The following is a 60,948-nucleotide window of genomic DNA, read 5'->3' as shown; positions in this document are numbered from 1 at the left end:
TTAGCGGAGGCCGGGTCGTTCAAGAGAAGAGGCTGGGCAGTGCCGTACAGCCGGTAACTGGGAAGGCAGCGGCCAAATGGAGCCACATCCAAGAGCTGAGGGCATCAGACATTTATTGTCAATGCCCTACACGCTCCCTGGTCAAACTTTGTAGGCAGAAAACATAGAAAGCTCAGGCCGTTTTCATTACTTTCGGCAAAATCAGTGAAGTTCTGCTTACTGATGCAAACACTCCCAATGTTTTGAACCTGATCAGATGTCATGTTTTGAAGTTATCGCATACCAGATAGATGAACAAAGAAAGGACACCAAAGCTACAGCTGTCTAAAGTTGGCCAAACAAAGCAACAAGAAATACACCACACGACCTTTTCATTGATACAGTCAAAAATAAACAATGGGATCTGGCCATGTTTTGATTTTGTAACACTATTTGTTTGTTGATGCCCTTTATATCCCTCACTCCACATTTGACAAGTTTGCAGACAATTGAAAAGATTGTCCCAGCATTCTCTTGGTGTTTGTATAGGAGCATGGAACAAAGATTGCTTGTTCTATGACAGGCAGCACAAGGTAGAGAGTGCCAGTTAAGTAATTTCAGGGTTAACATGTATATTTCTGTAAATTTCCATCTCACTAATGAAGAAGACTGCAGATTTTGCTTTTTCTCATTTTCAGTCCTTTTTTTTTTTGACCTGACAGAGGAAATGGATTCATAATATTCTGCTGTAATGTGACATGCAGAGCTGTCAAACTGTGACACTTGGGATGAGTGAGACATTTAAACGTCAGAAATTCAATTTTTAATGGCACACTGGCAACACAGACCTAACACTTCATCACAAGGATGACACCTTCTAAAAGCCATTTTAAAATAAATCAGAGTGGGGATGTGCTCCTTCAAAAAAAAAAAAAAAAAAAAAAAAAGAATGCATTTAAACAAGTTTCAGGAATGAGGAAACTGTATGACAGTTTCATTATTAGATCAATAAAATTCAGGAGATTTTGGTGAGAAGGGATTCCAGTGTGTGTGGAGATGCAGCTCAAACCCACACAATCTGGAGCTGCTTAAGTGACCTTCATCCACTTCTTGCTGTACAAACCACATTCCTCTTACACCTCAAAGCAATTCAGTTTGCAAAAGCCCTCAAAGATCTTTAGCTCAAGGGCTTGTTGGCATTCCCAGATGGAGAATGGGACTGCACTTACCATTCCAGGGGCTCATGGTGTGCAGCCACCCTCAGAGATGCGGCACACGTGTCCTGTTGCTCTTCCAGACGGCGAGGCAATGACTGGAGTTCCTCTTCCACCACCTGGGAAGACACCAATGCCTCAGCCCTTGGTGCCAAGGTGGGCTCTCACCAAGGACAAGAGCAGCTCTGCCAAGCAGAGTGAGGAATGAGATCTTGGAGAGTTTGGGGACACTGATGGACCCAGCCTGGGGAGCTGCTTCCAGGCTTCAGCACCACACTGGTTATAACAGCAAATCGAGGCATGGCTTCAAAACATGCAAGCAAATGTTTAACATTTAATAAATAATTTACTCTGGAAGGGATTGCCTTGGACATTAGGACAATAACTCAGTAAAAACAATTAATATGGTAGGAAATTAATTAATTTGTGAGAGAAAAAATAAATTAAAAAAATAACAGAAACAATACTCAGGATTCAGTCCAATGGTCCCTAAATACCTCCAAACAACAGAAAACTACTTATTGCAGTGCTGTAGTTTCTAGTTTGGTTTTTTGGGGGTTTTTGTGTGTGTGTGTGGATGGTTTGGGGTTTTTTTTGGTAAATTTGCAAAACTAAATCAACTATCAATTAAGTCAGACTGGCTTATTTTCTCTCACATGACTGGGTTTTAATTAAAATTTTACTTAGACAGCAAATCAGAAAACAAATATGTTCTCTTTCAGATTGCAATGACAAAGTCTTCACACTTTGTAATGAAATGGTTGTCAATAAAATGAAGAACAACCAAGTGACTCTGTTTCTTGCTTCAGTCTTAGAATTTAAGCTAGTATACAGCCAACATCAAAATCATTCCTGGAGGGTTTTTTTTCTATTTGGAGCAATCTGAATGTATAATTTGAAGATAGACCTTTGTTACATATTGAAGCCTCAATTTTTCCACCCATCCCCAGCAGCTGGTATTATTTATAGATAAGGATATAGACCTGGCTTATAAAAACACCATCTGATGGGAACGGGACCCGTGGTGATCAGACAGGGTGCAAAAGACAAAGCTGCAATGTTGAAGACAATACAGATGTAATTAAGGCATTCCTGGGTTTCTCAGTCGGAGTACTGATACTTTTCTGCTCTATGTTACTGTGTACATGTTGTCTAAAAGAAATTATAAAGCTAGAGGATGAGGTGAAACTCTTTGTATCTCAAAACATCTTTTGGGCAGTTTAGCTGTGCCCAAGCACACATGGACACACCACTGAAATGGGCAGTGGACACAGCAACTCCAACAAGGCTCCAAAGCAAGAGCTCTTCATTCTCGCTACTTCTAATCAGAACATTTCTTATGCTCCTGAGTGAGCTCCAGAAAGCACTGTCACACACAGGAACTGAGTCACATCACTCCATCAGACACTTCCAATGATTCCTCTCAAGATCAACTGCAAAATCTACCCCAAAATTATTTCAATATGACCCATAAGTTCTTTTATATATAACTTTTTCTCTCAGCTGTTCCACTACCATTTAGCAAGGATATTCCTGGTTCCTCATACAAATTCAGTATTGATTGAGAGATCCCACTCCTCTGTACCCTTTGCCTCCTGCTTCAGTAAATCTCTCTTCCTGTTTTTTGTGTGCTTTATAAATTGCTTTTGGAAGAAAAGTAGAGATTGAATAAAAACTTCCCCTAAGTTATTTTTCAGCTCAGACTTCCACTTAGGAAATCTGAACTTCATCTTCTGATCTATACATTAAAGCTTCAACCTCAGGTGTTCTATTTTAATTGCCTGCTATTTTCATTACCGACCATGAGGGCAGCAAATGCTCTTCAGGAGATACTTGTATTTTAATTTATCTGCAAACATAAATCACACATTATAGCACTTTTTTCCTCTAGGTTAATTGAATCAATTCTCTAAATGTCTCTGAGCCTGACCATTGCAAAAGGCTCACTGGTTAAAATCCCTTTAAGAATTATGGCCCTTGAGCTGTGTGCAGGATGGGAGTAGTCCTTGCTCCAGACAAAGCTATATTATACACAGAAAGCAAAAAGATATTGTTATACACCTAAGCAATATGACCTGTGAAGCAACACCCACAATGCAGTGAGAAGCCTCTAAAATATTATTTCAGAATTTTTCATGTATCTCAGTGAATAAATTGTTTTAAAATTATAAATCTTATTAATAATTGAGCCTGGATATATCTTAAGTTATAAATAAACAGAATGAAATCTACTTTTACTTTCCTTATTTCTACATTACCTCTAACCCCAGAAAAAATGCTGGTATCAAGAACAACCATTTTATTACTGAATATTCACAAATGTCTAATGAAGAAAATTTGATTTAACACTTTTCTTACTAAAAATTAGTTAAATGGATAATTTTTAGTAAGAAAAGTCAAACTGATCAGCTTTTTTACCTGTCATATTGGCCCTTTTATATCCAATAGAACTGTTAAATGCTGGCAAAATTAACAATTGGTAAATTTACAAAATTTGCAAAAGGAAGAGGCCTAAAGGGCAGAATACTTTCTTCAAGCAACAGAAATCTACATACAGTTAGTAAATTTACCAGCTGTTGCTAAATTTAGTCCAAAACTGAAATGCAAATTTAAGGATTTAAGCAAGCTTCAATAATTCATAATTCAGTGAGAGAAACTAGAAAATGCTTGAAAAAGGTTAATGTTGGACTCACTTTATAAGTGGGTCAGTTTTAAAAATTAGCATTTTAGTTTAAGCCAGCAGCTGAAATGTCACCTGTCCCTCACTGGCCAGAGTGACCTCAGCAGTGCTGCAAAGAGCATGTGCCGGTAACTGTGAACTTATAGGGAACATGTTCTTGGCTGTAGGGATTTTATCCTGAATCTGAATATATAAAAAAACCTTTGTTTTGAAATTCTCTTCAATTTACCTGTTGAAATTTATTATTTGTAAAACACATCAAGCCTCAAATGGATTGACCTTCTGCTAATGTATATCACCTAATGAATGGATGCAATTAACTAAATCATATTGGAATATTGCACTTTCCAGCTCACATTCATCATCACTAAATGTGTGATCTAGTTTGCAAGTTTAAATTTTTTATTATTACCCTTTAAACTAAAGAAATAAGTCTTGTATTTAATTACCTGAACTTACATATTCAATTAATAGCTTCATTACCTTAATGAACATAGATACCATGCAGAAGTAACAAAAGATTGCTGCTGGGTCTGCTCCCAAGTACACCCTATAAAGGGTCAGCTATGAACCTCAGAACACCTTTTTTTTTTTTTTATTAAAAGGTCTTGATTGTGGAATTTCAAAGGAATTGGGCCTAGCAATCTAATATTCTTATACAGGGTCCCGAGATAAATATATCATCTATGTTCTAAATATTTAACACATAAAAGGAATCCCAGAAGCAAAACTTGTATCTCGAAAGACAGAGGATTTAAGCAATCAAATATGGATAATTCTGAATGAAAGGGCATTAAAAGAATGGAAACCAGGCAGACTGACAACTCACCTACTAAAGGATGAGGGATGAGTGGAACATGGAGTGAAACAAACAAATGCTCTCATTGTGGGAGAGAGGGGACAAAGCACTGGGAGCAGCAGCTCTTACAGAATATTCATCTCCAACAGAGGGCCAGATTGGGGCTGGATGGCTTCCGTGGAGGCCCAGGTAGAGTGGGAGACAGGTGAAAGTAGGTGGGTTGGTGAGTCAGGTACAGGAAACACTGTCCCTTTCCCAGTGGAAATTAACTTTTAGAACCATGAATCAACTCTCCTAGTTAGCCCCCTGTACTTGCCAAATGCACAACTTTGCTTTTGTGTGTCAGTAGAGTCAAATGTGTCATTATCTTTGGCTTTCATGCTACATTCCTTTTATCAGTTAGGTAGGCTCAGATCTCCTCCTCTTCACAACCCTACAAGTAGCCTTGTCTCAGAGCTGCTACAGGAAACCTGTGCCCTGTAGAATGATGAAAGGTTTTGATAACGTGTCCCATTCTGTGTTAAGAAAACACAGGATTCAGATCTCTGCAATATACTTGGATCCACTGGATATACTTTGAGGCTTTCTTCATGCTGCATTAATATATTTAGCAAGATGCCTTTTGTTTTTAATAGCAAAGCGATATAAGAAAAGGGAATATGTAGGAAAAAAGAGCATGGAATTGGCTTAAACAAGGCATCCTTCTGTACTAAATTGATCTATGCTTTAAAAGCAAAATTCTTTTTATACTACAACAGTCTTTCTCTGGATGCATTCAGAAAGTAAGGCTTGCCCATACCATCACCTACCAGCTAAGCTCCTCCTAGGGCTGAGAAGGCAGCACAGCCAGTGCAGCTGATAAGAGTGGTGCACGTTAGCATCTGTCCAGCATTGCCCTGACACTTCCACGGGGTGCCAGCACTGACAGCCCTGTCACAGGGCCCTCTGCAATGGAATGTTATCTGTGCCCCTCTGTGCCAGCACAGCTGCTGAGAGATTAAACTGGCTCAGAAACTCTCAGGCAGGACCTGTGTTACACAAACAACAAGCTTTGAAATTTACTATCATCAGTTCTACAACTATACATATCATATATGTGTGCAGTACCATCAGTTATGCACTGAGGCCTAATGGTGTGCCCAGCCAGTCAAGAACAAAGCAAAATCCTGGGTCCTGCTTTAGAGAAAGTCCAGTTTAGTTCTCCCTGAAATCAGTGTCAGCAACAGCAGACGTATACATGTCAGGCCTTAAAGATTATGAGCAAAAAGGCTGAAGTTCACAGATGTGGTAAGGGTTTGATCTCATATTCATGATACAGACAGAAATGTTTTATCTGGACACTGAGATCACAGAGAAGAAAGAACAAATTCTCAAGCAGTCCCCTTGTGTGCCATGCCCCTTCTCCAAGGTGGACTTAGCTAAACTTGAGCTGCCCATTGCAAATATTTCTCACCTTGAGCACTTTTTCACCAGGGACAGCAGAGACAGAGGGGTGATCAGGAAATAAAATAAATAAAGAAATAGAGGGTTTATGTACTAGAATGCTTAGAATGCTGAATTACAGTGTGTTCAGATCTTCCTCACCTGAATTTTTTCTTTGACTTCCCCAGCAGGAGAACCAATCTGTAAAACAGAGAATGCCCCTTATATACCATGCAGCAGGTTCTGTATGAAGATTGAGATATAAATTAGGCAAAGGTATTTGACCAGGGACCTGAATTAGAGGTACATAGTCAGAGTTAGTCTAATTCAACTAAAATCAGCAGACTTTAAAATAATTTGGCCCATATTATTACAATACAAAAAATATATGGTGTATTTACAACCTTGGTCTCTCCAGCTGTGTTGGTTTAGGTTTTATTACATCAGTAATAACAATTTATGTGATACTCTGAATAATGTGCTATTAAAAATTCAGTACACTATATATTGTTACCCGTGGGATTTAAACTGTGGGAGCTATGTGCATTATTCTCTACTTTGCTATTTCTATAGGAGTGAAGATTACTATAAAAATGGTTGGGTTATATACATCATGTGAATTCCTGCTCTGCTTAAATCCAGGTGAAGAGAAGAAATAGCTGAGCCAGACTGCCTCAGGGGTAAGGGTCCCAAGAGTCTTAGTCTTGCAATCTAAGGTTACACTGATCCCACACTGAAGCATGAAAATAATATCAATGTGCTTTTTGATGTCTTTAAAGGATGCCAGCAGATTTGTGAGGCATAACCTCCCCTAACAGAATCCATTTGATGCTTCTACAGAGCACCAGCTTTATCTGCGTGTCTATTGATTTTACTTTTTACAGCAGTTCATCTAATTTTCCTGGCACAAGAGCTACAAAACTGTCAGTGTGACTTCTATGATCACCTTTGAAGGACTCTCCTGAAGCACCAGCAGATCACTGGTATCTTTCCTATGGTCTGTTTTGCTGACATTAGGATCAGGATCAGCAGAAAACCAATCCACTGGCACTAGCACTTGAGAAGCTGAGCATTTTAACCCATCAGTGGAAATATTGCACAGCTCCAGCGATTAGTTACTGGTTAATTTATCAATTTCTCTTGAAGTGTTTCCTGATGACAATTTATTTTAGAACAGTTGCTCACACTCAGCCCACCAAATCTAGCAAGGCAAATAATTCTTTTAGCTGTGGACGTAGCCATGTTGAATGCTTCTTCTGTGCTTCCATCCTCCAAAGCTTTACTTAGAGTCTCACAGGACTCCTCTGGTAAAGGGATTTGAAAACATTTAGAATGTTACTTTCACATTCTTGGCAAAACCTTAACATTTTTTGTGACCTTTCTTGTGGTTCTACATTTAATATGTATGCTCCTTACTTACTTATATAACTTCCATTTTTGGAAGATGTCTTCCCTCAGATGACACAGTTTCAATATTTATGGGTGGCACTGCTGGTATCCTTATCATTCTGACTGGGAGCAGCAGCCAGGTGAGGGAGCAGAAGAAAACAGTAATCACAGTGCATTTTCTTTCCTTTCTTCAACCAGATGTTCCATTGCATACAACGAAAAGGCAGTAAAACAGAGTATTAATCAAATAGATAGTAATTAAAACCAAAGCTTTCATAGTGTTTATATTTACGTTTGTCTTTCTTAAAATACTACATACATAGTTTTTGGATTTGGCAAATGTCATAGAATCTCTTTCTGAGAAGAGAGATCCTTCTTAGAAAAGAAGAAGCTGAATTCAGATAAGAAAAGAAGATAAGAAAAGAAGAAACTGAATTCAAATGTTCTGAGCTGCCCCCTTTTCTCTTTGCAAAGTGAGGCAGTGCTTTTAAATTGCCACATACTGGAAGGATTTACCAAGGGAGCAGTCATCCCCTGTGTATTCTGTTCTTCAACACTTTCTTAGAGCACCTGCTGGAATCTCATTATAAGAGCTGAGGAGAACCTTTGGTCTAACTTAGCATCTTATTAATCTTCCTTAATATTAATCCTTCCTTTCTTAATAATGTTCTTATTAATCTTAGTTCTTATTAATGGAATTAAATCATATGATTTTATAAAGTATTGAAGAAAATCTGATAGGATCAAATGTGAAATAGATACTTTTGTGCCAGTCCTCCACCCAGCAAAGACAGAAAATTCATATAAGGAAGTCAACATGATCTGAATGAGTATGAATTTTTGTTTCTGACATGTAATTACCCCACTATTAGTTGAAAAATAGCATTAATGTCTTCATACCTGCTAGAAGACCAAACTCAGAGCTATCTACATACTACTAGGTCAGCAAGACTTGCATCTGCATAAGAGAAAGAATTGCTATGGACAAACAACTAAAAATTGCTTCCATAAACATGTTTCTTTATTTATTTATCATTTTCCTGAAAGAGAGGAAGCAGTTTATCTCATTCCTGCTGTAATGAATATCCTCCCAAGCATCCTCCCTCAGTTCTAATGTATACAGTATCCTGAAAGAATTCTCTCACAGACATAACAAACATACACTCTAGCCCGCTGTGATAATTATGGTCCTGAGTAATATGTTTGTTTCTCGGTGGTGTGGAGTAAATGCTTTCAAGCTGCCATTCACAGGCTATTTCCAGGGGCTCCCCAGAGGCGGCCCCAGAAAGCTGTTTGTGCCACAGGCAGGACCTGTGGAGCAGGACTGGAGCTGTCCTGCAGCAGTGTCACCGCCTCTGCACGGGTGTCCCCGGCTCAGGCAGCACCAGCTCGGATGCTGCCATCTGCTGCTGCATCAGCTCCGTGCTGCTCCACAGGGCAGCGCTTTCAGAACCACCTGAGGACACACTGGTGTTTGGATGCAGAGGTAGAGAAAGGTGAGTAAAAGGACACAGAAAAGCAGTTAAGGATGAAAACTGGGTGGTGGGGAGAACTGGAGGGTTAAGGGATGAAGCTGGGGGTGGTAAGTGCTGCAGGGAGCACACATCAGGACCTAGCTGGAGGCTAGGAGGAACACTGATGGGATAACAAGTGGCACATTTCCCTAACCCTGTAAGGCTCTGCCCTGTTTAGGACAAACTTCAGCTGCACTGAGCAGCTACAATACATGCCAAAATAATCTACCAGAACTGGGCTGAGGTTCTGGTGTCAAGCGAAACAGCAGAAAATAGTTGGAAATCAACCAGAGAGTGTCAAGTCTGTCTCACATCTGATAAAAATGTTCAAGATGCTGAAGGAATAAAGGTGTCATATTTTTTTTCTAGGAGGTGCAGTTCTTTGAGATATTTGGCAACTTCAAGTCTTAAGATCATGGAAAATAATATTATAATACTCTATATTATAGCACCCATGCACTTTTAAGCCAAACATACAGGAAATATATAGTAAATCAGTGCTTCACTTCCCTGTTCTGCCTTGTAGGGAGCCACTGGACCAAAGCAGATTTCATTAAATGTTCTTCATTTATTCTGCCTCATTGCTCTTTTGTAAACAGGGAAGTTCACTAGAGAGCAAGGCATTTAGTCCAAAAAGAGTATTGTGAGTGAATATGCAAATTCAACACATACCACCAAGGTAAGACTCCTCATTAGCCACTGAAATGTCTCAGAAGTTATGAGCTTTTGTGTGCAGGGTACAGCACAGCATTCTCCCAAGCATTCACTCTCTTTACAACTTCCCCTTAAAAAATTCTTTGACAACCAATAGTAGCATGGTTTAAATCCCAATCTAGGTCAGAGAGAAATTTGCAACTATATATTGGTTCCTTACTTTGTAGTTTATATTTTTACCTTTCTTTTTGACCAGGATGATAGAAACAACATTTTATTAATTCTTAGTAGAATTTTTTTAAAAAGTAATATAGGAAAGGTAATTATTAATCCATTCTGTAAGAAAAAAGAAGAAATCTGATTGTGAACTTACTGGTATTATCTAACCAGTATAAATAGAAGTGCACTCAGAGAAGGCACAGAATGACAAATCCATGATGAATTGTTAGGGCATGTTGAGTTGGTTCTGTCAATGCCTGCAGTCAGATGATTTCACTGGCTGTACAAGATGAAATCTCATATTTCAATGTTTAAGTAAAAGTGTCAAAGTTCAGCTGGAGCAGGGACGAATACAGAACAAATTTTGTGTGTATTTGTAACTAGGGCACCAGAGCAATAGAGGAAGCCAAAATGAGCCGGAAAAACAAAAGGAGTTTAAAGGAGAAATTTTCCTTGAAGAACAGCCTGGTTAAAGAAGCCCTGTCAGAGTTCCTGGGAACTTTTATACTGATAGTAAGTGTCAGCTGCTTTCTTTTCTTCCTACTAATCTAATGTTGGACAGTGCTTGTACGGGGACATGTACGTTTTCCCTGTACTGTGCCAGCAGCGAGGTTACAGCCTGAGCATGCACAGCCTGAATGAATTGCTCCTCTCACGGTAAGTTTGTAATTCCTTTCTTCACCCCATGTAATTATCACTGCCTATAAAAACCAGATTGTTTTATGTACTACAATTGTCTGATTGGCATTAGATTTCATCTAGGAGTGGAATTTCAGTGAAGGAGCATGCTCTGAACAATCCAGATATGCACAATGAATGTTGTTAATACTTTCCTGTTTTTTAAAAACTCAGCAGTTCATTTATGCACAGATTCTGTTTACATTAACAAACATATTGTACTGCATGTTTAGAAAATTTTAGTTGTTTTCCTGTGTAATATAGAAATTTAGCTTTATGATTTGACGCGAATTTACTGTGAGTTGCATTGCCAAACCTTCAGAGATTTTGTAAGTTTAAAATTTTTTGTTTTGTTTTTAACTGTACTACATAAATTACACATATATTGCTTGTTCCTACAGTACTGCTACAACTTAGATAAACAACCTAAATTTCCCTTTTTTTTTAACCCCAGATTTTTTTTATTTTTTTACCTAATTTTTTTGCGCAGTTTTTCTGTGCATTTTGCACTGGGACTGTGACTCACCAGGGGAGAGAGCAGGCTGTGTAGCAGAGCTAGAAGTCAAGCAACTAGACTATTTATGCCAAACTTTCTTTCTTTCTCCTTTTAGTCTGGACAAAGCAGTCTTGCTTATTGCTAAATATTTCATCATAGTGAAAGAAGGAAAAAAAAAGTAGCAGGCACAGTACTGACATAGGTTTTATAACTGTAACTATATTAGCTAAATTTCAAGTAAGTCATCTAAAAATTCCAGTAGCTCATAAAATACTGGAAATTATGGTCTTTACTACAGTTCAGCCAACTGAAGTGCACCGGCACTAAAATAACATTATTCTCAAATTTAATACCATCCATAAGATGTTATTACAGTAAGGAGCACATTTAGAAGCAAGGAGCACAGAGCACTTTACAAACATTAATGAATTAAATGTCACAACACCCTGGTAAGGAGGGGAAATGTCATTATCTTCATTTTGTATATTAGCAAACCTGATTACAGGAGCCTGCACAGGAAGCCTGTGGCAGAACTCTGAATATAACCCACATCACCTGACTTCCAGTACTCTGTGCTCACCACAAGATCCTCCCTCTCTTTCCATTAATAAAATTAAGCAAGAGAAGAAAACATATTAAAGTGCAGATTAGACAGCAAATGCTATTATTTAATATTATGCTGCACAAGGCTAGAAAGGAAATGTAAACCCAGATCCTATTTTCTAGTATATTCACCATATGAGTGTAGTAGAAAATGGTAGAAAATGTAGAAAGCTACAAAATTGTTGTTGACAATCTGAATTTCTCATTTCTCTTACCCTTTCTAGTTTCAGTCTTGGTTTAAAGAAGAAAGAGTCTCACCTGGATTAAACTGCAGTGTTCTCAGTGCTTGCATAGCTCAAGCTTGTGTTTAGACTGCACAAGTTAGCAGCACCAAGTGTTTATTGTGAAGAAACTGCCTTTTCTGCTGTTGTCTTAAGCTGCACAGGGGGAGTTTAGGTTACACATCAGGAAGAAATTCTTCACTGAAAGAGTGATTGGGCACTAGAATCACCTGCCCAGGGAGGTGGTGGAGTCACCATCCCTGCAGGTGTCTAAAAAAAGACTGCACATGGCACTCAGTGCCATGGTTTAGTTGTTGATGTGTTGTTAGTTGATAGGTTGGTCTTAATGATCTCAAAGGTCTTTTCCAATCTAGTTTGTTAAGTGATTCTATTTATTGCTGTTGCTTTTAAACTGTGTCAGCTAGTATTCACTTAAAGCACAGATAAATATTAAACCCTTAATTTAAATTGGAGCTAATGAAAGAGGCACCCTGGTGAGTCAGAGGACAGAAATCCTAGGAAAACAGCATGTATGCAAAAGAAGTTCTAGTACTAGGATAGTGTAAGAACTGTGTGTTAAAGCTGTTCCAAATGGAGAGGAGAGTTCACGGCCTACAGCACAGTTGATTCATGTCTTTGCTGAAAGCCACTTCAGGTTGCTGTGATGGGGTTTAGAAACTGTGGAGAGCACCTGTGCCAGGGAGTGAGGCTGAGCCAGCATTTCTGTTAGCCACAGGCTCTGTCTGGAAGCCAATGCTAACTGACCACACCCAAATCTGGGACTCACTGCTGGGAGTTAGCCGGGTGAAATTCTGTCCCTCCAAATCAGCTATTTCTAAATTTTCTAGAGAATAACATCAGAGGCCACGTACTAATAGGAGCCTAAACTACCATCTTTGGTAACTCTCAGTCTTGCAACATTGTTTTCCAAACAGGAAATCTAGAAAGTGGAATAACTCATCAAAGAAAAACCCAGCCTTCACCTCAGGGTGTGGCCTGCAATGTCGGACAGATTTGACACAACAAGCCTTGAGAAAGGCACTGGGCACAGAGTTTGGATAAAATCTCCTGGTCAGCCCTACTTAGCATGCTGCACTTTGCCTTGCAGCATGGACTCAGAGCACGTAGACAAAATTCTTTCCAGGTGAAAATTAAGTAGAAGGTGAGCTCCAGAATCACAGGAAATGTGCTGACCATTAATGGCTGCTCAATCCAGTGAATCAGACTGGAGATGTTCCAAGTAATCCCTCCTGAGAGATCCACAGGTTCTCAGGTGCTTACATTATACAACTTGATAATACAGGCACAGCCCACATGAGCCACGCTCTCTGCTTAGCAAAGCACCCAATTTTGGTAAGAAACATGAAACTCCAGGAGCCTGGAAGCATCCTGAGCTGGGAGAACACCTGCCCATTTGCACCACGGTGGCCAAGAGCCCAGCCTCAGACAGGCTCAGCCTTCTGCAGCTGGGCCTGGCCCAAAGGTCTCCCTTGAGGAAGAGCTCTCTAGGGAGGTTTGAGTTCTCCATCATGTTTCCTGGTTCAGTACATTTCCTCTTAGGACTTCTGTGAGTTAATCTGGGGACAACACCTGTGTGCTAGCACAAGAGAGTCAGGAAGCCATGCTGCATCAGATAGATGGTTTATGTGGCTTTTTAGAGAGTCTGGCTGGAACTCACCAATCCAACTGCCTCTCTGCTTTTAATCATGCCCCTCTCCATACTTCCTCTTTGGAACTTGACTGCATTGCTCTCAACCAAAATGGGATTTACTCTGACTTATGCCATTAAGTATATCTGAATTGAAACAGCTCCAAAAGGAGATGCCAAATAGGCCATGTGGCTTCCTTTAACAGCTACTGCTCACCTAACACAGTTTCTATTTCATTTTCACTCTCAAGAGCATCTTACTGAACAGAGTTTCCCAGAAAGGAGCTGCACAGGAGCCAGGATCTCCAGAGGCCAGAGCAGCATTCACTTCCTTGCTGAGACAAAACACAGGCTTCCATTTAGCATATAAACACAAGTGGGGAGTATATATGCTCCTAATATATAGTTATATATATATATTCCTATGTACATATTCCTATAAGCCTGGTCTCCAACTGGAGGTGGGGAGCCTCTGGCAACTCCCATTGAAGCAAATTTTTTTGTGTGCTTAGAGGATTCAAGACACAAGCATGAACTGAATACATGACAGCCCTGAAATAGAGCTAATGAGGAAGGCTATTTATCATCAAAATATTTTAGTTTTGTTTTCATATTCTGACCACTTCATTATTCAAGTTATCGCTCCTGCTCTGTTGCAGAGTTGAGTTGCTTCAGAGAAATCTTCAAGACTGGGATTACATAGATTTACTCAGATCATAAGATTAAAATTTAAACCATTTTTCTGTATCTACTTTTTGTGGCCCTACATTCTAGTGCACGTTAATTACAATACTGCAGGATAACATATATCCCTTATTCTAAACATGCATTAGAATTCTCATTACACGATGTTATTACATGAAAGCAAACATAGCTTTTGATCCTTCGCTCCTTAAAGAAGCGTTTAACATTTAACACAAAACCATTTAACACAAAACCATTAGACATTTTAAACAAAGATAAATTCCAAGTCCTAAATTTTTGTGAAAGGGAGAAATTTTTTTTGTATAGGATGAAATTACAGCAAGTTTTGTCTAAGATAAAAAATTAAATATCAGCACTTCCTAACAGCTTGCCTTGTTTGCCATCAGCAATGAATTTCCTGGAGTACAGAACCTTGTATAACTAGCTCTTAGTGAACTTAAGTTTGTCAAAGCTAGATAAGAGGGTATTAAAACTTATTTATAATTAGTATTTTGATATGTCACTCAGCTTTTAAAATATTACATAATGCTACAAATAACATGAGCCCTAGCAGTGTTTGCACCTAGAAGAGCAGCTCTTATGTCAGAGATCCATACATCTGTGTCTCTAGCAGCAAAAATATAGTACAACAATAAATAATAGATGCCACTCATGAATCTAATGTTACGTAGTTGCATATATTATGATGGCATTACATTTTGCTAATGATTCTGGTGAGGACATACAAACTCTTCTTTTTGAAACTATTAAATCAGCATTACAAACAGAAGACAAAGTGTTAACAAAGACCCTTAGTTGTACTGAGGTTAAGGAGATGTTCTTGCATACTGTTATTTTTATAATCTTACTATTATCAGAATCAGTTTTTTTCTAGACAGCCTTTCCATTTTAGAAGTCCTTCTTTAATTCAGCTGAATATTAAGCAGTGTGAAAAATTTGAAAGGAAGTTTAGCTAATTATTCTTTTACCCCAAAATATTTATAGCAGCAAAACATTCTGAAAAATCATGGGAATCTTTTGTTTTCTATCCAAACTTAGTTTTCCCAGTATATGACATTTCAAACTTTTAGGTGACTCAGATGTTGTGTTACATGAAAGCTTTGAAGAAAATTATCAGCATTTCTGCAACATCAGCCCCAGCATGTAACTCAACACTCACTGTTTAACCAAGAGGTTTCAGTAAGCTGAACTTAATTTCCCAAAACTTTTTTCTGTGGATACCCTTCTCCCCAGAAAGTTTCATGTATAGGACTGAAGCATAGGCACCTCTGCCTGAGACTTACAGAAGGACTTGCATCTTTCCAACATTCAACTGTGAGTCCAAAACTTGAATTTATGTTTTACAGACACAAATTTACAAGGTGTTCTTTCAAAAGTTTCACCAAATAAAAGAAAGGTAATAAAAGTAATAACTTTTTAAAGCTGTCATAAACAGTTGAAGAACAGAATAAAAGACAATAAATGTAGTTTGTGCTATGCAGTGAGTTTATATCTTTGATCTCAACAGTTCAATAAACCATTCTGGTTGAAAGTGAATTCTAGGGAGCTCTCCAATCCATGGTCCAGTTTAAAGGCAAATGTGACTCAGTTCCTCTAACCCATTCCTCCCAGGTTTCTTTACTGTTAAAAGCATTCATCTTCCTTTTTTTTTTTCCAACAGCAAACAGCTTAAGTTTTAATTACTCCTAACCATGTATCCCAAGGACACAGCCCCCCTGTTTCTGCAGCCAAAGGAAGGAGTAAAAGAAAAGGAACATGCACCCTTACACTCCAGGGAAAGGACAGAAAACCTCCTTTCTCAGAGTCTGCAATGCCCACTTGCACACTTTCTCAATGCTACAGTTCCCTGAGAGCTGGTGCAGAGAATGAACATATTTTAGAAGTTTAGATAGATTTAAAGCTTTTCACTTGGGGTAGGAAGCAAAGCATCACAGCTCAAGAACAAATGAGTAAGGTGGGAGGGAAGCAGCACCTGAACAGATTCATTTTCCCTTCAAGGCTGCTAGGTAAGATTTGGTTCCTTTGCCTGGCCTTTTCTTTCTAGCTCTGAGACAACAGGCAATGTTTCACTCCTGAAAGTTTGTGTCTGAATATTACATTTCATTTTCTTTCCTGAATTTCTAAAAATCATTAGGAAAATAAAAAGTCTTCAGTAAAGAAACTGACTCAAACCAGTTGCCCTCTGTAATCCAGGAAAGAAAAGCATTTAGCATTTCAGGATGGAGTGTGCAATATTAATCATAACAAAATACGAGAAAATGCAGACTTTTGCATTCTCTCTAGGTGATTTCAAACTTTTATTTGTCTCCTATTTCATATGGAAAATCAATAATAAAATTTAAAAGCATCAGTTTATATAACACAGCATAGTCTGTCCCTCAATATTTTCACTATTTTTTCCCCACAAATCAATTTGAACCTGATACTTATATGTTTTTAAAGCTTTATATACACAAATCATCCAAAGTTTTATTAAATTTACAATCATGTCTCCAAGTAGTAATGTCTCTTTCTGTCATTAGAAAATGTTTTCAAATTGGCAATAATTTTAAGGCTTATGTCTATACTATTTAATTAACTAAATGTAAGGGCTTGGGGATTTTTGCACCCCTTATTTATGAGATAGCAAGTCTGAAAAAAAATTAAAATCCATCTGAACCCAAGAGGATATTGGTTGTTTCCCAGAAGAACATCAGGAGAACGGATATAGTGACTTTTTATTGCTCTAAGCTTGATTAAATCATAACGTACAGAAATCCTCCCCACCCCACCAAAACATTTCATTAATGATAAAATAAGAGCTGTGACTGGTAAGCTCTATTTTTTATCTCACCTTTAAAAGTTTAAGTACTCTCTGATTTAATAAAATATAGCAAATGTTAAACATTTAATTGGATGACGACTGGTCTTTCCTGAAAGAGTTTTCCTATAACCTGAATTCTTGCAGAGCTAAGGCCCTGAATTTTAGAAGATCTAATATGTCTCTGTTTTTGTTGCTTTTAGCATTACTGTCCCTGTTGAAAGAATGTTTAGGAACCCTGTCTGAATTAAGATCCTATGTAATACACAGCAAAAATATATCTCAGTGCAGAGAAAGTTCTAATATTATAAAACATTTTATTATGAAATTCAATAGGTAAGTTCTTAAGCAGAATTGTTTTGTAAATGAAGGGTGGGGGAAATGAAAGTGAGTTCTGAAACACACTCCCTTAGAAAAGACACCACCAATTTAACACACCTCAAACTGAACAGCTTATTTACTGCTTTTATAAGTAGCTAATCCTATTTGGAAATATTAATGTTGGGTAGGGGAACTGCACAAGACTACAGTACAACATGAAGAATGCTGTGAAGTTTTCATAGGCACAGATCCCTACCTGCAAATACAGGGCAAACACAGCCACTATTTTTCTAGCACTTCATGACTGAAAGTGTGCAGTTCATAATTTTTTTTTTTGCACCTGCTGACTGTATTCCTTATAACACATTGAATTCCTGTACTCATGCACAGCATCATCAGCTGTGCAGCCATTGAGGCCACACTCTGCCTGCAGGGACACCTGTGGAACCCCCTGCAGGTGTCTCACCACAGCTGGAGCTGGGGATGAACAGAGTCCAGCACAGCTCATTCCCTGCACACTGCTCAAAACTCAGCTGCCTCTTTAATGTGACAGTCAGAGGGCCTGCCCATAAATGCACACCACTCCTAGGACTGGGTGATAAGAGAGGGGGCTTTTTTATATAAGTATTCTTTAAGATGTCTAAAATTTACTGGCCATGTAGAAAAATAGATTCCCTAAAATTGTGGTTTCAGATCTTGCAGAAAGCCTATTTACACTGAAAAAGGCTATTACAAGCATTTGGAAAAATCCTGAAAATAGTAAGATGGAGACAAAATGATCTTTAGTCTCTCTGATGAGTGGGATATAGAAAATCCTGCAAGCTTCTAGACAGTAACAGGACCTTAGACTCATTGAAGGCCAGTTGTTTTCCTTGTTATCCAAGACAAAAAGAATGATCTAATGGCCTATGAAGCAAGCTTTTTTGGTAGAGAAGGTTCAGACAGCTATTCCACACCCAAGCATGTTCTTCAGGGCAGTAATGATTTATGAACAAAAAAAAGTCAGTGCTGACAGTACTCCAGTAATTTTAAGCAGATCAGGCTACAGACAACTGCTAAGAGGAAAACCTGGCAACATAAGATAGACAAGATAAGATAAAGAGATCTGGCTATATTCTACATAAATTAAACTCCCATTTACTCCATGTGCTTCAATCAATGAGTGATGTGGGTGCAACTGATGGCTGAGCTTGGCATAAAATCTTAGAATATTTAATTACAACTCAGTGATCTAGTTGGTCTTAACTCAGTCAAGCAAAGACTTACAAGGTATTAAATTGCTCTTTGTGTAATTACATGATTAGGTGATAGTTTCCAGTTGCACCAACCTAACTACAGTAAGTATGAGGCAACTTTTCTCTCTCCTTCTTAAAAGGTCAGCACATGAGAGAGTATTACAGTGACACAGCTCAGACCTGCAGGCTCAGCTCCAGTTTTCCCATCCCTGGATGGGCACACACTGACTGTGCCTGCAGCAGCATTTAGTCATTGTGCATGAGCAGGTCCACTGCATGCAGCTGTGCTCCAGCTGGCTCACGTCTTTTCTCGGTAGAAGAGAGACTGGTTAGCACAGAAATGATGCATCTGTACTTGTGCATCTCCCTAAGACGTGCAGAGCAGGAGCTACAATGCAAGAGGACTACACAGCTGTTCTGTGTGACTCTCCTCAGTTCTGGTAATAAAGCAAGGGAAGCCACAGCCTCCCTCTGTTATTTCCTTCCCTTTTCTTGTGAATTTGTAGTTGATAAACATAGATGTTGTTACCTCCTATCCTTTTCTATAGCCATCTCCTCTACCCCGTTCTCTTTTTCATCATCCTTACCGAAAGAGGCAATGTCTTCAAAAGAAGTCTTCAAAAGAATGGCCTTTGAATCTGCAAAACGTTGCCTGTGCTATTTCAGAACACAAGGGCACACTATACTTGTAGATTGAGCTGGTTGCCTGAATTCAACTTGCACCCCAGTATGTGCAGGGGCCCAGAGCAGCCTACTGAGCTTGCTCTTCATCTGAGTCATATCTTCCCCAAAATCTTGCTTGGTCCAGTTTCTGGAATACTCCCTTTAAGAAGTCTGGAAAGTGATGACTAGAGTATGTTAATTCCACCTCCTCTAGATTCTTCTGAATTCCACCATACCCATTCTTTCCATATTAAACATATAAACACATTAGGAATTCTCATATGAAGTCTAGAAAAGATGTCATTTCAGCTGTGACCAACTCCACTGTATTTTATTTTGGTTTGCTGTCTGTGCATTTGTGCTGATCACATGCAGGGCAGGTGAGAGCAGGGCTAGTGCAAGCGTGCCTCGTGTTGCACAGCAGCTTGCACGGTGTCCTGGAGCTTTTAATTACACAGTCCAATAAACTGTGGCTATCTAACACCACCCTACCCTTACATAACCAGAGCTGCAACACTCTGGCACCAGTGAGTGTTTTGTTTGCTTACATGATTATGACCTCAGGCAAGAGCTGCACCTGGGCACATGACACAGTCTCGGGGCACTTAGAAACGCCGTCTGCATTCAAAAGCTGGTTAAGAGAGTAATTTTATTGAGAGCTTTTCTGTCACATTTTGGCATTAGCTAAAACCCTTGGGGAAATAATGGAAACAAAAGTATGATTTTCCTGTTTAAGTTGCATCTATTCTAGCAGGACTTGCTTGTTAAACCTTGATCACCAAATCATTTTGGTACAGTCTATTTCTAAGGCAAGGCAGATTTTCCCATTACTTTGCAGTTTCTGAAATCAATTACCTTGCAACTGAAAATAAACAATAAGGTTGCTCAACATATATCTACTCACATCCCAGAAATTGTATGATTCACATCACTTAGAGCAGCAGAGAAGCAAAAGTTTTCAGACTATAGAAATTATTTGAGAGCTTCCATTGAATATTGGCTCCTTGTTCAGCAGAGCACATAGGCATATATTGAAAAAGCAGATTTTCAAAGACACAGAAATGGATCAGCTAGTCTATCTCAAGCTACAAGGTTTTTGTCCCTTTGAATATCTTTCCTGTCATCTTTAATAGGCTCCAAACATATGCTTGAAGGGAAGCAGAGGCTTTTGAACTGAATAAACATCATCTTAAGCAAATATTTAAACCTGTTACTGAACTTTATTCTGAGGAGAGCCAACAAAAAAGTCCCAAACTAGTTTAAATCCATTTAGAATTCTTCAATGTGAATTATTTAGATATCTCCACTTCAGTTAATTGTTCAAGCTGCAGAGCCAGTGAAATATTTTGCTAGAGCAATATATGATATAAAGGCAGCATAATGATAACACACAATGTAAATACCAGAAAGTTGTCTCAATTCCTATTTCCAGCACTAAACATTAAAATATTTTTGAACTATCTTTCATAACTTTTACAATAAATTTTTCATCACTTATCACATCAGTCTGGAACTGAGAACTTACCTCACAGAATTAATTTCACTTGCAGATGGCAGAGTTTTGTTGAAGAAGCAGTGCAATCTTGTTGGGCTCCAAGTTCTGATGAGTATCCCCTCATTGTGCCTGAGAACAGTTTTCTGTGTGGAGAGAGGTCCTCATTAGCAGACATTCTTCCTTGTGACAGAGACAAGGAAAATAAAAAGCAAATGTGCATTGCAGCAAAGGCAGCAACATGACAAATTCTAGCACTGTTTCAGTATTCAAACAGCATTTGCAGCTATACCAGGAGAGCAGAAGTCACAACCAGTAACATTTGACAGGCACAGCTGTGAATTTACACTTGTGTTTCCAAACACAGGCTCTGGGCTGTGGGTGTGTGGGCCAGGCTGTGCTGAGCCGCGGGGCGCATGGAGGGCCCATGACGGTGTCGGTGGGCTTTGCCATGGCAGTCACCATAGCTGTCTACGTGTCCGGGGGCGTCTCTGGTAAGTGACTTTTTTCTTCTATAGCATTTATTGCTACAGTGCTAAGGCTCCCTTGTTAAAGGGCTTCCACTTCATGGTATAAACAATCATGAGTTAGCAACAGTAAGCACCCTTACAGCAGAGTCCACACCAGAGTTTTGCAATTAAACCTTGTGTGTTCTTATTTCCTTCTACTTTTTGTGTTTAACAAAATATCCCACCAAATTCTGCAGTCTGAAAACCTTGGCAGACCTCTGGCTTTTATGGAAAGTGTTCTATGTAAACCAGAAATCTGCTTGGTGTTGCTTTGAAAATCCTGTCAATAGAGATGATCCTGGGCAGAACAGGCACTGTGTTTAAAGAAATAACCACAAAGAGCAATCCAGCAGTCACCAGATAAAATGGTGGCCAGCTACACAGAAAGCAGAATGACCCACTAATGGGTATAATGAACAGGATTCACCTTACAGAGTGTGCAAGGCAATAGCAAGTCTGTTCCTGTCTGATTATTCACAGAAACGGCAGATCATAGAAAGCAGAAACAGCAGAAAGATTCAGTACCAGAGATACATTCAATGACACTGTCAGTGTCCTTTCCCCCTTATTTCTGCTGTAACACTTGCTCAAGCTGTATTGGTCAGGAATCTCTCTTTAGCTGGGGCTAAGTTACCTGGGCTAACTAACCGGTGTCCACAGGTGCCATATTGGAGGCTGCCTTGTCTCCTAGTTCAACCATTCAATTTGGCCAAACTAATATTGGAAATGTTAGCATAACTGCTTTTAACAATTAAACTCTTGCTTTAAAATAGAAAATGATGGGTTGTAAGAACAATGCTGTGCATGAAAATACACTATACTTTGTGTTGTATGCAAAGTTTATAGTAAACTTTAAAGCACATGGTGCCCTTGTACTCCAGGTCTCATAAAGGCATTTCTTACCCTTCATAAGGGGATCAAGTTGGTCTGGACAAATTTCTTTAGGTTTAATTAGGACATTAGAAATAGTTGCTGTAACAGAAATTACTGTGGCCATTTCTCTTCGCTTTACAAATTCTTTTACAGAGGCACCATGCAGAAGGTTTCCATTAGAAAGTCTCACATTAGAAAGTGCCCTAGGTTCTACAAAACAGGCAGTCTTGTCACTGTCATTGACACAAACCAGAACTGTTCCTTAATATCAGACAGAATTAATTCAGCAGCACATTCCTATTATCTGAACAACTTTTAACTACAGCTCTTGGTTTACATGGAGGCAGCTAAACTCTTCTAATGCAGATTCATGACAACAAACCTGTGAAGACCTGTCCTACATTTGCACCTCCAAGGGATATTCATCTCCATCATTATGTAGAAAATTAGAGTTCAATCCCAGCAGGGCAGAGCAGTTGCAGATGTTGCAGTATTGTGCTTCCTGTGTTTTTCCCATGACAAAGGATTCTGCATGCAGTGCATTTTCTCTGTGAAAAAATAGGAACAGATATTTCAACAGGCTGTTATTATCCAACACATGATTACTAGTGGACACTTCAGAATACAAGTTCCTATGTAGCATTTTTTAACAATTTCTGTGGCTCTTGGGTCAAATTCTCATGTTTAGGTGCTGCTAAAATATTTTTCATCAGTTCTTTATGTAATTGTAAATTAATGCTAACAAAATATATAGTCTGCATGCTTGGTGTATTTGAGCTTTTTATTTAGGAAAATTCCCCTTTTTAATTTTCCTCAATATCTAGATAATTTCCCCTATTTTATCCAACTTAGCATTTCAGAGCCATGACTGTGGTCACTGCAACTTCAAAAGAAAGAGGAACACACTGTCCAAAGTGAACTTTTTTTTAAACCAGTGGCACAGGAACCAAGAATCTTGTAACTCCCCTATATCAGCATGAGAGCCTTCAATTAGACCTTACCTTTCCATATTTAATGTTAATCAGGTCTCTGTAATATTATTATAACTTGTCCTGGCCATCATAGTCACCCTGTATTATCTACAGGTGGGGAATAAAATCAGGTGTTGAAAGAAAGGAAAATTGTTAATTCCAGCCAGAGTAAGGAACAAAAGACAACAATTAATCAAAATTCCCATGAAGGGCTGTTAAATTAGGTGCCATCTACCTATTTGCTCTGTGCTGAAGAATTTGAAACACAGTGAGGAATTCAGCTTTTAATTCAAGACTGGTGCTACTAGGTCAGCATTTGGAAATGCTACAAAGAAGGTTTTATCCAGCTTGTTATCTGTGTTTGTCAGTTCATTTGTATCAAAGGTGCCTGGATTTCATAAGATAATGACTCACTGACCTGAAGTGCAAACAAACACAAAACTGTACACAGAAGCCCTTTCTCCATCACTAATCTTTGACAGATAAAGGACATGCTCTTTCAGTTATTTTACCAAAGACAAAGCCATTTTTTTTCCTGATATTCCTACAGACTGAAATGAGACCTTATCTGGAAGATAAGCAAAGGCTCCTATGTCTTTGCAAAATTTGGGACTTTATTACAAAGAAGTACCTGTTCATTTATTTGGCAATTTGTGTTTCTTAAGTAGCAAACATGTATCTGTAAACAATGAAATTTTCCAAGAGCATACAACACCTTTTTTGTTGACTAAAGTTGTTGAGGGAAGAGATGCTATGACATAAATATACTTTAGAAACTAAAATTGTCATGAATTCCAACATTACCGAAATCTTTTTTCATGCATAAGTTCAGATGTAGGTACTCCTGAATAGAAAAAGGAAGGAAGTTTCACAGAAAACTGAACTTTGTTTCAGCGCAGCTACTTTATCAGTTTCCTTATCATGGACCTTTCTGGAAAGCACAAGAACCAGATAGAAAAACAGTGAAGGACTATGCACTGCTGTCCCCAGATCCCATCCAGGCACAGCTCACCAGCAGCCAACATGAAACTGGACAGCCCTAACATTATTTGATTTTGTCTCCATGAAAACTGAGTTCCTAAGTAACCCCAGGTTGTAGACAGGAACACAAACATGACTTAAAATCCAGGGCACTCCAGAACTGTCTCAAGATACAAACCCAAGCCAGTAACCGTCCTTAACCCCATTATGTGCTTGGGATACTAAAGGAATGTTCTTCTGCCCCAGTCCTCCCCTAAAAATAAAGCCAAAGGCCTCAAAGAGAGGGAATACATGCAGAATAAGGGACCTCCCATCCCAGCCAATGGGGCAGGTTACTATTTTTCTGGAAAAGTTGTCTATAAGTTACATACTGCAGGACAGCAGTCTGATAAAGAGCACAGTCCACAAGGATCAAGAGTAGAGATGGATCTTAGTGGCTTTTGTCCTCCCTCCTCTGATTTCATCCAACTTGTTTCAGTTTAATTGCAGTCACCATTTAACTGCAAAATAACATCTAGAAAACCATGTACTGTTCTGGTGTTCAAAAGTGCCCACATTTTTACAAATCCTTCACCTATTCTCATGTATCTGAGTCATCCACATGACTTAATTTTTGATTTATTTTTCAGGTGGTCACATAAACCCAGCTGTTTCATTAGCCATGTGCGTGACTGGAAGATTAAAATGGACCAAATTACCAATTTACATATTAGCACAATTCCTGGGAGCATTTGTTGGAGCAGCGGCTGTCTTTGGGATTTATTACAGTGAGTACACCTTAGACGTGTTCACAGGACAAACTAGAGGTCAGGCAGTCTCTAAGGCCCCAATTTTTCAATGAATGTCAGGCAGGCAGAGGACTCTTGTTCACACAGGGCTAATGGCAGGAATGAAGCTAAAGCTACAAAAAGAAGAAAAGAGGGAATATAAAGAGTTTGAAGGGAAAAACAATGGCTTGAACATTCCAGGTATCCTACAAATTTACTGAAACACTTAATACTCCAGGAAATGTTCTGATATTTAGAAAAATTATTCATGGGAAATCAGATACTCTGAGATCATGTATTTCTCAGTAAGGATTTTAAATTACTTAATAGCCAGGATATAGGGCTATCCATCTTCCAGGCAAATTAGAAACATTAAAGACCTGCTACAAGTGCCTGTAGGCAAGAATCACCAACATCGTTCACTGAGGGTACAGGATATGAGATCAAGTCCCTCCTGACCAAACCTCAGACCACCCTTGAGAGGTGACTCTCCAAGGCAATGAACTCCAGGTACAGTGATAAACAGGTCACATATTTGACAGGGAAAAAGAAAAAATTCCCCCTATCCTAGAGGCATGGGTTTTTTTACACAGTGTGCCAGAAAAGGAAAAAAACAGTAACTGACTGACTGAATCCACTCAGTTGGATCACTTGCTTCAACCCCCTGCTCCAAAACTCTGCTTCCACTGGCCCAGCCCATCTCCTCCAACATCTCCCTCCTGTGGGCATTGGCTGCAGACCGTGCTGGGTATAAATGCAGCAGAGCAAGAACAAAAATGGAAATGCCCCTTGTATGTCAGCTCAGGGCTCAGTACCCACAGTAATCCCAAAGAGGAAAATCTCTAGGAACAGTGAGAACTGCTTTGGGAAGAGTTGTTTACCTTTTCTAAGGTTAGTGTTAGAATTTAGATACTGGAATTCTAGAACAGGATTTTCATGTGAATTTAGGTTCTCCTCAAGCCTGACAGTGAGAATTAGGGCTGTGGCCAGGATGCAGCAGTGGCAACATGTACATAGGGTTGACAGGGCAGTCACTGTACTCTGCCACAAGGGCAGCAGTGGGGAAGGGAGCCAAAGTGGGAAACTTAGGTCTAGGTTAGGGACATCTTCCTCATATTCAGGAGTGCAGGATTTTCTCAAATCCCTATCTCTGCTCGAGTCCTCCTCTTGCTCTAATTAATTTCCAAACCTCTTCTGTAGTTTTTACTTCCTACAACTTGTAGGACTTTCATACTCCTTGAGGTCCACTAAAAAGTAGTCACTGGTAGAAAAACAAATATAGGAGATCATACTATTTTTCCCCCCCTGTAATAGTTAAATGCCACAGAATTATCTGACACTTCAAATGAGAGCCTGATCTAAGCAAACAACTGAAATTCTCTGCACTCATGTTGTGGCTTTAAGCAAAGCTAGAAAAAACAAACAAGGAAAAATAGATTTGTCTCCTAGGTTCAGGAAGAACTTACCACCCTCACCATGACTTCCATGGGAGAATGGGGAGCCATTTCTTTATTCACAAGTATCATCCCATCACCAGATCCACTAATAAAATAATGGATTAGAGTTTGTTTCTCATGTCTGACTACAAAGATTTGAGTATCCCATTTAATATCTTCCTAATTCTAAAAGAGCACCATTGTCAAGTGGAATAGCAGTAATTCCTGCAGGCTGGGAATCCACAACTGCACAATCAGGGTGCTGTGCATTTCTTGGGTCATCATGAAAAATGTAGCACAACTTGCTGATAACACATCTGTACTCAGAATCAGAAAATACTCCTTGGCACTGAGTTTGGAGCTCTGAGCCGGGGAAAACCAGCCCCACTTGGAAAGTTGTGGTACATGAAACAAGTACTTCAAGGTACAGGAGGAGAAATGAGAGAGAAGGGTATGAGGAGAACATCACCTCAAGTCCAATAATGGGCTCCTAGGAAAACAACATCAGAGAATCACCAAATGGTTTGGGTTGGAAGGGACCTTAGGGATCAGTTTCACTTGAGAATGTGAAGCACACAGACCTATCACATACATTCTAGTCCCAGAAAACCTAGAAAAGTTTATGGAGAAGTGCAAGCAGTTGCTGGCTTTTTTCTACAGATGCCTTTATGGAATACAGCGATGGAAAACTTGAAGTCACAGGACCAAATGCAACAGCACAAATCTTTGCAACATATCCAGCTCCCTATCTGTCCCTTGTAAATGGATTTGCAGATCAAGTAAGTGCACATGCTATCTTAATTCTACAAATTAAATGTAAAAAAACCCTGTAAAGCCAAGCAGTAAAAAACCACATAGATCTAAAAAGTGTGCCAAACCTCACCATTTCAGCCACATATCCCCTTGGACAATACAATGAGAATGCAATGCTGTTTGCAGGGGGTTACATTTTAGTAATATTTTACAAGCAAAACAATTTCAAGTTGTTCTTTCTCATACATCATCTTAATTGTTGCACTCAAAATGTCTTTAAAGCAATATATGTAAGAGGTTTTGCTCAGCATAAATCAATGTTTCTCCATAAATCTCAGCAGTCATGTCCACTTACATCAAAATCCAGCCCATTTTGTGGACCTATTATTCCTTAAATAATGCTTAAGCAGACAGTTTAACATACCCTGAAAAACTGAGTCTTCTGCTTCCACAAGCCTCCTTCTCTAACCTTCTTTTTTGAAGATAGATTTGTAGTATTTATTTTTCAAATGAATGAATCTGAAAAATCCTCAACTTCATTTCTAAGTTTTTTAAGAATGTGAAGCATAATTCCTCTTATGCAACAGCAAAAAATGAAGTTTCATAGCTTTTATATATTCCTAATCAACTTACTCATCTTCTTCAGGAATACATGAAATAAATACTGCATGAGTAAGGTATGAAAAACAAGAGATGGCTTGAACACAGAAATTCATTACCTAAAAGATTGTGCAATCTGGCTTCAAAAAAATCCAAACATTGTTTTGAAGTTTTGTAAGAAAGACAGTTCTGATCTTCGGATCAGTAAACAGATTTTTCCCTATGATATTCTTTACCCATGCATGTTTCAAAACAAACATAAAAGCAGATGAAAACCAAATAATTTTTAAACCCTCAAACTTAAGCTTCTTCAAATCAGTATAAAAATTGAATGTTTTGACATCACTGAAGTTTTTGTCTGTTTTCCCATCAAGTTAATTATTAGCAAAATCAACATTGACAAAGCATTTTACTTAAGCAGAGCTGTACTTGCATTGAAGTAATTCCAAGAAAATCTCCTTCATCAGCTCAATTAGCATATGTAGTACAGAGTTCATGGTACAGTTATACATGCAACCCTAATTTGAAGGCTTCCTAATTTTAGCTGCTCAGTTGTGACTTGACAGATTTCACTTTTTCTTCTGATGTTTTACAACACCTGGATAAAGAGATGCTTATCTAGTCTAAATTATCAGCATAAACTACAGTCACATAAAACACTTCTATATCAATGGAACTGATTGCACTGCTATAGCGGCAGAACTACCAAAAATTGAGTCAATAAAACTGTAAAATTGAAAAAAAAAATGGAAATAAACATTAGACCTCACACAGGAGATGCCTTTTAAATCCCCTTCTGGTTGCAGATTTTTTTTCCCAAATTTCCTCAGCACATTTCTTGTCTTTGTCTTTCAGCACAGATATCAAAACCTCTCATTACTGTGAAGTAGAAAGGCACCGAGTTCCAAATTTTGCTATTGTGTATAGCGGGATAAAACTAAATACCAGCTCTAAGCCACTCCAATCCACAAAGCTGCCATAGCCCCTCTTTTCATTATTGGAAAGAATCTACATGTATTTAATTCAATATTCTTTTCTTTGCCTTGGCCAGGTGATGTCAACAGCTGTTCTTCTTCTGGCTATATTTGCTATTTTTGACACCAAAAATAACAGTGTTCCCAAGGGCCTGGAGCCAATTGCAGTAGGACTTCTTATAATTGTTCTTACTTGCTCCTTGGGAATGAACAGTGGCTGTGCCATGAACCCAGCCAGGGATCTTGGCCCAAGGCTCTTCACAGCCATTGCAGGATGGGGGATGGAAGTATTCACGTAAGTATGCCTGGAGATGAAGTCAAATGCTCCTGGCTAAAAATGTTTCTAGGAAAGTAAGATCCTGATTCAACGTGGTACCAAGCCATACTTTATATACATACAGGTAATTCTTTGCATACCAGAAGTAGCTATTCATGCACTTTAAGCCAGATATCCTCTAGGAACTGGGCTTTAAAAAGGATTTCCTGCTCCTAGGGCAAATCAAACATGCATAATCTCTAATATCAATCATTGCTTCAAGAAGTCCTTTCCCAAAATATTAGAGCTTCTTAGAGGTCACTGAAAAGATGAGTGCTTTCTTCTTGTGTCCCACAGCTTTCAGGGAAAAAAAAAAAAATCAGGAGAGAATTAGGTGGAAATATTTATTGGGTGTTGTAAAAAACAGAGACATATCAGATTGATTTAGCCTATGATTACTTCTGAGTTACTGCAGAAATACACAGCAATCTAAAAGCCTGATTTCCTGTCTGGGAGTAAAGGAGTGAATGGAAAAGCTCCCTTCATTTTCCCACATTTCAGAGCCCTCTCCAGTCCCCATGTGCACACACACACACTCTTGGCTGGCCCAATGCACAGCTAATTAGTTACACATCAAATCCACATCTTACACGTAGCCAGGGTAAGAGGCACTCCAGGGTATCTAAGCAAGAGTCAAAGAGTCATCTGTCATCAGGAAGCAGATCTTTTGGTTTATTTTTGTATTGTTTGTTTTCCCAGTTATTTACAAGTAGGAATCCCCAGTAGTACTGTAGGGCACTGGAGAGCTCTGGTTAGCAGAGATTTTATTTTTGCAAGAAATAAAAGAAGCACAAATAATCTCTATTTATTCAGTATGATTTCTATTTACACAAATCATGTACCTCATTTGAGGAAAGCTGTAGCAAAGCTTTTTTCATACAAGAAAAAGCCAGGCATGGCATAGCTGAAACAGGCACACAGCCACAGCACAGAGCCAAGGCTGGATGTAGCCCAGCTCTGGTGGGAGATCAGCTCATTGGTCTGGCTACATCCAGACTTTTCCTCCCCAGTAGTTCTTACCACTGCACCATGGGACTGCATTTTTTTACAAAACAAGGACACAGAGCAACATCCCACATTCAGGATTCTCTTCTCTCATACCTGTGTAATCACAGGTAGTTGTTGGCTGTGGTATTAGCCATAGTGTCAGTCTATAATTGGTAATGTGTTATGAAGTTGGCCATTACATTCCTGAAAGTTTGGAAGTGTGGTTGTACTGTGATCTAGTCACAGAATACCTGTGAACTCCCCTTCTCTCTGAAAGTATGGTCATACTCATTTACATGAAAAAAATGACAAGAAAACTTCACATCTACACCAATATGGACTCTCTCCTAGTGTAGTTTAAGGTTTTATATAAGAGAGGGAATGCAGTCCCACCGGAAAGACCTGATTAAGAAACTTTAAAATGTCAACATAAAAAATAAGATTCAAAATATCTGATCCTTGCCAGAATAAACTTACAACAATATAAGTGATGCAAAAAAATAAGGAAGAAGTCTTCTTCCCTGCCTTCAGTTAAAAGGCTACAGCTATAACCAAGTCCAAGGGAATGATACAACAGGAATATGTTCTTATTTATTTACTGCACAGATCCAGGTGAGACTTAGGAAGAACCTGAGCCTTGTTAGGTAGCTGGAAGAGCCATGGGAAAAGCCTGAATGATTGTAGTTAGGATCCTAAATTGCCTGATGCTCTGCTGTACCTGAGCAACTTAAAGTGGTGCAGCAACAGTTGACAAATAAACCTCGGATATCTTCATTTAAATGGAATTCACAACCTTGAGACAGGTGTTTAAGCTCTGTAGTAAAGACATGTCCAGGAACTGGGACCTGAGCATGAAACCTCCACAGAGACACGAGGGGAGTGCTGTACAAACTGAGCAGTAGGAAATACTCAGGAGACACTGAACGTTCTTTGGGGGAGGATGGAAGCATCTCCTAAGGCAATTGAGTCCATGTCAGTGAATGTTCAAGCATTGCCTACAGAACAGCTGGGGACCACCAGGAAACCCTCACTTTGGAATAGATCAGATAAATAATAACAAGACTTTCTACACTGTTCCCAGTAAATGCTCTAAACATCGAGATAATTACCTCACAGCAGAAAAATCCCCTCTTCCCTTCTTTGTGCTTGAAGGTATAGTAAATGCTGGTTTTACCATGTTCTCAGGCAGGTAATTGGACTGGAGGGGAGCCCTTCTCCTGGACCATGGAATTGTCCAGATGATAGGAATGCACTTGAGCAGGGGTTTTCTAAATGTTTCTGTTACTACATTTTGCACGAAGACACCTAAAGGAGCATTTTCCCCAAAGCCAAGCCAGAAGACAAGCTATGGTGTGGTTTCCCCAGCCCATGCAAATGGCTTGTTTTGGTTAAAGGCTTCCCTCAGAAAACCTTAAGTCTTCCTTAAGCACACGCTTAGTATTCCGATAAACTCAAGAAAAGTTTGGGGAGCAAAGTATTGCCTGTAGTGAGAAAACAGCCAGAGCGTTGATTCCAAACACCAGGCTGGATTTTGACAAGCAAAACCGAGGCCGAAACCGCAGTAAGAGAGAGAGGTAGGGCTCTCCAGAGCAGTATTTGGTGGCAGCATTCGAAGGCAGCCGGGGCTAGCCCAGCGCGGTTCGGCGCGGTAACGCTGACACCTCGTGGCCGCCGGCACCGGGGACACGGCGGCAGCGCTGAACAGAACTGCACTGCAGGAAGGGCCGGGAGGCCAATCTCCGGCCTGCACAGGCATTTGGGTGCCAAAGCGGCTCTGAAGCATTTCGCATTCTTCCCTGCAGCCCGGATTACCTCACGAACAGCGGTATCTCCCTTTCCCGCAGCAGCTGGCTAGTGAAAGGTGGATCTGCAAGTTTAAATGGGCCCAAGTTCCCAATCCCCGTAGCTTAGACACTGTCCTTTCCCAGGAATTCCCGCAGCCAAGCTCAGTTCTGCTGGCCAGGCCCTCCTGCCTCCTCCCCACACACGCAGCACCCGCCGATGGCAGAAGCGGGGCTGGGTGCCCTCCTAAAGAAAAGCCGTGTGGGCACAGCCAGGAGCTGAGGGCACTGAGGGGCCTTTGACCATCTGTGCTTGTCACAGCCAGTTCTTGCTCCTGTGCCAATGGCAGAGCACTGAGTGCCACAGAAACCCCTGCTCGGCTGGGCCCTGACTGACCTCACTGCAGTTCTGGCAGCAGCCTCTCTCTTCAAAGGCTTCACACCCAGCAGCTCAGCACAGGCTGTCCAGCACACAGCTGACTGCAGCTGCTGCACAGACCGTGATTTGGAGAAGGTCATGCAGGAGCTGACAAGGCCAGCTCATGGCACAGGCTGAGAGAAACCTGCCAAGAAACACCTTCATTACACACCCCTGTATAAACACATCATGCAGAAGAATACGTGCAAGTACTTGATAAAGCTTTTATTCTGCAGATTAATCCAATAAAACATTAGCCCATGCTTGTTCCAGAAATTCAAGTGCTCAACAACCATCCGTGATTCAAAACCAAACAGATTTATAAACTCAATAAAACAACATCAGAAGTTACTTTATATCCTCAGGGCCAAATAGAAATAATTCCAAAGGTAAAACATACACATGCAAGGCATTTCTGAACAAGCAGTAATAGTATCATCAACCCCATATTCTCCAGTACTATTCTAATAGTAATAACTATTCTAACAGTCATAGTATAATCAACAGGGCACCAATATTCTCCCAGTTCTATTCTTGCAGTGTGACAAACACAAGTTCACTTCTGCATAAAGCTCTACAACTGAGTGCTGAATAATTATCCTGACAGTTTAAAAGTTCCCCTGTAGCTTCCTGTAAAGTTCCTCTTACAGATTAATTTGTCTCTTTTTATTTCTGGGAGAAAAAAAAAAACTTCACCATTTTCAATATGCATGAAATTGAGGTAGCTGGATTTTCACTGGAGACTCACATATTCAATTAATACAGCATGTTATCAAATCAAAACACCTTAATGCATCAGTACAGTTAAGAGACTGTGCTCTGATGTGGGTATTCAGTTATTTACTGTCTGAATGTGGACCTCTAGGAAAAGGAGAGGAATTCTGCCAGCCCAATATTCCTGCATTAAAAGGTTGTTATTTGCTGTTTTATGCAGTTCAATAGTGAAAGTCTTACTTTAAATATGCCTGTAAATCTACATATTTAAAATTAAATCTTAGTAATGGTGCAACTGTAAACATTTTGGTGGAATTGGCATGCTAGACTTTCTTAGTGAATACAAAAATTCTAAGATAAAGTTTTAGGTGTATAAAACTTCTAAGCATTTATTTGCCTCTTGCTGAAAGATACTGCATTGTAAGCACAGAGATAAGATAGTACATCATGAAATATGAATCTTGACCACTCCAGTCAAGGATAATCAGCTTTACAGTCACTCTATTTTATTACATTGCTTAAGGTAAAATTCAGTTTAATTTATTACATTTGCCAAAAGGAAGATGGTATAATACTATTGCAGGGGTGAACTTGGCTTATTTAATGCAGATGAAATAAGTCACTTTTGTAACATCCTGAAAATCTATTCACAAGCATCTGGGGACAGCACAAGTCAAGATTGCTGGGCAATAAATACGTGCCCTTTCATTTCACTGCAAGCCAGTGAAATGTGCTTTTCACAGAGAGAAATCATCCTCTGTCCTCAGATAGACATGCAGTAAAAAGGCCTTATTTTCCAAAATACAGCAAGTACAGCACACAGACCAACATGTCTGGTGCTTGTTATTTAGCATTTCAATCAGAACCAGCCTGGGTAGGGTGGGTGTCACCCATTTACAGAAATGTGAGACAAAATAGAAAGGTCTGTAGTATAGCAAATGGCACACCACTAGATCTGTTCAGTGACTAATTCACAGACAGGTGTTCACCAGAGTAACAACATTAATTCTTGTTCTTTTTGTCTTACAGGGCTGGTAATAATTGGTGGTGGGTTCCTATAGTTGCACCTCTGCTGGGAGGTGTACTTGGAGCAATGACCTATGTAATTTTTATTGAAATTCATCACTCAGATCCTCAGCCAGGAGAAGAAAATGATGTGCACACTAAATATGAATTGACCAATATGGCATAAGAAGAGAAGAATTTTCTGTCCCTGTGTTGTGCAGTTTTTATGCAAATGGTTGTTTGGACCACTGTATGAAGCCCATGTCTCAATTAGAAATTCACTTTCAAAGCAGAAATTCTGTACAGAAGTTCACAACTGAAGTCTTTCCATGAAACATTGGGCTGATCATATTCAAAATTGCTATCTTGAGTATAGAAAGGCTAAATTGTCCTTTCCACATGGCTTTTAGGTCAAGTTATCCTAGATGCAATTGTGGTGAGATGATACACCAATCTGTTAATTCAACTCATATGATCTTAATCAGGCTGTCTGATGAACTGAAAATAGTTGAGATATTGATACAAAACTGCAGGCATAGCTAGTTAATGAGTTCAGTGCTGAATTGATGTGCAAGAGCATCACTCACTTCTTAAGAGTGGCTTGCCTAAACATTTAAAACAGTACTCAAATTAGCTAAATGCCAATTGAAACAGTTTAAAATAACTTTACTGAAGTTTATGCTGCCACTAATGATCAGCAAGAAATCAACTCCTCAGTGATTAGCTTCAGTAATTCACAATATAATCACAAAAGGTAAAAACTGCTTGTTGTAAGATCAGCACCAAAGAGACAAAGGGTAACTTCTGCACAGGGTCTTATAGCATTAATGCTTAGTTATTTTTAGATTATTTACTTGGCCTTTATGCTACCCAATATTAAGAGCCTTATGTAGAATACTAATCTGCATCTCTTCCGCTGTGCTTTCTGGATACAATTCATTCCTGTGGAGATGGCCCAGCAAGGGGCTGATGCTGTGCAGAGGTCAGCACAAAGCCTAGGTCTGTATAAGCTTTAAAGTGTCCTGCTGCTGCTGATTTATATAGGTGGATTTCATCTGCATTGTGGGAGTAATTTTTAATGTGGGAGCAGTAATTAAAATTAGAATCTGGTCTCAGAGCTAGTCCTAGATCTGAATTCCCCAAGGAAAGCCAGATCCACATCAGAGCTGTGATGTGTGGTTATCTCTCACTAAAGAGAAATGGCTGGACATATACCCCAACCTAAATACCCAGCCTTGAAAATGAAATTATTTCTGCTTAATCATTGTGAATTGAATGTATTCAGTTAAAGCAAAGTTTATTTCTATTATGTATACATCTATCCATGGCTGGTGGTGGTGATCATGAATAAACAGACATCTGATTCAGCAATGCTCCTGAGCTACTTTCATGGCTAAACTTCAGAGCACTATTCAATTCACTCATTTCAGGGTGCTCTTCCCTTCGGATTCCTAGAACTCTGTTCTCTCAAATTCCACACTGCATTCCTGATTTCACCTCTGAAGTGAGGAGCCCTCTGTGCTGCCACTAACAGCCTGTGCACTTCCATGCAGTATCTGCAGAAGATGTTTACAAAATACCATGGTCAGAGCCTGCCTCAGCATTTGGTGCAATCAGGCCTTGTCACTGCTTGCCTTGATCCCACTCCCTGGGATGCCATGCCAAATTCATGGCAGCAAAGGAACAAAAATAGCAAATCAAGCAAAGCTCTGCTTGCTGCAGCTCCAAGTCAGATCTTGCAGCATACTTGGGGACTATAAGTCAAATTTTAATTATGTTTTTAAGAAAACTTACATAACTGTAATGAACTCAGGCTGCCCAGAGACATTTCAGCCCTTTGCAAAATGCTCATTTAATTCAGTCTCTCTGTTGTGGGTTAAATTCTGCTATATCCATGCACATTTGATCCATGCATCCTTGTATCACTGGCTAGAGAGTCTCAGGAAGAAGGGAGAGCTTATAGAAACAGTTCTTAGTCTGAGCAGAGAAGAATCTAAAGTAAAATGTGAAAATTAGTCCTAATTTTAAACCTTCTCTTGGCAGCAGAGACAAGCTAGATTCGCTGTCCTGCATATTGATAAACTGCACCACATAAAGCAAGATGGGGTGCACATGCAGTTGCAGACTGATCCTTTGGTTTACCCCACCCTTGCAGTGAGTGCTCTCTCTCAGCCCTTGGCCACCCCTGGACAGGAGCACTCCCAGGTGGCTGCCAACCTTCTGTGTCTGCAGAGGGATTACAGAGGTGGAGCCAGTCTGAGGGCTGCCCTCAACTCTGAAAAGCACTTACTCCTCCAATGACACCAACATCTAACATGAAATATCTGGGCATAAAATAAAAACAAACAGCTGATTAACCAGAAGTAACCAATTTCATCCAAAATGGTAGGGGCAGGTTATCACTTGTGTTAGAATTTTGGATAGTCAGTAGGCTCCATAAGCATCACTATATTGCCTCTTCAATCCACCATGAAAAACATGGGAAAAGGAGAATACAGGTCAGGAATGAGAAAAGGACAGTTTATTTATCCAGCCTACTCGGGGACTAGCCCGCACTCGCTGTATGCCTGCGTGTTGGCCAAGGTACATAAAGTCCTCATTTTCTCAAAATCCTTTTGATCACAACATGTTCTGTCTATAAAACATAAAACCTTGCTTCTCCTACTCATGCCATTCCTATGCACAGAATTTCTGTCTGAGTGACATTTACTTGCCTGAAGTTATTAACATGCAAATCTTAGGCAGTGACACACTAGTGTGATAGCATAACAATGTCTTAAATATACTCTCAAATTGTTGTCAATTCTGTGTTTGCTTAAAGAATTTAAATTTTAATTAATCATTCAACATTTTGTAAATTCTTTGGGGACACATGGTATTAATATCACAATTCATCCTGGATTCACAAAAGCCAGAATTTCATTCGGTAACAAGATGTTATAGACTTGTCTGTGATTGAAAATTTAAATTTCAAGGAATGAATTCCTGCTTTCGGGATTAACCTCAGCTGATTCTTTACTACGAAAACATAATAATGTAATGGAACAATAACAATCACATCACTCCATAAACTTATACAGACATTAGCTGTTTTATAAGAAACAAAGCAGTATTTTGACTTTGCATGAACTATGCAATTTCCTAATATCAACTGATATTCAGTGGTCACACATTAAACTAATAATAACAGTTGGCAACATTTTTTCTAGCTGAAATATATTTTGATTAATGAGTTAATAGTAATCAGTCTTGATTTTAATGTTGAAAGAAATTAATTTCAGGGTATTCTTCAACTTTCATTTTGGGTTTAGTTTTTTTTTTGGGAGCAATATGTTTATTCTTTAGAGCTAAACTTAGTACTGGAGTAATTTGGAAAGCTGCAAATAGTACTGAGTTAAAAGTTGGCTACTGCATGTTTTATTGAAGTCAGTGAAATTATTCACAATGGGTGGCAATACAGGCAAGGATAAGTGATCAGAGAACTGAGCTCAGAGTATGGCAGAATTTGTATTTTCTCAGAGTTTTGTCTGTGGATCTGGATCTTTAAATATTGTGGTTTGAAATAAATACAGTCAATTCCTAATAAATGCATTCCAGTGCTATTTTTATAAATATAACAGAAACCTCCCCTCTGGCACCTAAGGACTTAAGAAATAAATAGCTGCCTGTTATGACCTACAATGTTTTACAGCCTTGTGCTGGAAGAACAGATGGACTAACAAGCTGGATTCCCAGAGCACAGCCCCTGTGGCACGTTCTGCAGCTCAGCACAGTGCCAGAGCAGAGCAGGGGGCAGTGCCAGGCCAGGAGCACCCACACCACAGGGCCCCTTCTCCCTTCCTGCCACGGCTTTCCCACTGCTCTAACAACAGCCAGAGCCCAGGTGGGATATTTTGCTGAAGTCCCTCTCCAGAGATTGCTCTTAGGCATACACGGATCACAAAATGTCCCTGTCTAATTCATCCATCTTCTCCTCTACCGATTTGGAACGGGGCATGCTTTGCTTGTTTCATTAAAAAAGCACAGGAAAACCTGTGCTGTGGGAACAAGGGAAAGGATAGGTGCTTCAAATTTACTCTGAGAACCACAAAAGAAAAACAAAAAAAAACCCAAACAAACACACAAACCCCCAACAAAAGTATATGAAGTGGCAGCAGCATTTTATCCTCTATCCATCCTGATGAGCCTTACCCTCCCCATCATATCAGTCTTTGTGACTTGCTGTTGTCCTTCCCTTCTTCTGCCAACACTGTGTGCTGTGCCTCCATACAGCACATACATCTCCAGAGATTTAAATACAGCCTGCTTTCCTCAGTTACTTATGAATCTTAGAAAGTTCTCATGAGAGCACATTCAAGTTTCACCTCACATGCTTGTTTTTTTGGCAGTTGCTTGCATTTTTTTCCCCACTGTTCCCACCAAACAACCTTGTGCTGGAAAATACAACAATTAACTGTAACTTCCAGTAACAGCTGCTCTTTTTCTGCTCAGTACAATTCTCTGCATCAGAGAATACTTCTTTAAAACATGCACAATTTTAAAAGACTTCTTTTTCAAACCATTATTAAAAATAAATCTGGATCATCCAGGAAAGAAAATGCAGCACCCATCAGTTAGTACTTTGGATTTTTGTCTTCTATTTTGCACTTACAACTTGTTAAACAAATATAATTAATTATTGTTCTGTGAGTGTTAGTGCCTTTGCTTGTTTGCACAGTCTAATAGCATAGTCTCAGAGGAGAAAGTAGTAGGTAAATATTTTTACCATGGAGTTTCTTCGTTTATTTGAATCAAATATTAGAGAAATCTATATAGTGCTAATCTAGACATGACACATTTATATAATTTTTCTCTTTGCTGACCATGACTTCCTTCCAAAGGTGTCTCTAAGATAGGGAATATGAATAACCAGCAGCTTATATCAGCAATGATTTCTCATCACCTATCAGACACACATGTATGTCTTGGGTACAAATTCTGACATTCTCAGTACCATTAAGAGGACCAGTTTAAGCACATTAATACTATTATTTCCTCAGCATTAGGCACATAATAGTCAAATAGGTGAAGAATACTTTCCACACCCTCAGAAATAACAGTACTTTGTTTCATTGCACAACTCTTCTCAGGAAACCTTGCCTGCCTTCCCATTATAAACAGGGCTGTGAATGAAAAAGCAGCAAAGTAAACAATATGTTAAGACTTGAAAAGTCAGCATCTGAATAGGAGGAAATGAACAATCTCAGCCAGAACTGAACAGATGCAACACTTTCTGTAGCATGACTGAGGCATCAGATAACAAACATGAAGCCCAAGCAGCAGCATGTGCTTGGCAGCAAGCACTGCTAAATTAAAGAGGCAGGTGTTTTGTTAATGCCTCTTAAATAGACTTACAAAATTAATTTATTTTAGAATAAAAGGACTAAATTATGGTGGTGATGTTTTCCATAGCAGAGGAACAAAATTTGATGATTTGAACATCTTTAAATTATTGAAACCGGGGGGAAAAAATCAAGGCTGAGGCACAGAGGGAAGAATGGAAATCTCAGTGGAAAAAAGGTAAAGAACAGCAGTAACTCACTCAATTTCTAGTTAAAAAGTCAAAAACTTTCATCTTCATTTCCATCTCAGATGTTCAAGATATTAGCAACTGATGCCTGCACTCTGCAGGAGATTTGTGCTACACAACCATTCTGCCACCAAGGCAGGAAGCCTGTCTGGCTTCAGTGCAGAGAGAATTTCATCCCATACATACCCATACACATGTATTCCCCTGGGGGGGTCATGTTTTTCAGGGTACAGAATCAACATGTTTCTGAAGATGCTATAGAACAGTTATCAGAAACACAAATAAAAAGAGTTGAATCCAGCTGCCAGATTTCCATGGAATCTCAGGGGATAAAGTAAGTGCAAAGAAACTCCAGAAAATCTTGGAGGAGGAAAGCAGAAGAGAAAAACTTCAATTCAGAACCACATTGTCTTCACAGCTATGAATGCTTCAATGTCACAGGCCATTTGCAAATGTAACATATATGCAAATACCCTTAGCAGCTCAGAGGCTTCTAATCCAAGAAAATACATGATGGCTGAACAAAATATGGATATGAACACACACATTTCAATCTGTTCTGACACAAAAAGACAAAATCCTTCCTTAAAATGAAAGCCATTTTAAGCCCCATTTGCTCTCACAGGTGGTTCTCTGAAACTCAACACAGGAAGTCAACCATATATTTTAGAACAACAAAAAATCTATCTAAAATATTTACCACACCTGAAAGTGGACCTATAGCCTTTTCTTCTTCCAAGTTTTTCACCTGCTTTTCTGATACAACTGGCAGCAAGCCTCTGGTTGTCTCTTGGGCTCCTGTCTTGCCTAAGTCTTTCATATCCAGTCAGCATCAGACCCCACACAAAATATTCCATTTACATGAAGAAAAAAAAAAATGAGGCAGATTTCAACATACATGCGGTCCCATGCAATTTCAAAACATATACTGCTTGTAAACTGCACTCCCAACAATTCACATGGCAATTATACTCCTTTCCCTTGCCTTTGATCAGATGTGTTGCTTACAACAACCTGGCAGAACAATAATTATCTCACTAGGACAGATCTGCAGTACACAGGATTTGGATTTCCTGCTAGGGAAATCCTAGAACAAGAGACATAGTTCAGGTATTGGTGGATTTTATTTGTGGTAAAAGATTGACCCTGAGAAACACTATTACAGGATATGATGCATAAATCACATCCTTCTAGATTCAGGACAGAAAGTGTTTAGGCTGAACAGAATTCTTCTTTGTACATCTGGCTTCAGTTAATGTCATTAGCAATTACAAAGCCAGAGGCAAACATATTCCTAATAAAGATATTAAGTGAACTTCAGAGTACAGCAATCCAGGGAGAACAAGGAGTGTCAGAAGCTCTCTTTGCATGTAGAAACTTAACTGCATGCCCAAATAGCAGTGTGTACAGCTTAGAAAAGTGAAAAGTTGTAAAAGAACTATGACCTGAGCCTCTCTGATGGTGTTTTAATGTTACCATGACTGAGATAACCATACCCCAAAATAACTAGCTTGTTTTACTCTCAAACTTTTTTTTTTTAATAGATTTAAAATCTATTAGTCTCTGGCTATGAACTTTGCTACTGTCATAATTTTCACTGAGGCCCCTGAGGGTGTTCTCCTCTGTTCCAGCTCTTCAATATTTATTTTTAAATAAACATAAAGGAGGCCCTTTCCTGTGTGCTTTTATTTGGTCTGATAATAAACACATCTTCCTTCATGATCATCTCCCTCCTGTGCCCTGGTAAACATAGTGATGCTCCCCACAGGCCTGTGGGGTGTTGGGCTGTGGGAGAGCAAAGTGTCACACACCAGGCTTCTAAAATATGCAGCCGAGTCAGCTCTGGAGGGCTTCATCCCATAAACCCTCCTCCTACAGTGACTTTGGGAAGTTTTTCACTGTCAGAACAATTCTTTTTTCTCTGAGGCAGCTTTATCAAAAGCAGTGTCTAGTACAAAGGCTCTAGTGCTACCTCAGCTTCACTGCTATGGAGGAACAGGACCACCAGCCTGCCTAGGAGGGCTCCAGTGCTGACTAAAGGTGCCCAGCTGTTCTGAGAACCAGATAAAATCTTAGACTAAAAAAAAAAATCCATTGTCGCATTTAAGCGTAAGGAGATTCCTCAGGCATGTAACTTGTCTGCTGGGCATCTCTGGCTGACAGGTATTAAGACACACACAGAAGAGGTGAATAGAAGTTGTCAAGGCTGTTGCCATAAGCATTTATCCATCAAAGAGAAGTTCCTGGTGCAAGGCAGCCCTTTAAAGAACACTTTTTTCAGAGTATCAACACTGCAGCACCATCTAGATTATTTTGTCTGTTGGGTATCAAAACCCACAGCACTTGTAAGAATTAATAATAGCCCATACTCACTAGTAGATTTTATAAAGCAAAGCATGTTCTTAAGTTTCATTTGGACAGGATGTTGTTTATCACCACTGCTTAGGGTATTATTTTTTTCAAGACTGTGACACAGTGCTATAAATGCTAGAGAAACATTATTTTGACATAAAATACACATTGTGTGATGAGTATGACAAGATCACATTAATTCTGAACATTTTGTTTATCTCAGTCTTTAATACATGGGCTGTGTATTCATCTGGCTGCTTGCTTATTTGAATGTCTTAATTAGGACACTTTGAAAATCTTAACAGCTCTTAAAGTAATCTGCAAGAATAAGGTGTATTGGATTTTCACAGAGGTGTGGCTTCTGTAGTCAGCAGCAAAGTGTGAAATGGAGTGAGCAAATGCAATGCACATTGGACATGGCACCCCTGGGTCACCTCTGTGCCCAGGTGGTGAGGACAGTAACTGGGATGTAAGGACTGAGTGATGACATTTTTTGCTACATGTTTGTGTGATGCTAAGCACAATGATGAGGCCCTGTAGTCCTCGGATGATAATGACCACAGCTTTCCTGTGTTACCCCATCATAATCCTCAATCCTGAACTCAGCCCTCTCTTGTAGGGGAGATATATTAACCTGCACCATTTATGCAGTCCCTGATCTCTGAGAATGCTAATATAACAGTTTATAACTAATGCTGAGCGTGAAGGCTCATTTTTGGTGACTGGATGGATTTCCAGTAAACTGAGACCACCATGTTCCAGGCACACATTTTCAGTTCCCTAGAGAAGCACATAGCATAAGCTTACTAAAGGAAGAAAATTATTCTTTGCATTTTACACTGAAAGCACAAAACGTAGTTATATCCAGAGATATAAGACCCTTGCACTAATTGTGCCAATAGTTACAATATTGGAAAACTGTGGTACACTTGGAAAGGCCATCTGAGCAGGACTACAATGTTCATACCCCATTACCAGGCCCAAAGTGCCCTAATTACATTGTTTGTGTATGCCTGAAAAACTTCATGCTGCTTTTGGACAGGATGACTAGTATCTCTGGGGAGCATCATGAAAAGGTCATGTGTATCTCACAATACCATCAAAAATCCCTAGACTTTTAGCAAACACATTAATTCATGTTGAATAGCTCACATTCCAGCTACAGTTCTATTTTTAGGTTATTTGTTGTGCTTATATAAAGAAGTGCCACCAGTTTTGAAATATTTTTAAAGATACAAAGGTAGCTGTTCTCTTCTATGCAAGAGGCTGTGGGGGAAGAGGCTGCTTCCACTACACCACCAGCTGCCAGCTAATGGAGCTGCAGGGAAGGAGCCAGAACATGGCAAAGTGACCATGCTGGAATGGGAGCTAAAGGCTCCACAGTGAGCTGGGGAGCTCCTTGTTAAACTGATTGGTTGCTTTGTCCTGGGAACCTTAATAAAATCCTGACAGCAAAGCAAATGCTCATTACTGAAAGAGCACATCAGAATATCTCAGGTCAGCAATGACCTGAGCTAATGGTTTACTCCCTGGTCAATATCTGAGATTTTCCTAAGGGAGAACTACTTTTTTCTATTGCAGTGTTGAAGGGACAAAAAATTAGAGAGGCAAGGTTTGCCCATGAAAAACAGAACTGCCCCTTAAAATGATTTACATATCCAGAATACTGCAAAAGTACTCTACAAAATGGTGGAGACAGCCACCAGGCAGAGCTGTGATAAAGACTTCTAATGGGCACAGACAAATTGCAATAACATTTCAAATTTCATAGCCAAGTTACAGAAACCTACACACGATTGTTTTCCGGGAAAAAGCACCTACACACGATTGTTTTTCGGGAAAAAGCACCTTCATATGAACACTGAGTGATGTTTTTCTGCATAACCACATGCAGAATAGACTAAATAAAAAGCAGCTGAGATAAAGCAGGCTGCTGGCATGAATGAAGTATATGGAAGCATAACTGTTCAAATGATAGCTAGGCCAAAATTATGGGCTCTGCTAAAGATGACTTAAAACTGAGTCTACATCCAGAATTATGTCTTTTATTCACTAGAAAGCCCCACAATAAACCAAGACATTGTCCTGTTCAATTCTTCAAAAAGACTGTAATGCAGTTAAATTGCCCTCTTTTGAGTCCCTGATAATAGAATTAAAGCACACCATGTGAGATTTTACACTTTTCCCCTATTAACTGCCTCACCAACTCTGTATCTTCTCAGTATTGAAGTTGTTGCCTTAAAGCAGTAGAGGAAACACAAATGCTATATCATGGAGCACAAATTATTTAAAATATGCCAATATATTGACATTTTCTGGTTTCTAGGTAGTTTATAGAGAGGTGTTACAATAAGCAAATTTAGGAGTCCAGGATTGCAAAGCCAAGTCCATCAAAAAGTCACTGAATTAAACAATAACACGTGGTCAGAAAATATCTTCCAGAGACCAAAGAGAATAAAAATTATGTAAACCAGGCAATGAAAAGAGATCACTTAAGACATGTGTTCTATATCCCTGTCAGCTTAGGAGCACTATGAACATGAAATATTATCAAAAGACTTGATTATACCATGAGAAAAGGTAGCCTAATTGTGAAGACTAACACCAAAAGCTATAAAACACCAAAGCACACAAATGTATAGTATTAGCACATAGCCCAGTGCTGCTACAAATGGTATTTGATCTTGTGGGACCACAAGTTTCTTGTCACTCTAATTCCTTTTTTGCCAGCTGATGATTTTTAATCAGAGCAATGTTTCCACAGTCCCCTTTACCAGTAGAGAATTATATATACACTTAAGCATATGCTTATAAGAAGCAGCATATCAAGCTCACCACTTAATTACTTGAGAGAAAATTATATTTAGACAAAAGATATAATGAGAAACTAATGAGTTCCCAGGACAGCTGAAAATAATGGTGCAATTCAACCTGTATATTTGTGATCCAGAAGTTTCTTTTGGTTTGCCTTATGTTCAGAGCAAGATTTAAAACTCAAATCAAATCACCGACATTCTCACAAATTTGCCTTAACTTTTATAACAGCAATTAAAAGCAAACATTCATGGTTTGAAATACACACAAGAGTATGAAAACATACTCCAGAATTCTCTGAATTCTGCAAATTATAAAAAATACACTTATCCATGGTTTGAAGTTCACAGCAGAAAATAAAAACAGTGCTCTAGAACTTGAGTCATATCAAATTGACTGAGTATATCCCCAAATTCAAGACATGCATTAGAATGTTTAGTTTCCCTAAAATCTGCCCAACCATTTGGAGCTGACTGTAGAGTGATGATTTTGAACTGCAGTCACAATTTATTGACTATATACTTGCCATAGAAATTGATACAGTGCAATAACTTAGGACTTTACTACTACTGAAAGCAAGCTCACTGATTTTAGCAAGTTTTGAATTGAGTTCTCCATGGGCACACATAAATCATCAACCTACTTTATCTACCTCAATACTTCCTAGGATTTAACTGCATTTTCTTGGGAATTTGCACATTTCAAGGATAACTGATCCTTCCTTTCCTACTGGATTGTTTTGATCTAGACTTAAATTAATTACTTGCATACTTCAGTAATGGTGTGCTTATAATCATGGCAACTAAAATTATGGAAATATTTAATCTCTTTATCTCATGGTAATAGCTAACACTGTCAGCAGTAAAGAATGCAATAGAACAGGGTGCTTCAGTCAAACTCTTGGGAAATGTGCAATACTTAGCGTAGTTGCCAGTATTCCCATCAACAGGTCAGATTTCGAAAACTATAAACAGAGAGGGAAACATTTTCAACAGCTAACCTTCAGCAGATAGCCCTCACTTGAAGGCAATTTGTACCTTTTGTAAACATCACTCCATAAAGACATGATGACATGTTTTAGTTTCAGTGAAACACGTTGCAGAAAACCTTGACACAATTTACTTTAATTCCTCTTATATATGTAAACCATATTTGGCCTCCTCCAAGACAGTTTCAAATACCACATTCACTCTCTCATTGGGGAAAACACCCAACCAATACTTTCAGGATTATGAATTTATTTAAATTTTCAGGTCTTTTGGAGGTCAAATTCAAGAGACCAATTCAGTTTTCAAATGCAAGTGACACAAATTTATATCTCATTTCCTAGTTTGAACTGATTTCTAAAGACTAGCCTATAGCTTACTTTTGAATTTAAAATTCTTCAAAAGTCAAGGCCACAAATCAAGTACTGTCTGTTCTACGTTAAATGAAAAGCTTATCCCAAGCTGTGACTAAAAATGAAATAATGTGGACACTTTTTTAAAGGTCTGCCCATTACCCAAGAGCAAGGGTGAGAAGAAAATAGAGGTGTCTCTTCAATATTTGAGCGCCCATATTGCAGAAGGCAAGCTACAAAAAGGAGTCAGGTGCCTGGTAAAATCTACAGAACCTAAAGGGAAAGAGAGGGATCCCCAAAACTGTGATAAGCCTCTGAAGTAAAAGCTCAAAATCTGTTACATATTTTGAAAGAGCTGTGAGGCCATACAAACACAGGGACACACAAAGCAGACACCCCCATAGGACATGGCAGCTGTTTGGTGAAATCAGGACAACTCTGCTTTTTCAGCCTGACCAGCCATACTTGCTAAAATGCAAAGCAAACAAGATGCAGCTATGGCCAAAAGGGAGAGAAAAAAACTTGGAGCAAAAACTCTTAAAATTGGAAGTGCTAAAGCCTTTGGCAGAATGCACGTACCTGGGTCTGGGGGCAGCTGAGCAGGATTTGCTGTCTAAAAAAAGCTGCAGTTCTCCAGAGACAACACCACACTCCTTGCACCCTGGGCTGAAGATACTGGTTTGGGTCTCAGCAGTTACACAGACTTATCAACAGGGCTTCAGCTGGGGCTTATGAGCCCCACCTGTTCCTGCAATTAACTGGCCAAGAAACACCTGCTGGCACCCTCCCCACACCAGCCGTTAGCCCCAGCTGGGGGCTGGGCTGTCCTGAGCTAACTTTTCAGTTCCCATCACAAAGTACAAAGCCTGTTACTTGTTGGTACTATTTATAAGTCTTGATTAAACAACTCAAGGCTGAGAAATTTCTGATTCCAGCATGTGGAAGGTCTCAGCCCTGCAAGGATTTCAAAATCAGTATCACAAACTAAAAGTCCTTCTCTGCAAATAGATCTCATTCCCATGAAAGCTGCTTTTTCTGCAAATTAGCATATGCAAACTGCCACAGGAGTCCTGCAGCCAAACTTCCTCCCTTGCTGTCATCACCATGGCCTACTAAAGGGAAACTTTATGATGCTTCAAAACCAACTTTTTGGTTCTCTCAGATAAACTCAAGACTTTCAAGCAATTCTGCTAGTTGAGTGGCACGTTACACATAGGAGAGCTTAGTCCTCAAAAACCCCTGCCACAGGTTTGTTTTTCTGCCTGAGTTTGCCTTGACCAAAATACTCCAGCACCTGTCACAGTTTGAGCACACAGAGCTGGTTACCTTTGTGCTTAAGGTGTGCACAACATTAGAGCCTGAGCTAGCCTCACTGTGCTGGCTGGTAACCTGTATTTGTTGAACTTAAAATCAATATAAGTAGGCTGGCAAAAGCATTTTGGTGTAGAAAAATTTCACCCAAAGGAGTAAAAAAATAGCCAAGAGATAGTTCCTAAATTCTCTGTATCTTTAGCCACAGTTGCCTGCTGTTGCTGCTGTGCTGTTTTCTGGGCAAACATGTCAGGCCACTTTCTGCTGCAAGAAGTTCAGCCAAACTTCAGCCAAGCAGAAAAACATTTTAACAAAACTACACAAATCTGCAGTGGGGAAAATGATCTCTTGTAGCTACCTATCCTTTTATTAAGCTTGGGAGCAATCGACAAAGCCTTGTGTCAGAATTCAGCATCACTGAAACATCACAGAAGGCCACAGACCTGCCTGGTAAGTTACCATTTTTTTAAAGAAGCACACTCCCTGGGCCATAGATGAGTGAATTAATGCTGTCATCTTATTACAAAAGTTCCATACCTTCTTGGAGATTCCTCATGGGCAGCTCCTCACAGCACAACCAACAAACTCCAACTCCCTTCTCACCCAGCTAACCCACTCTTTTGTAGCACTCGTTTTATTGGACACAGCTGAGACCTATTAAGGGCAGGCCTGTTCCTAATCTTTGGTAATTAGTACAGCTGCAACTCCTCAGGGGTGAGACTGCCTTCTGCACTATCTTTATTTTCTTACATTCTATCCCCCCACAAATCAACATAGATTTGGGGCCTTAGATGAACTCTGAATGTCCCCAAAACCTTGCAAATGCAGGCCAAAGCCCCAAATCACCAGAGCACACTTAGCTTTATGTCAAACTTATAATGTTTACATAGTATTTGCTGAATAGGAATAAGCTTTGGAAAAAAGAGGAGATTCAGTGTAAAAGACTGTACCTTCATCTGGCATCTGAAGATTTCACAGGATGGAAATTTGGACAATGTCTTAGAAAAAAAATAAAAATTAGCAGTTCGGCATCAGACAGAGAATGTTCTGCTGGGACTGTGCTCATGCTTCTTACTCTGCTTCCAATTAACTTGATTTTAGAGCAATGGATGCTCTCCAAAAATTTACATAAATAACAAATACAGTGAAAAGTACAGATTTCTTGGGGTGTTTTAACATTAACCAGATGCATTTCCTATAAAGGCTAAATTCAAAGTCTGATGCCTTAAAGCATTTAAACCATTTACAGTGGAGAACTTCCTATCTAGAAGGAATATGCCCCAAGAGATTCATATGCCTGTTTGTAACTATTCACTATGGCCAATATTTTAAAATATTATAGCCAGTTTAAGCCCTTTGGTGCATTCATCTGTCATTGGTATGAAAATATGGTTATCAGGTTCACCAAGAAATATGTATTTATGAAATGCTCCCATGAGCATAACCTGCAGGGCCTGCTCAGGGACAAAACCTGCTGAAATGGATTTCTCCCTGAAGGAGGTATCCTCCTATTTATTTACCCCCAGGTACTCGGTGCCTTTGGCTCCTAAATCTCCCAGTATTCCACAGTGGTTGGGGAGCTCTGGGTGAAAGGAAAGCAGACACAGGTAAACTGAGCCAGGGAAACTCATGCTTGGAAGAGCACAAGCAAGAGCAGGACCTGGCAGAGATGGGGTAGGGAGCCCAGGCTGCTGGGAATAAAAGGAAAAACACCTCAGCCAACAGGAGTTTGGAGAGCAAAGGTAGGGATGGACTTTCATAAAAATAGATACAAATATTCAGGTCTTGGCAGGCACTACTTTGGAGATTCATCTTCCCCTTCAGATGTATCTATACATGACTACTCTTCTGGCATCCTCTTAAATAATTTCAAATCAGACTAGTCATGTACTTTGCATGCAAGCCAAGGTATTATACACTGAAAAAAGGAGAGTATATTTTAATAGATCCATGGGATTCACAAAGAATCAGTAACTTCTCATGGAAAACTCTCACTGAGTCTGCTGAGAGCCTGTATTTTTTCCTTCTTCCTTTTTATTTATTTATTAAGGAGATTTGGATGACAGCAAGGTTATTTTTTTCTTGAAGTTCAATTACTTCTCCTTCATCTAAAACCACAAGCTGCTGACTGTGAAATTGCAATTCCTCATGATGAAAGAGAAAACATTTGCAATAAGACAATAAAAAGGAAGACTGTTTAAGGCCAGAAGGAAGCATCAAGTTTTCAAAACAAGCAAGATATGGTGCTTGAAGGTATAAAAAATATATTTTCTGAAGATTTATAAGGATAACTGGATCTTTAAACAATGCTGGTATTTTCTGGCACTTTTCCTGCAGCTTTCTGCAAAACCCTTAACACTGGAAGAACTCTCTTGATTTCTTCTAGGGTTTTCTGGTCATTACACAGTCCATTTTATCCATATTCCTGATCCTTTCTAGGAACTGACCTTCTGCTTTCTAACAATTCATTCACTGCTTCCTAGGAATTTTCCCACTACTTTCTAGGGCTTCCCTTACATTTTAGAAATTCTGATACTTTCTAGGAATGTCCTGTCTGTTTTCTGGGAACTTTTCCTACAAAATTTTCAGAGAGTATCCTAGGAATTCACATGGTGCTTTCTGGGGATGTTCCTGATGCTTTCCAATACTTCTCTCCCTGTTTTCAATTATTTTTTTCCAGCTTTCTAGAACTTCCCTAAGTCTTTTCTGAGAATGTCCTGTCAGCAGTAAGACAAGGGATGCTTAGTGAAGGAAGCTGTGAGCAACCACAGTGCAGACAGGACTGGGTGCCGTGGAAGTTTCTTGGGGCCAGCAGAGCAGAGCTGGGACAGTGGCTGTTCCATCAATGGGCCAGACACTGCCAGACAAAGGCAAGGAGCAAGTGGTGTCCAAAGTCAGTCCAGGAAATCCAAATGAGTATTCAAGAACTGCAGGAAACAGGGTTTGAAACAGGCACGCCTCTATTGTGTAGCTCACATTTTGCAGATTAGTAAATACTCTTGTTGAATAATTTCTGCATTCAATGTTTTGTAAAATAACTTATCAGAAAGTCTGTATTCTCTATACAATGATGAATTGCTTTAAATTTTTAACACAAGAAATTCTGAAATGTTAATTTCATTATGAAATGTTAATTTCAGAATTTTCCATTTATAATTCATTACAGAATTGGGATGTGGGCTGTTTCTTTTTCCCTTTGGAAATGCATAAGAATTTACTTTGATGCAAAATTTTTTCATCATAAACTCAATTTAAAGGTATAGCTTCTTGAGCTGTACTTTCTTCTGTTTGCGACATTACTTATTTACTGGTACTAAAATATTTAGACCATGCACTAAAAGTTATTTTCATAATTCCTTTCCATGTAGTAGAAAATAGTTATTAGGGGTTCCACTACAGGACTCTTATACTTGCTAAAGTTTAGAGCTGATTAATAAAAATATTTGATAGGAGTTTTATTCCTACTGATGTGTTCCTTAGCTATTTTTAGATAGCTGGCCAGCCAATGTTTTTCAAAATATGTTTGAAAGCCCTTGGATTCACAGAGGCAAAGTTGATACCTTGTGTGGGAGTGAAGAATGAATTTTAGGTGCAGTCTTTGACATTCGAGGTGTATCCTCATTGCATAATGAAATATGAGGCATATCTTACATAAAAACACATTTTTCCTAAGAGTTTCTGTTTCTTTAAATTCCATTATTTAGTATTTCATATGTAAAAGGTGGGAACCAGTAAGTATTTAGCACATACACAGACAAGAGAACAAACCTTCCTACACATAATTTGCCAGCTGCTACACAAGCTGTTAAAATACTTGTGCATATAATTTTCACTGCTCTGTGTTGGATGCTAAAGGTTGGACATTCCTCACTACAAAAACACTACCAGAGATAGAATTCCACAGCAGAGGACAGAATTATTCACTGTCCATCAGTATGAAATACACTGCAAATGCTCTTGGAACTCAAGTGGTGAAGTAGAAGCCAGGACTCCATAAAATTCCTAAGCCTGGTTAGTTGAGATGTGTTATGCAGTAAAACCATTTTCAAAGGATAAGTGTCAGCTCCTTTAGACCTCAGACTCTGTGAACTATCTAACATACATGTAATGTCCCCCAAATGCTGTTAGGATGTGAAGTACAAATGTTCTAACAAAGTTTTGCACTGTCTGTGAAGGACCTGTTATTTCTTTCAACCCCTATTATAATATGAATTTGCACTTTCTCTTTCATGTCTTAAGAACATAAAACAAAAATGTAATGTATGTAGTGATAGTTTAGAAATACCTGTTCTGGTAACTTTGATGCTGTACTCTTGGGGGCAGCTGTTCATACAGTGTATGAGAAGGTTTAAAACTGTTAATGTAGATCTGCCTTGGGAGTCCTTCTCACTGAGCTTTGCTACAGGTGCTCTAGGAGAGACAAAATCACTTCAATGCAGCTTCTGCTTATGGTCATCTAGAAAACCACAGTATGGCTTAGTCTCATTACCATGAGGCTCTTGATGTATTTGCAAAGGCAGTTAAGTTATCTTTAGTAAATACAATTTCAAATTCAAAAAACCCCCTAATTTCCACCTCTTTGCAGACCATTTATATTAGTCTACAGCAGACTGTGACCCACAGCACCAACCAGCCAAGGTGCCAAATAAGTTATGCAAAATGTCTTCATGGAACTGAGAGAGTTTTGAAAATTACAATTTTATTAGTATTCTCCTACAGTTATGTTTCTGCAACTAGGTGAGCAACCTACCAAAAATCAGTGAAAGTCTGCAAAAGTGTATAGACCTGATGCTGTTTTCATTTGCAATGTGGTAAATTACAAGTAAGCCCAATGAAAGCATTAAGGTTGCACAAATGTAAAATTCACATAAGTGAATGGAAAATCAAAGCAGCATTTCCACTGAATTGTGTATTTTTCTCTTCAGAATGCATACTGAGAATACTTTTAAGTTCCCAACACGTACATGTGAAATAGCTGCTATACCTAATTTGTAATCCTCAGATTTCATATTCACATGATGAATGTACATTGTCACAATAGAATACATGTCCACAAACATATCTGAGTATTTTTTGCTGTCTACAGAATTCAGAAAAATGAAAAGTAGACAAAACAGCATTTTTGCTATATGAATATGCTTGCCAGGATTTAGGACAAAACATTTCCTTGCCAAACATTGCTCCTTTCCCAAGTCATAAACAAACATCATAAAACAGTCTTACATTACTGCCAACCACATTTTCTTTTTAAAATCTAATTCAGTCTTTGTGCTATAGAAAAAAACCATTCTGTTTACCATGTGTCTTCTCATCCTCACTGGATTTGATTGCACAACAAGCTCCTAATTTAAAGACCATTGAAATCCATAGAAAAATTTATATTCATTACAAACTATTTTTTCCCCATTTGAATTAGAAAGATAGAGCAAGAAAATGTCATATAGTGTGGCCTTCTGTAGATTATCAGTGCAGCCAGTGCAGGCAGATCTGTGAAGAGCTGGGTGCTCCTTACTTGGGAGCATATAATTTTATATAATTTTAATAACTTATCCTGGGAGGTGTGGAGTTGGCCATCTATTGCAAACAAGTACTGCAGGATTTGACCAGTCAAAAGCACTTTTTGTTTGCTTTCCCTGCTTGTTCTGTAACACACACAGTGGGTGGGAGATGGAGGGGTTTCTGTAGGCTTTGGGAAATAACATGAGCTACAGTGGTCTAAGAGGTTTCTGTCTTCACTTCAATAAAACCATGCACCTATCAGCACATAAACTGAGCCTTCAGCTGCACCTTTCTAAATAAAAACTTTCTTCCACACATTTCCAATCAGCTGAATGGGATGCAAAGAACTTTCCAGGAGAGGTCAGTTTAAAGGAATGACTATACTCTCTGTCTTCCCTTTTTTTCTTTTACAAAATTAATTTTATAAAATTCTGCCCACAAATACATTATTTTTTCCCTAAATTTTAAGATATCTGTGTAACCATTTTACTTCAATTAATGGATTTCTAACAGCCAGTTAGATATCACACTCCATTATTAATTAGTGGGGAAAAAAGTATCTTATGCAGAACTTAGATTATCTGGAGCATCAGGTACTGATTTAAAAACTACAAACCCCAGAGTACTTATTCTTTTCAAATTTTGTAGGGCAGAGTTATAGCTCCAAAAGTCATGGAGACATTCTTCAGAGGCAGTCTCCAAGAGACAAGGATGGGAAATAATGATCTGTATTCCACAGAATGGTTTGGGTTGGAAGGGGCCTCAAAGATCTCCTTGTTCCAACCCCCTGCTGTGGGCAGGGGCACCTTCCACAGGGCCAGGCTGCTCAGAGCTCCTCCCAGTGCTTTTGAACACTTCGAGGGACGGAGAATCCTCAGCTTCTCTGGAAAACCTGTTCTAGTGCCTCACACGCTGAAAAGATGAGGTAAAAAGGTGTTCAAAGTGGACTTTGTAACAAGAGGTTGAGAAAAGACCTTAGCTGGTACTGTGGCTTTGGCCTACTCCATTTTCCAGAGCAGGCTTTGATCTGGGCTTCACAGAAAACAGCATGAGTGAAAAATTACCTCCCTGAAATTCACTTCTGTGTCTGCTGGTTATAAAGCCCTGGAAAGTCAAAGAGGGTAGATGATTTCAATTTTAAAGAATCCAAAATTAGCTTCTTTACAAGAGCAATTACACCACCAGTGTAATTGCTACTGTGATTTATCACAGAGTGATTTATGTTTGGACTTGCATATCCTAGTTTACCACTTGGTCAGTGGATGGTAAATATTTTTTCCTGTCTTACTCATCCTGAAGGAAAAAAGAAAAAACCCACCAAACAACAAAAACCAGGAACACATTATCCTGAGTATAGCAACTTCCCAACATGTGCATGAATGATGCAGACAGTGGACATTATTCTTTCTATTGATCCATGATTAGTATCTCATGCAAAATATAGGCTACCTAAGAGTTTCACTCTTACAGAAGACATCAGAAATGAACAAGCATTTTAAAAGGTTGGATTTAGAAGTTTTATAAAAAAAAAATCTTCTTGCCCTAATGAATGAAATGTAATTAAGAAAGAAAACCAGGAACAACAAACAACAACAAAAAGTTAGTGGAGGAACCATCTTCCTCAGAGAAAGCTTTATAAACAGAGTAGTTCTTGGAAAAGAAGGTTTGGAAACATAAAAAAGGAATCTGTCTACTGTATTGAACAGAACAGTGTTTTGCCTACATTTTTTGGTAAATAAAATGGACTTAACCAATTAATTATCTGGCTCCAAAATCAATCTCATTCTGTCATGGAAACAGCTTGTAAAACCCTGAACATATGGAGAGTGCAGGCTGATGTCTGAAAGTTTCAATAAAATACTTAGTACTGTTACATCTGAGAACTGCATATTTGCCAAATGACAGAAAGCAAGAAATTGCTGCTCCCTCTTGTTTAAGATGGATTGTGAAGCCTGGATTGTGAGATGTCCTTACTTGCCCTATCAGGCAATTTGCCAGCATGCTTTGAGTCCTTAACACAGTAATCATTGGATTTCTACTTTATAGCAATATTTAAAAGATTTCTGGTAAACTAGAAAGCAATTTCTCTGTGTTTTCCAGCCTTAGATTATTATCTGACCACCACAATACCACATTATCTAGGTAGTCTTTACAAACTGATCCCCTTGCTCTGTGCTCATAGCACTGGTTAAAAGTGAATGGGTCATTTCACACTCCAACACATCAAACTATGGGCCAGAGCCAAGAATTAAAATTGATGGGTCAAGTCTGACCCAGACTTCTTGAAGAACAGGGGTTGGAGCAGTTGCTTAGACTCACATGAAGCCTTTGTTTCCATTTATAATCTGACACAGGATGAGTATCGGACAGAGAGGAAGAGAAGGAGCTGGGGGAGGATGGGGACATGGAAAAAACCAAAGTCTCTCTTGGATTCACATTTGCAAATAGAAGTCCACACAATTTGGATTCTCATTTCTGCAAAGTGGGTGTTTTTCTGATTCCCACATTCTTATCTCGAAAACGCCATGGATTCACAGTTGCATAAAACACTTCAAACTGAGCCAAAGTCTGAATTTAATTACTGATCAATTCTGTACAAACACAAGCTCATCAGTACTACCAGGAAATCAGCTCTCTGCCCATATAAAAGCACAACTCTATGTTCTGTCCTTAAAACTTACTGTCAGACCTTATTGAGTAACACTGAAACTCACTATGGGAATAATACTTTTTTAAAATAAGAGATGTTCCATATTAACCACCAGAAATTTTTATGTAGTGCTTAGTATGCAAGGTTGTTCAATAATATTTTGGTTTCTAGGGAAAAAAACACACGTTTTCCTATGGAAACTATCTTCACAACAAACATGTTACACATGAACAGCAAATTTAATAAATTATTGTAGTATTTTTAGTTGTTTAACAGCCCTGGTATATCCATCTTCTTCTCTTGACAGCAGACAAACATCAGTGCTCCTGGCAAATGTGACTTGGTAATGGTAAGTTGCCATTGCTGAAGTGACTCTGAGCTGATGAATGTATACAGAATGAAATAAAACCTAATAAAGATTCCATATGTTCAACTAAGGAGTACAGACATTTCAGATATTGCTGAAATTTGTACTAATTCAGCACTTCATGTGACCAAATTCTACTCTCCTTGTACTCCCTGAGGCTGGAATTGCATTAAAAAACTTAATTTTTTAGAAAATACAAATCACAAAATAAAAAGAGAAGGGAAACTTTGATACACACGGCAAATGCCAAGAGGAGAAAAATTTGTGCTAACGTTTTAAAAACAAAAACATAAAAATTAATTTTTAATAAACCTAGAAGAAAATGTTTTTTCAGCATTCCTGTCAGCATTCCACTGCTCTGTGCACTGATGAGAGAGGAGGAAGAGGAAAGGAAAATGAAAAAGGAAAAGGAAAAAGGAAAGGAAAAGGAAAGAGGAAAGAGGAAAGAGGAAAGAGGAAAGGGAAGGGAAGGGAAGGGAAGGGAAGGGAAGGGAAGGGAAGGGAAGGGAAGGGAAGGGAAGGGAAGGGAAGGGAAGGGAAGGGAAGGGAAGGGAAGGGAAGGGAAGGGAAGGAAAGGAAAGGAAAGGAAAGGAAAGGAAAGGAAAGGAAAGGAAAGGAAAGGAAAGGAAAGGAAAGGAAAGGAAAGGAAAGGAAAGGAAAGGAAAGGAAAGGAAAGGAAAGGAAAGGAGAGGAAAGGAGCTCACAAACGCCATGTGGGACAGTGGGACAGCTGGGAAATCAGAACTGTCCCCTCCGAAGCCTGTGCAAATGCATAATTTCTGAGGGAGAAAGACTCGGTTTAACTGTTTTAACAATAATTGTTTTCCCTTTCCGGGATGCACTGTTCTCAGAGGCAGGTGCCAGCCACCACAGAGATTTTTAAAGCCCTATTCCGGCTTTTTTCCCTCCCAACCTCTGCGGCATTGGCCCGGCCCGGCGCCGCCCTCGCCCAGGATCGGCCATGGCGCTCCGCAGGCACAAGGTGGCACCTCACGGAGATTTATTTTTTTCCCCATGACTTTTATTGCTTTAATCAAACAACCTCTTCATTTCGTTCTCATTTCAAATCGTTTTAATTTTTTTTAAAAATTGTAATGCTGGCAAATATTTAACCTAATTTAATGATTATTCTGTATTCAAAATTCCAAACTTTTAAAAAATTATTATTAAAATTAAAAAACCCCATTTCTTCTGAGTGTAAATTAGTCAAAGTTTGTCTGTCATGTTTGTAATTTAGGATCAGAATTTTAGCTCCCCCAGTTCACGTTTTTGCTTGTTTTGTAGCTCTGCTGCAAGTTCCAGATTCAGAGAACTGGAAACTCCTCTGTCTCAGTGAGCAGGGGCTGCATGGAAGGAAAACACCAAACTGGGCTCTCTGTTCCCATTCCTTGGCTCATTTCATACAGTGAGTTAGAAATTAGGCACCAGAGACTGTAAAACAGAGAAAATAACACACTGAGAGAAAAAGTGTCACTTGCAAAGCAGACAGTGTCACTTTGGCCTGGTGTAGTAACAGAGATGCTGTGATGGATGGCATTTATGGTTTAAAAGCTCTGTGTATTTTATTCTCAGGGTGATAACTCTGGGCTTTCTGATGCTTTTGACTTTGAACTTGGAGTAAAAGTTCAGCCTTGCAGAGGGTGACCCAGTTTGAAAAGTGTTCCACTCTACAGCCAGACAGAAAGCTTTGCACAATTTTGGTACCAATAATAAAGAAAGATGAAATCAAACGAGAAATAATAGTCAAGGGAGAGCTGAGTCCATCTTACAAGAGGAGGCTCCAACACCTTCTTTGCTTATCCTGATAGTAGGAAAAGTATTCTTTTTTTTCTTTAAACCCATCAGGGTGAGGGGTAAAAACTGGAGCAGAGAAGAAGCTGAAAAAAATGCCCCCATCTTAAAGTAGGGGACAGTCAGGAAACCAGGAGAAGGTTTCTGTGTGACAAGCCAGAGAAGTTCCTCCCAGGAGAGTCCAAGATGCAGGAATCTTTATTCATTGTTAGGCAGACCTTGATGGTTATAGCTAGGAGAGGGATAACAGGACAGAAATGCCTGCAAGGATCCAGGGGCAGCATCTGTTCCATATTTTCACCTGATGACTGCTCAGCCACCACTATGAACAAAGGCTGGCTTGGAGATTTATTGCTAAGCCATGGGGCTGGCAGACAACAGGAACATAAAATATGGGAGAAGCTCTGAGGGCTGTAGAATATTCAAAAGACATGCAAAATTAAGAGATCCTATGCTGCTTTAATGGTTTATTTCAAAATATTGTGTGCTTCGAAGTACTGACTATGCTAACTCTTCTAAGATGTTAGTTCCACCCTAGCAGCTGTAAAGTCCTTTCTAAGAAGTTTGTTGTCCTGTTTGCCTCAGTTCAGCTGATTATTCTAGTTTCTAGTAATTAAGATTGCATTTCATGATTCTCAGACTTACTCAATTAATGTTTCCAGTTTTCCATGCTACAAAAATAATACTTGTCATTATTTTAATTAAATTACTCATAAATGGCATTGGTTCCACTTCAGATGTACATATAATGCAACCAGAACCAAGGAAATACATAATTCATCATCTATTTTGATGGTTGTTTTTTTTTTGTTAATTGAGGATATATGGAATTGTTCACATTAGATGCAAATCTTTTCAAATTATGTTCCTGCTTTTTTGAAAAAAAAATCCAATAACATTTCTTCAATCTAAAACAAGGAAATAATTTTTTATTCATCTTTATACCTCATTTCAGGCAATTTTTTTCCAGTCCTGACATGGTTCTGAGAGTCTCCTTGCCCAGAAGCTGTGGTGTGCTGAAAAACACACTGAGAATAATGAGGAGGTTTTTTTTTTCTGCAGTGCTGTCACACATATGCTGTCAGCACTGTGGCACAAAACATGATTAAGTCTGATATCCTGTCTTGTTACACTGCTATCCAGAGCACATCCCAACATATGTAAACTTTATTTTTTTTTAATATTATTCCTTGCAGCCAGAAGATTGACTGTTTTAATAGCACAGTAGTAAAGCAATAGGCCAAATTCAGTCATTCCACTGATGCCAGTAAGGTTTATCCAATTTACAGTAATGTAACTGAGCCATTTCTGACTCACACCAGGGAAATCAAGGCAAATTTCACCCATTTCCAAGTGGTAAAATGTATTGGGACATTTTCTTCCCTGCAAGTTCATCATCTCACTGGTGGAAAACAGCTCAGTGCAAGCCCATGCTGGGGAGCACAAAGCTCCACTTCACAACAGGGTCTGCTTTGGGGGATAGGAGAAGGGACCAGGACTGGGCTGCAGCTAAAATTCAGTTTGTGACCTGCCTTATTGATTGTTGTGGGACAGGGACAAAGCATCAGAAAAACTTCCCACCTGCACAGTTAGAATGTGATACAGTGATTTGCTGTTAAAAGTGGGGGGTGGACAGCCTTAGAAGTACACTGAAGTATGATCCAAATTTGAAAGAACTTGAAAAGTTTCACCTTGAAAAGCTGGATTTTAAATTGCTCCCTTTCTGAGCACACATAAAACCACCTCTGTTATGAATAAAAGTAGTAATCTTTCTTTGCTCCTTCTTCCTTCCCAAAGTCTACTTTCCACTCTGATGTCTAGTTTAGGGCCAAACAGTTACAGTGAAACTTCTGGGCACAACCCAAAGGAAAAGTCCAACTGGATAATGGAGAACAGATTGCTGAGTGCTAAACAGAGCTTTGTTGTGGATTTAGTCAAAGCTTTGCTGTCAGGGGTCTTAAAGCAAAAAAGTCTCCAGGTACAATAAGGACAGGCTTTAGCACAGGGGTGCCATCTAAAATTAATACATGGTAGTTGAGTTTTTACATTAGAATTGATCATTTTTCACTGACAGAGGCTAGTGGGAAGGAGGAGGGAAACAAAAAAAAAGTGTCCATCTCTAAAGAGTTAAGGTGCATACACATTTACACACATCACCTAAGAAACTATAATTTAGTTAAACAAAACCAACCCACAAATATCTAAAAATTCTAGGCAACACCAAAATCATGACAGACTCTTCATCTTTTTACCACCAGATTATTTCCACAGCTAATGAATGAAATGTACCTTCTACAATAATTCACTGCATAGTTTAGCTGCAAAATCTGAGGTGTCTGTCCACACAGATTCCCTGAGCAGGGAAGTTATCCTGCTACCTGCACTCTTCATGTTTCTGTGTCCAGTTAATCATTAACCATTGCTAGTCCACTTTCCTATTTATTGATAATCACTGTGATGCTAGATAATCAAGGATGCTAGAAGAACCTCTGGCAACCTGCATATAATTTAGCATGAAGGGAGCAATAAGGAACACTTAAGAGTGCTAGTGGGAAAAGGGCCTGGGGCTGACAATGGGGAACACTGGTCATAACATGAAATTTGCAGAAAATTAGGGAGAACAATTAGAAGAAGAGCTGTAAAATCTCTGTTTCCACAGCCATGTATTTCAGATGCTTTCTTTTCTGATACAATTGGAATGTAGAGATCATGGATATTTGCAAATCATATTTTTTCCAGTTGGAATCCTCTTTGGAAAGAGTTGCCAATATCCAACCTTCTTTCCACAAACCAGTCATTATCAGATAATATTCAAATAATTGTGCCTTCATTTTTTGTTACTGTTAAAATGTTTCCTCAGTGATTAACTAGGCCCATCAGGGTATGTTGGGTAGTATTTTATTGTGTAATGGATGTACTGTTGAGAAATCATGACTCACTGAAACTGATTTTTTCCACATTCTGTTACTAATTTCTAAGGGTATTGCTCTGATGTATTCTACCAGCACCCTTTGCCTTTTCTTAAATGTGGAAGTCAGAGCATGGGGTGGGTTGCCAAAAAGTGCCCACGCCTTTTCCCTCTTGTAAAGCTATAGGAACTCTGCCTGGTAGCAGAGGCATCAGCTGCTTTGGTCTCTCAATTCCTAGAGCTTGTTCAAGATCAGACTGTGGTTTCTCATGGAAAAGTTACTTTTGCTCTTTCTGCTTTCCTAGTTGTCTGTCTTAGACAAGGGTACATAGCTGTTGTTGTGTTTGCCTAAACAGATGAACTGAAGGAAAAGGGCAGTCACTAACGAGCAGAAGAGGATTTGAAGAGACAGCCAGGGTCACGTGGCCAACAGGCCTCATCATATTCAGTTTCACAGCTCTTGTTTCTTTTATCTTGTTGCTTTTCTTGAGATTTTTCTTCAAATCACACACAAATGAACTTCCATCAGTT

At 39.1% G+C, this 60,948-nt stretch overlaps 1 protein-coding gene across 3 annotated transcripts; it reads left to right on the top strand.

Annotated features, from left to right (window-relative positions):
• The first annotated feature begins 8,884 nt into the window (after window positions 1-8,884).
• Window positions 8,885-37,408, top strand: AQP9 (aquaporin 9). Of its 3 annotated transcripts, XM_066558770.1 has the most exons (7): window positions 8,885-8,979; window positions 10,255-10,383; window positions 21,100-21,226; window positions 24,696-24,833; window positions 26,930-27,048; window positions 28,674-28,891; window positions 33,842-37,408. In XM_066558770.1, the coding sequence occupies exons 2-7, from the start codon at window positions 10,282-10,284 to the stop codon at window positions 34,002-34,004; spliced, it is 867 nt and encodes a 288-aa protein (XP_066414867.1). In that variant the 5' UTR covers window positions 8,885-8,979; window positions 10,255-10,281; the 3' UTR covers window positions 34,005-37,408. The 3 variants fall into 3 exon arrangements, with proteins under 3 accessions (XP_066414867.1, XP_066414868.1, XP_066414869.1); XM_066558771.1 differs by lacking the exon at window positions 8,885-8,979 and having other exon boundaries at window positions 10,101-10,383; XM_066558772.1 differs by lacking the exons at window positions 8,885-8,979; window positions 10,255-10,383 and adding an exon at window positions 10,420-10,527.
• The last annotated feature ends 23,540 nt before the right edge of the window (window positions 37,409-60,948 follow it).

This window comes from Molothrus aeneus, chromosome 13 (genome assembly GCF_037042795.1).
Source record: "Molothrus aeneus isolate 106 chromosome 13, BPBGC_Maene_1.0, whole genome shotgun sequence".
Classification (NCBI taxonomy): Eukaryota; Metazoa; Chordata; class Aves; order Passeriformes; family Icteridae; genus Molothrus; species Molothrus aeneus.
The sequence above is the reverse complement of the archived record's forward strand: the minus strand, read 5'-3'. Positions and strand labels throughout refer to the sequence as shown.

Coding starts and splice junctions, on each gene's coding strand:
- AQP9 (XM_066558770.1), top strand. CDS start 10,282: ATGAGCCGGAAAAACAAAAGGAGTTTAAAGGAGAAATTTTCCTTGAAG. Junction 27,049..28,673: donor TAAATGGATTTGCAGATCAA/GTAAGTGCACAT, acceptor TGCCTTGGCCAG/GTGATGTCAACAGCTGTTCT. Junction 28,892..33,841: donor TGGGGGATGGAAGTATTCAC/GTAAGTATGCCT, acceptor TTTGTCTTACAG/GGCTGGTAATAATTGGTGGT.